Here is a 72089-nt window from a genome sequence, read left to right as displayed (position 1 = left end):
GCTGGATAAGGGTAAAAGAAAGTGCCATAAATTACTCACCGAAAGATGTAACTTCTGGCCTCACCCCAGTGGTAGTATCATAATCATAGTTTGGCAACGTTTCTAACTCTTATTCAAAAATTTTGCTGCTATGACACATTGATTCATTTTGGCTGGCACCATAGTCTCCCATCTGCTCTGAGTGGTATAATTGTTCTCAGTCATCAACATTAAGCACCCAAAGCTAATTCATGGGGAAAGGTTCCAGCACCATGGACCCAAATTCAACTTGTCTGTCAATTTGCTCCTGTGGAAAGGGGTCCAGGTGCTCAGCATGTCTCTCCCTCTCATCTTGGGAATTGATCACAGTCTGATCAGGTATTCAACTGTAGCTTTTCATGGCTACCAGTAGGGACAACCCTTCTACTTCTGCAAAGAGAACTTTGCCTTGAGTCTCAGAATGAAATCACTTGTTGGATCTCTGTTGCATACACAGCGGATGTGCTGTTTTTGTTACTGGTTGGTCTGGGTTCAAATCCTACTTCTACTCCTCATTAGCTACGTGACCTTGGGCCAATGACTTAACCTCTCTGAGATGACATTTTTTCATCTGTAATATGGGACTAATACCTACCTTGCAGGGTATTGTGTAGATTTAACTTAATTAGCTAAGTGAAGCACTTAGCACAGTTATATGACTGATCATAAATGCTCAGTAAATGGTAGTGATTATTTTCCCTGGAATGCCTGTTCTTTGTTAACAGGGCAATTATGAAGACTAATGATTTCTTCTAACTTCCTTCATATGCATTTATAGTTCTTTGGAAGCTTGCTCCTCAAATTATGGTCCTTGGAACAACCAGTTTTTATGAACTGCAGAGAAAATACATGTTGCTAATAAAGCATCCTGAATGCTAAAGCATTCTGGTGTGTGATATTCAGGTTAATTTTTGCTGGTGCCAGGTTAGGTGTTGATGCAGCCAATGCAAACAGTATCCTTGCTGAAGGAATTTCATGAAAGCCAGGCTTGATGGAAATTGCATGTTAAAAGTGAATTCCCAAGAGCAAACACTTCTTTTTTTTTTTTAACATCTTTATCAGAGTATGATTGCTTTACAATGGTGTGTTAGTTTCTGCTTTATAACAAAGTGAATCAGTTATACATACACATATATCCCCATATCTCCTCCATCTTGCATCTCCCTTCCACCATCCCTATCCTACCCCTCTAGGTGGTCAAAAAGCACCGAGCTGATCTCCCTGTGCTATGTGGCTGCTTCCCACTAGCTATCGGTTTTACATTTGGTAGTGTATATATGTTCATGCCACTCTCTCACTTTTTCCCAGTTTACCCTTCCCCCTCCCCATGTCCTCAAGTCCATTCTCTAGTAGGTCTGCGTCTTTATTCCCGTCCTGCCCCTAGGTTCTACATGACCTTTTTTTAAAAAAAACTTTTTTAGATTCCAAATATATGTATTAGCATACGGTATTTGTTTTTCTTTTTCTGACTTACTTCACTCTCTATGACAGACTCTAGGTCCATCCACCTCACTACAAACAACTCAGTTTCGTTTCTTTTTATGGCTGAGTAATATTCCATTGTATATATGTGCCACATCTTCTTTATCCATTCATCTGTCGATGGACACTTAGGTTGCTTCCATGTCCAGGTTATTGTAAATAGAGCTGCAATGAACACTGTGGTACATGACTCTTTTTGAATTATGGTTTTCTCAGGGTATATGCCCAGTAGTGGGATTGCTGGGTCATATGGTAGTTCTATTTTTAGTTTTTTAAGGAACCTCCATACTGTTCTCCATAGTGGCTGTATCGATTTACATTCCCACCAACAGTGCAAGAGGGTTCCCATTTCTCCACACACTCTCCAACATTTGTTGTTTGTAGATTTTTAGATGATGGCCATTCTGACTGGTGTGATATGATATCTAATTGTAGTTTTGATTTGAATTTCTCTAATGATTAGTGATGTTGAGCATTCTTTCATGTGTTTGTTGGCAATCTGTATAGCTTCTTTGGAGAAATGTCTATTTAGGTCTTCTGCCTATTTTTGGATTGGGTTGTTTGTTGTTTTGCTATTGAGCTGCATGAGGTGCTTGTAAATTTTGGAGATTAATCCTTTGTCAGTTGCTTCATTTGCAAATACTTTCTCCCATTCTGAGGGCTGTTTCTTCATCTTGTTTATGGTTTCCTTTCCTGTGCAAAAGCTTTTAAGTTTCATTAGGTCCCATTTGTTCATTTTTGTTTTTATTTCCATTTCTCTAGGAGGTGGATCAAAAAGGATCTTGCTGTGATTTATGTCATATAGTATTCTGCCTATGTTTTCCTCTAAGAGTTTTATAGTGTATGGCCTTACATTTAGTTCTTTAATCCATTTTGAGTTTATTTTTGTGTATGGTGTTAGGGAATGTTCTAATTTCATTCTTTTTTTAAAAAATTATTTTATTTATATTTTATACAGCAGGTTCTTATTAGTCATCAGTTCTATACACATCAGTGTATACATGTCAATCCCAATCACCCAATTCATCACACCACCACCCCCAACCCCCTCGGCTTTCCCCCCTTGGTGTCCATATGTTTGTTCTCTACATCTATGTCTCAACTTCTGCCCTGCAAACCATTTCATCTGTACCATTTTTCTAGGTTCCACATACATGCATTAATATACGATATTTATTTTTCTCTTTCTGACTTATTTCACTGTGTATAACAGTCTCTGGATCCATCCACGTCTCAACAAATGACCCAATTTCGTTACTTTTTATGGCTGAGTAATATTCCATTGTATATATGTACCACATCTTCTTTATCCATTCATCTGTCGATGGGCATTTAGGTTGCTTCCATGAGCTGGCTATTGTAAATAGTGCTGCAATGAACATTGGGGTGCATGTGTCTCTTTGAATTATGGTTTTCTCTGGGTATATGCCCAGAAGTGGGATTCCTGGATCGTATGGTAATTCTATTTTTGGTTTTTTAAGGAACCTCCATACTGTTCTCCATAGTGGCTGTATGAATTTACATTCCCACCAACAGTGCAAGAGGGTTCCCTTTTCTCCACACCCACTCAAGCATTTGTTGTTTGTAGATTTTCTGATGATGCCCATTCTAACTGGTGTGAGGTGATACCTCATTGTAGTTTTGATTTCATTTCTCTAATAATTAGTGATGTTGAGCAGCTTTTCATGGGCTTATTGGCCATCTGTATGTCTTCTTGGAGAAATGTCTATTTAGGTCTTCTGCCCATTTTTGGATTGGGTTGTTCGTTTTTTTTTAATATTGAGCTGCATGAGTTGTTTATATATTTTGGAGATTAATCCTTTGTCCGTTGATTCATTTGCAAATATTTCCTTCCCTTCAAAGGGTTGTCTGTTTGTCTTGTTTATGGTTTCCTTTGCTGTGCAAAAGCTTTGAAGTTTCATTAGGTCCCATTTGTTTATTTTTGTTCTTATTTCCATTACTCTAGGAGGTGGATCAAAAAAGATCTTGCTGTGATTTATGTCAAAGAGTGTTCTTCCTATGTTTTCTTCTAAGAGTTTTATAGTGTCCGCGCTTACATTTATGTCTGTAATCCATTTTGAGTTTATTCTTGTGTATGCTGTTAGAGAGTGTTCTAATTTCATTCTTGTAGCTGTCCAATTTTTCCAGCACCACTTATTGAAGAGACTGTCTTTTCTCCATTGTATATCCTTTCCTCCTTTGTCATAGAATAGTTGACCATAGGTGCGTGGGTTTATCTCTGGGCTTTCTATCTTGTTCCAGTGATCTATGTTTCTGTTTTTGTGCCAGTACTATATTGTCTTGATTACTGTAGCTTTGTAGTATAGTCTGAAGTCAGGGAGTCTGATTCCTCCAGCTCTGTTTTATTCCCTCAAGACTGCTTTGGCTATTCAGGATCTTTTGTGTCTCCATACAAATTTTAAGTTTTTTTGTTGTAGTTCTGTAAGAAATGCCGTTGGTAATTTGATAGGGATTGCACTGAATCTGTAGATTGCTTTGGGTAGTATAGTCATTTTCACAATATTGATTCTTCCAATCCAAGAACATGGCGTATCTCTCCATCTGTTGGTATCATCTTTAATTTCTTTCATCAGTGTCTTATAGCTTTCTGCATACAGGTTTTTTGTCTCCTTAGGTAGGTTTGTTCCTAGGTATTTTATTCTTTTTGTTGCAGTGGTAAATGGGAGTGTTTCCTTAATTTCTCTTTCAGATTTTTCATCATTAGTGTGTAGGAATGCAAGAGATTTCTGTGCATTAATTTTGTATCCTGCAACTTTACCAAATTCATTGATTAGCTCTAGTAGTTTTCTGGTGGCATCTTTAGGTTTCTCTATGTATAGTGTCATGTCATCTGCAAACAGTGACAGTTTTACTTCTTCTTTTCCAATTTGTATTCCTTTTATTTCTTTTCCTTCTCTGATTGCTGTGGCTAGGACTTCCAAAACTATGTTGAATAATAGTGGTGAGAGTGGACATCCTTGTCTTGTTCCTGATCTTAGAGGAAATGCTTTCAGTTTTTCACCATTGAGAATGATGTTTGCTGTGGGTTTGTCATATATGGCCTTTATTATGTTGAGGAAATTTCCTTCTGTGCCCACTTTCTGGAGAGTTTTTATCATAAATGGGTGTTGAATTTTGTCAAAAGCTTTTTCTGCATCTATTGAGATGATCATATGGTTTTTATTCTTCAGTTTGTTAATATGGTTTATCACATTGATTGATTTGCGTATATTGAAGAATCCTTGCATTCCTGGGATAAACCCCACTTGATCATGGTGTATGATCCTTCTAATGTGCTGTTGGATTCTCTTTGCTAATAATTTGTTGAGGATTTTTGTATCTGTGTTCATCAGTGATACTGGTCTGTAGTTTTCTTTCTTTGTGACATCTTTGTCTGGTTTTGGTATCAGGGTGATGGTGGCCTCGTAGAATGAGTTTGGGAGTGTTCCTCCCTCTGCTATATTTTGGAAGAGTTTGAGAAGGATAGGTGTTAGCTCTTCTAAATGTTTGATAGAATTCACCTGTGAAGCCATCTGGTCCTGGACTTTTGTATGTTGGAAGACTTTTAATCACAGTTTCAATTTCAGTGCTTGTGATTGGTCTATTCATATTTCCTATTTCTTCCTGGTTCAGTCTCAGAAGGTTGTGCTTTTCTAAGCATTTGTCCATTTCTTCCAGGTTGTCCATTTTATTGGCATATAGTTGCTTATAGTAATCTCTCCTGATCGTTTGTATTTCTGCAGTGTCAGTTGTTACTTTTTCTTTTCATTTCTAATTCTATTGATTTGAGTCTTCTCCCTTTTTTTCTTGATGAGTCTGGTTAATGGTTTATCATTTTGTTTATCTTCTCAAAGAACCAGCTTTTAGTTTTTTTTTGATGTTTGCTATTGTTTCCTTCATTTCTTATTTATTTCTGATCTGATCTTTATGATTTCTTCCCTTCCGCTAACTTTGGAGTTTTTTTGTTCTTCTTTCTCTAATTGCTTTAGGTGTAAGGTTAGGTTATTTGAGATGTTTCTTGTATCTTAAGGTAGGATTGTATTGCTTTAAACTTCCCTCTTAGAACTGCTTTTGCTGCATCCCATAGGTTTTGGGTCATTGTGTTTTCATTGTTATCTGTTGCTAGGTATTTTTTGGTTTCCCTTTGATTTCTTCAGTGATCTCTTGGTTATTTAGTAGTGTATTGTTTAGCCTCCATGTGTTTGTATTTTTTACAGATTTTTTCCTATAGTCGATATCTAGTCTCGTAGCGTTGTGTTCGGTAAAGATACTCGATACGATTTCAATTTTCTTAAATTTACCAAGGCTTGATTTGTGACCCAAGATATGATCTATCCTGGAGAATGTTCCATGAGCACTTTAGAATAAAGTGTATTCTGTTGGTTTTGGATGGAATGTCCTATAAATATCAATTAAGTCCGTCTTGTTTAATGTATCATTTAAAGCTTGTGTTTCCTTATTTATTTTGATTTTGGATGATCTGTCCATTGGTGAAAGTGAGGTGTTAAAGTCCCCTACTATGATTGTGTTACTGTCGATTTCCCCTTTTATGGCTGTTAGTATTTGCCTTATGTATTGAGGTGGTCCTATTTTGGGTGCATAGATATTTATAATTGTTATATCTTCTTCCTGGTTTGATCCCTTGATCATTATGTAATGTGCTTCTTTGTCTCTTATAATAGTCTTTATTTTAATGTCTGTTTTGTCTGATAGGAGAATTGCTACTCCAGCTTTCTTTTGATTTCCATTTGCATGGAATATCTTTTTCCATCCCCTCACTTTCAGTCTGTATGTATGTGTCCCTATGTCTGACGTTGGTCTCTTGTAGACAGCATATATACGGGTCTTGTTTTTGGATCCATTCAGCCAGTCTGTGTCTTTTGTTTGGAGCATGTAATCCATTTACATTTAAGGTAGTTATCAATATGTATGTTCTTATTACTATTTTCTTAATTGTTTTGGGTTTGTTATTGTAGGTCTTTTCCTTCTCTTGTGTTTCCTGCCTAGAGAAGTTCCTTTAGCATTTTTTGTTAAACTGGTTTAGTGCTTCTGAATTCTCTTAACTTTTGCTTATCTGTAAAGGTTTTAAATTCTCTGTTGAGTCTGTATGATATCATCGCTGGGTAGAGTAATCTTGGTTGTAGGCTTTTCTTTTTCATCACTTTAAATATGTCCTGCCACTCCCTTCTGGTTTGCAGACCTAATGCTGAGAGATCAGCTGTTCACCTTATGGGGATTCCCTTGTATGTTATTTGTTGTTTTTCCCTTGCTACTTCTAATATTTTTTCTTTTTATTTAATTTTTGATAGTTTGATTAATATGTGTCTTGGTGTGTTTCTCCTTGGATTTATCCTGTATGGGACTCTCTTTACTTCCTGGACTTGATTAACTATTTCCTCTCCCATATTAGGGAAGTTTTCAACTATTAACCTCTTTAAATATTTTCTCAGTCTCTTTCTTTTTCTCTTCTTCTTCTGGGACCCCTATAATTCGAATGTTCATTCATTTAATATTATCCCAGAGGTCTCTGAGACTGTCCTCAATTCTTTTCACTCTGTTTTCTTTATTCTGCTCTGCAGTAGTTATTTCCACTATTTTATCTTCCAGGTCACTTATCCATTCTAATGCCTCAGTTATTCTGCTATTGATTCTTTCTAGAGAATTTTTAATTTCATTTATTGGGTTGTTCATCATTGTTTGTTTGCTCTTTAGTTCTTTTACGTCCTTGTTAAACATTCCTTGTATTTTCTCCATTCTATTTCCAAGATTTTGGATCATCATTACTATCATTATTCTGAATTCTTTTTCAGGTAGACTGCCTATTTCCTGTTCATTTGTTTAGTCTGGTGGGTTTTTACCTTGCTCCTTCATCTGCTGTGTGTTTCTGTGTCTTCTCATTTTGCTTAGCTTACTCTGTTTGTGGTCTCCTTTTCGCAGGCTGCAGGTTTATAGTTTCTGTTGTTTTTGGTGTCTGTCCCCAGTTGCTAAGTTTGGTTCAGTGGGTTGTGTAGACTTCCTGGTGGAGGGGACTAGTGCCCGTGTTCTGGTGGATGAGGCTGGATCTTGTCTTTCTGGTGGGGAGGTCTGCGTCTCGTAGTGTGTTTTGGGGTGTCTGTGACCATATGATTTTAGGCAGCCTCTCTGCTAATGGGTTGTGTTGTGTTCCTGTATTACTAGTTGTTTGGCATAGGGTGTGCAGCACTGTAGCTTACTGGTTGTTGAGTGGAGCTGGGTCTTGGTGTTGAGATGGAGATCTCTGGGAGAGCTTTTGCCGTTTGATATTATGTTGAGCTGTGAGGTCTCTGGTGGACCAATATCCTGAACTCGGCTCTCCCACCACAGAGGCACAGGTGTGACTCCTGGCCAGAGCACCAAGACCCTGTCATCCACATGGCTCAGAATAAAAGGGAGAAAGAAGGAAGGCAGGAAGGAAGGAAAGAAAGAAAGAAAGAAAGAAAGGAGGGAGGGAGGGAGGAAGGAAGGAAGAAAGGAAGAAAAAAGAAAGAGAGAGAGAGGGATGGAGGGAGGGAGGGAGGAAGAAAGAAAAAGGAAATACAATAAAATAAAATAGTTATTAAAATAAAAGATAGTAAATATTATTAAAAACAAAAAACTATTTTAAGTAATAAAAAAAGAAAGAAAGAAGAGAGCAATCCAATCAAAACATCCACCAATGATAAGAAGTGCTAAAAACTATACTAAAAAAACAAAAAACGGAGAGACAGAACCATAGGACAAATGGTAAAAGCAAAGCTATACAGAGAAAATCACACACAGAATACACATACACACTCACAAAAAAGAGAAAAAGGAAAAAAATATATATATATTGTTGCTCTCAAAGTACAGTGCCTCAATTTGGGATGATTCGTTGTCTATTCAGGTATTCCAGAGATGCAGGGTACATCAAGTTGATTGTGAAGGTTTAATCCGCTGCTCCTGCTCCTGAGGCTGCTGGGAGAGATTTCCCTTTCTCTTCTTTGTTCGCACAGCTCCCGGGGTTCAGCTTTGCATTTGGCCCTGCCTCTGCATGTAGGTCGCCTGAGGGCGTCTGTTCTTTGCCCAGACAGGACGGGGTTAAAGGAGCAGCTGCTTCGGGGGCTCTGGCTCACTCAGGCCGGGGGGAGGGAGTAGCACGGATGCGGGGCGAGCCTGCGGCGGCAGAGGCCGGCATGACATTGCACCAGCCTGAGGCGCGCCGTGCGTTCTCCCGGGAAGTTGTCCCTGGGTCACGGGACCTGACTGGCACGCTTGCACAGGGTTCTGGGAGGGGAGGTGTGGAGAGTGACCTGTGCTCGCACACAGGCTTCTTGGTGGCGGCAGCGGCAGCCTTAGCGTTTCATGCGCGTCTCTGGTGTCCATGCTGATAGCCGCGGCTCGCGCCCGTCTCTGGAGCTCCTTTAAGTGGCGCTCTTAAATCCCCTCTCCTCGCGCACCAGGAAACAAAGAGGCAAGAAGAAGTCTCTTGCCTCTTCGGCAGCTCCAGACTTTTCCCCGGACTCCCTCCCGGCCAGCCGTGGCGCACTAGCCCCTTCAGGCTGTGTTCACGCAGCCAACCCCCGTCCTCTCCCGGCGCTCCGACCGAAGCCCGAGCCTCAACTCCCAGCCCCGCCCTCCCCGGCGGGTGAGCAGACAAGCTTCTCGGGCTGGTGAGTGCTGGTCGGCCCTGACCCTCTGTGCGGGAATCTCTCTGCTTTGCCCTCCGCACCCCTGTTGGTGTGCACTCCTCCGTGGCTCCGAAGCTTCCCCCTCCGCCACCCGCCGTCTCCGCCCGCGAAGGGGCTTCTAGTGTGTGGACACCTTTCCTCCTTCACAGCTCCCTCCCACAGGTGCAGGTCCCGTCCCTATTGTTTTGTCTCTGTTTTTTCTTTTGCCCTACACAGGTACGTGGTGAGTTTCTTGCCTTTTGGGAGGTCTGAGGTCTTCTGCCAGCGTTCAGTAGGTGTTCTGTAGGAGTTGTTCCACATGTAGATGTATTTCTGATGTATTTGTGGGGAGGAAGGTGATCTCCGTGTCTAACTCTTCCGCCATCTTGAAGCTCCTCCTGCAAACACTTCTTAATACAAATAATTTTAAAATAATTTAGTCATACTGTGGAAATAAGGAATCTTGGGCAAAGAGACTAAAATTTCAGGAAGTAAAATGAGTTGGCAATTTGTGCGTGTGTGTGTGTGTGTGTGTGTGTGTGTGTGTGTGTGTGTGTTTGGTCAGTTGATCTTTCCTGTCTGAGGTATTTGGTTAGGATAGGAATAGCAGTACGAAAGTATTCTGGGCTGCTCTCAATGAGTTAATCAGCAGATAAGTAATTAGACTGCAGTTGGAGAGTGAAAACAATATATATCTGGAAAGTTGTAGCTTAAGATGCAGGCCAAATGGGCCATCCTGATGATGAACATTGTTGGAATTCTGCACAGCGGCTATCACTTCTCAGTGGGTCACCTCTGATTACACCAACCTCCTTGCTGGGCTTGGCACACGTGCCAGGCAAGCTTCCACCTCAGGGCTCTTCGCACTTGCTTTTCTCAATGCCTGTAATACTCCTCCCCAGATGTCTGCCTGACTTTCTCCCTCACCTCTGCAGGTCTCTGCTTATAGCACCCTTCTCCATGAGGCCTTTTCTGACTCTTCTATTTAAGATGACACCATTGCCCACCCTCCACTCCCTATTCTTCTTTCCTACTGACTTTTTTTTCTGTAGTACTTATTACCGTCAAGTGCATGGTATGTGTTCTCTCATTCATTTGTTTATTTTCTGTCTTTCCCATTGGAATGTAGATTCCTGAGGGCTGGATTTTTGTTTGTTTTGTCCTATGTTCTACCTCTAGCCCTTAGAATAATTCCTGACACACAGTAGAGGCTCAATACATATATGTTGAATGAATGGTTACTTTACATGCTCTCTCTCTCTCTTATTTTAATAGAACCCAGCTGGAGATGGAGAAGCTAAGGCATGGAGAGGCCAAGTACCTGTCCACAGTCACAGAAGCTAATAAATGGTAGAGAGGGGATTTGAATCTGGCCTCTGATTTCTCCCTGAGCCCCAGGTTTGTATATGACTGCCTGCCTGGTGAAATGGTAGTGATACCATATGAAACTTACGTGCTTGTGGTATCAGAAAGATCTTTGCTCCTGAAACCTTTGAAATTTCCTGATAATAGGGGTAATAGGAGGGTCTTTTGTTGTAATGAGGCAACTCTACCCCAATCTCCAGCGAGGGAAGAGGGGCTAGAGATTGAGTTGATGATCATCAATGGTCAGTGATTTAATCAGTTGTGCCTACATAATCAAACCTGCACAAAAACTCCTCAGTGGAGTTCACAGAGCTTCTGAGTTGGTAAACACATGCATGTGCTGGGAGAGTGGTGCATCCCAACTCCATGAGGACATAAGCTCCTGGGACCCTTCTGAACCTCGCCCTGGGTGCCTCCTCGTCTGGCTGCTTATTTGTACCCTTTGTAGTAAGTTGTAAATGTAAGTAAAGTGGCTTCCTGAGTTCTGTGAGCTGTTCTAGCAAATTATGGAACCTGAGGAGGGGGTTGTGGGAACCCTGATTTATAGCTGGTTGGTCAGAAGTATAGGTGACTTGATACTTGTAATTGACCTCTGAAGTGAAGGCAGTCTTGTAAGACTGAGTCCTTAAACCCGTGGAGTCTGATGCTAACTCCAGGTAATTTGTGTCAGAATTAAATTGAATTGTGGGACATCTAGTTGGTATGGGGCAATTGAGATTAGTGTTGTAAAAGAAACCACATAGTTGGTGTCAGAAATAAAAAAAAAAACAGTACCCAAGACAGAACTGTGGATTCTCAGTCATACCCCCTCGATTCTTCCCTGTTTCAGAAAATGCCACTTCCACCCACCCAGTTGCTCAAGCCAAAAACATTGGAGCCATTCACAAGTTCTTCCTTTCATGCATTCCCTCCATTTGATCCACCAAGACGTTTGGCCAATTATACTTCCAAAATAATCCCCAATCCAGACACCTCTTCCCAACACTGCCCCTGGTACAAACTGCCATCATCTGGCATCTGGATTATTCCAGTAGTCTCCTAAATCGGTCTCTCTGCCTCCTCAATTGCCCTTGTAATTCATTCTCCACATCATAGAATGAAAATGGCAAGACGCTGTGCATTACGCATGCTGGCAAGGTGACTCCTACTTTCATGGTGCAGTTCCTTGGTTGCTCTTAACACATCCTTCATGGTGTTGCTTTCTCTGCAAGGACATCATTATTCCAACTTCTAACTTTTGATGGTATCTAACTCTAGGCTGCTGAGTAAATTTTCAGGACTTCTAGCCAAACTGTCCTTTTTAGATGAGCCCTGTGCCTTGTTAACTTTGGAGGGTCTTATCGCATTTCTGTTACAAACCCCTAAGGACTGACTGGCTAACCCTTGTGTGGGCAGGGCCAGTGCCTTTAGTGGAGTAGGGAATATTTTGATTAGTAATTAAACATTTCAGTTTTTTTCTTTAACTTTATTACTTCGGTATTATGGGGCTAGAAGTAAGTGTGTGGCATGATGGAGATTGGGGAAGGATGTGGAGAAGAGAAGAAAATAAATTTTTCTCCATGAAGAAGGATGGGATTTGGGGTGAGTAAGAGGCTGGCTTGGGCATGGCTTTATTCTTTGATGCAGTGTGCTCACGAGTGGCTGGTGAATGTCATTTGTGCATGGGCTCTCACGGCTGGGGTGGGAACTCCTGTGGGGCAAATTTTCCAAAGCACTTTCATAATTGCCTAGTTCTTCACAGGCCTGGCCCATCATGTGAAGAGGGATTCTTTAGTACATCTCCTGAAAAGGGCAGCAGCCCAGATAGGCTTTCGTTTATTGGGTGGCTTACCTGGGTCTTGTAAATCACCTCTAACTCACTTAACCTGGAGAGGTAAAATCAGTGGTTCTCAAGCCTGGATGCACATTAGAATCATTTAGGGAGCTTTGGAAAATATCCATCTCAAGAGAATCAGATTGAATTGGTCCCCAGATGATTGTGATATGCAGTGAGGGGTGAGGACTACTGGTTTAAGCAGTGTTTCTCAAATGTGTCTGATGGTTAGAATTACCAGTAGAATTACCAGAGAATGCCTGTTAAAAATCCAAATTCCCAGGCCCTTCCTTGGTGACTCAGATCCTGCATGTGGAGCATAGAAATCCGAATGTTTGATAGGAGCCCCAGGTGGGTAAGTGCTACATTTGTGAGTTCCTAATAGGAGGAAGCTTCAGAGTCCTTGGGTTTGGCTCACAGAGCAGTTTTGAAATTTCAATGCTTCTTTGCTGAAAATAGGTTTTGAAGGATGACCCTTTGTTAAATTTATTAAATTTATGTTTGGAGATGGTATATGTACAGATCACTTATGTGGTCTGGTTGTATCCTTGTTAGCATGTGGAAGTAAATATTTCTAGATGCAGGGCTGTGATAGGTGCGAAAATGGCTCCCTAAAAGCTATCCACATCCTAATCCCTGGAACCTGAAGTGTTTACTTTATTGGGAAAAAGGGTCTTTGCAGATGTGATTTAAATTAAGGGTCTTGAGACAAAGAGATTATTTTGAATTATGCCATCACAGATGTCCTTACAAGAGACAGAACAGAGTGAGATCTGACATACACATTGAAGAGAAAGCAATGTGAAGACGGAGGAAGAGATTGGACACAGCCAAGGAAGCCAGCAGCCACCAGAAGATAAAAGAGGCAAGGAACAGATTCTTCCAACAAATATCTGGAGGGAGTGTGGTCCTGGCAACACCTTGATTTCAGCCCAGTGATACAGGGACGTCTGGCCTCCAGAACTGTGAGAAATTAAATTTCTGTTGTTTCCAGCAACCAAATTCGTGATAATCTGTTATAACAGCCAAAGGAAACTAACACAGTAGGGCTTCTTAAAACTTACAGTGCATGTGAAAACCCTAGGAAATGGGGTGTAACTGGAAATCTTATTCAGTGGGTCTAGGGTGCTGCCCTAGACGTGCCTGCATTTCTAAGAAGGCTCCCAGCTAATGCTGATGCTGCAGGTCTTTGGGTCACACTTTGAGGAGCAGGTTTAAGAGGGTAAATGTAGAAGAGAGATAGGCATGAACGTGTTTACTGAAGAGAGAAATCAGGCAGTTTTATGAATGTTTTCTAAGCCCATTCTTGTCATGTCTTACTTCTCCAATCTGTCATATTTTCAGTGACAAAGGGAGGATCAGAATCAAGCAGGTGCCCAGATAATTGAGATAAAAATTAACTAGACCATTGCCTTGTTTCCCACTCAGGCATAGAAGACCTGGCTAAAAATGGTGTGTGACCATTTTTTTTTTAAACATCTTTATTGGAGTATAATTGCTTTACAATGGTGTGTTAGTTTCTGCTTTATAACACAGTGAATCAGCTATACATATACATTATACCCATACCTCCTCCATCTTCCATCTCCCTTCCGCCCTCCGTATCCCACTCCACTAGGTGGTCACAAAGCACCGAGATGATCTCCTTGTGCTATGTGGCTGCTTCCCATTAGCTATCAATTTTACGTTTGGTAGTGTATATATGTCCGTGCCACTCTCACTTTGTCCCAGCTTACCCTTCCCTCTCCCCATGTCCTCAAGTCCATTCTTTACTTCTGCGTCTTTATTCCTGTCCTGCCCCTAGGTTCTTCAGAACCACTTTGTTTCTTTTTTTTTTTTGAGATTCCATATATTTGTGTTAGCATACAGTATTTGTTTTTCTCTTTCTGACTTACCTCACTCTGTATGACAAACTCTAGGTCCATCCACCTCATTACAAATAACTCAATTTCATTTCTTTTTATGGCTGAGTAATATTCCATTGTATATATGTGCCCCATCTTCTTTATCCATTCATCTTTCGATGGACACTTAGGTTGCTTCCATGTCCAGGTTATTGTAAATAGAGCTGCAATGAACATTGGGGCGCATGTGTCTTTTTGAATTATGGTTTTCTCAGGGTATATGCCCAGTAGTGGGATTGGTGGGTCATATGGTAGTTCCATTTTGAGTTTTTTGAAGAACCTCCATACTGTTCTCCATGGTGGCTGTATCAGTTTACATTCCCACCAACAGTGCAAGAGGGTTCCCTTTTCTCCATACCCTCTCCAGCATTTATTGTTTATAGATTTTTAGATGATGGCCATTCTGACCAGTGTGAGGTGATACCTCATTGTAGTTTTGATTTGCATTTTTCTAATGATTAGTGATGTTGAGCATCCTTTCATGTGTTTATTGGCAATCTGTATAGCTTCTTTGGAGAAATGTCTATTTAAGTCTTCTGCCTATTTTGGGATTGGGTTGTTTGTTGTTTTGATATTGAGCTGCATGAGGTGCTTGTATATTTTGCAGATTAATCATTTGTCAGTTGCTTCATTTGCAGATATTTTCTCCCATTCTGAGTGTTGTCCTTTCATCTTGTTTATGGTTTCCTTTCCTGTGCAAAAGCTTTTAAATTTCATTAGGTCCCATTTGTTCATTTTTGCTTTTATTTCCATTTCTCTAGGAGGTGGGTCAAAAAGGATCTTGCTGTGATTTATGTCATAGAGTGATTGCCTGTGTTTCATCTAAGAGTTTTATAGTGCCTGGCCTTACATTTAGGTCTTTAATCAATTTTGAGTTTATTTTTGTGTATGGTGTTAGGAAGTGTTCTAATTTCATTCCTTTACATGTAGCTGTCCAGTTTTACCAACACGACTTATTGAAGAGGCTGTCTTTTCTCCATTGTATATTCTTGCCTGCTTTATCAAAAATAAGGTGACCATGGGTGCGTGGGTTTAACTCTGGGCTTTCTATCCTGTTCCATTGATCTATCTTTCTGTTTTTATGCCAGTACCATACTGTCTTGATTACTGTAGCTTTGTAGTATAGTCAGAAGTCCAGGAGCCTGATTCCTCCAGCTCCGTTTTTCTTTCTCAAGATTGCTTTGGCTATTCGGGGTCTTTTTGTTTCCATACAAATTGTGAAATTTTTTGTTCTAGTTCTGTGAAAAATGCCAGTGGTAATTTGTTAGGGATTGCATTGAATCTGTAGATTGCTTTGGGTAGTAGAGTCATTTTCACAATGTTGATTCTTCCAATCCAAGAACATGGTATATCTCTCCATTGTTTGTATCATCATTAATTTTTTTCTTCAGTGTCTTACAGCTTTCTGCATACAGGTCATTTGTCTCCTTAGGTAGGTTTATTCCTAGGTATTTTATTCTTTTTGTTACAATGGTAAATGAGAGTGTTTCCTTAATTTCTCTTTCAGATTTTTCATCATTAGTGTATAGGAATACAAGAGATTTCTGTGCGTTAATTTTCTATCCTGCTACTTTACCAAATTCATTGATTAGCTCTAGCAGTTTTCTGGTAGCATCTTTAGGATTCTCTATGTATAGTAACATGTCATCTGCAAACAGTGACCGCTTTACTTCTTTTCTGATTTGGATTCCTTTTATTTATTTATCTTCTCTGATTGCTGTGGCTAAAACTTCCAAAGCTATGTTGAATAATAGTGGTGAGAGTGGGCAACCTTGTCTTGTTCCTGATCCTAGTAGAAATGGTTTCAGTTTTTCACAATTGAGAATGATGTTGGCAGTGGTTTTGTCATATATGGCCTTTATTATGTTGAGGATAGTTCCCTCTATGCCTACTTCCAGGAGGGTTTTTATCCTAAATGGGTGTTGAATTTTGTCAAAAGCTTTTTCTACATCTATTGAGATGATCATGTGGTTTTTCTCCTTCGATTTTTTAACACTGTTTATCACATTAATAGATTTGCATATATTGAATAATCCTTGCATTCCTGGGAATAACCTCACTTGATCATGGTGTATGATACTTTTCATGTGCTGTTGGATTCTGTTTGCTAGTATTTTGTTGAGGATTTTTGCATCTATGTTCATCAGTGATACTGGCCTATAGTTTTCTTTCTTTGTGACCTCTTTGTCTGGTTTTGGTATCAGGGTGATGGTGGCCTCATAGAATGAGTTTGGGAGTGTTCCTCCCTCTGCTATATTTTGGAAGAGTTTGAGAAGGATAGGTGTTAGCTCTTCTCTGAACGTTTGATAGAATTTGCCTGTGAAGCCATCTGGTCCTGGGCTTTTGTTTGTTGGAAGATTTTTAATCAGTTTCCACTTCAGTGCTTGTGATTGGTCTGTTTATATTTCCTATTTCTTCCTGGTTCAGTCTCTGAAGGTTTTGCTTTTCTAAGAATTTGTCCATTTCTTCCAGGTTGTCCATTTTATTGGCATATAGTTGCTTGTAGTAATCTCTCCTGATCGTTTGTATTTCTGCAGTGTCAGTTCTCCTTTTTCATTTCTAACTCTATTGATTTGAGTCTTCTCCCTTATTTTCCTGATGAGTCTGGCTAATGGTTTATCAATTTTGTTTCTCTTGTCAAAGAATCAGCTTTTAGTTTTATTGATCTTTGCTATTATTTTCTTCTTTTCTTTTTCATTTATTTCTGATCTGATCTTTATGATTTCTTTCCTTCTGCTAACTTTGGGGTTTTTTTGTTCCTTTCTCTAATTGCTTTAGGTGTAAGGTTAAGTTGTTTATTTGAGGTGTTTCTTGTTTCTTGAGGTAGGATTGTATTGCCATAAACTTCCCTCTTAGAACTGCTTTTGCTGCATCCCATAGGTTTTGGGTCATCGTGTTTTCATTGTCATTTGTTTCTAGGTATTCGTTGATTTCCTCGGTGATCTCTTGGTTATTTAGTAGTGTATTGTTTAGCCTCCATGTGTTTGTATTTTTAAAATATTTTTTCCTGTAGTTGATTTCTAGTCTCATAGCGTTGTGTTCGGAAAAGATACTTGATACGATTTCAGTTTTCTTAAATTTACCAGGCTTTATTTGTGACCCAAGATGTGATCTATCCTGGAGAATGTTCCATGAGCACTTCAGAAGAAAGTGTATTCTGTTGTTTTTGGATGGAATGTCCAATAAATATCAGTTAAGTCCATCTTGTTTAATGTATCATTGAAAGCTTGTGTTTCCATGTTTATCTTCATTTTGGATGATCTGTCCATTGGTGGAAGTGGGGTGTTAAAGTCGCCTACTATGATTGTGTTACTGTAATTTCCCCTTTTATGGCTGTTAGTATTTGCCTTATGTATTGAGGTGCTCCCATGTTGGGTGCATAGATATTTACAATTGTTATATCTTCTTCTTAGATTGATCCCTTGATCATTATGTAATGTGCTTCTTTGTCTCTTGTAATAGTCTTTATTTTAAAGTCTATTTTGTCTGTTCGGAGACTTGCTACTCCAGCTTTCTTTTGATTTCCATTTGCATGGACTATCTTTTTCCATCCCCTCATTTTCTGTCTGTATGTGTCCCTAGGTCTGAAGTGGGTCTCTTGTAGACAGCATATATACAGGTCTTGTTTTTGGATCCTTTCAACCAGTCTGTGTCTTTTGGTTGGAGCATTTAATCCATTTACATTTAAGGTAGTTATTGATATGTATGTTCTTATTACCATTTTCTTAATAGTTTTGGGTTTGTTATTGTAGGTCTTTTCCTTCTCTTGTGTTTCTTGCCTAGAGAAGCTCCTTTAGCATTTGTTTTAAATAAAGCTGGTTTGGTGGTGCTTGGTGCTGAATTCTCTTAGCTCTTGCTTGTCTGTAAAGGTTTTAATTTCTCTGTTGAATCTGAATGAGATCCTTGCTGGGTAGAGTAATCTTGCTTGTAAATTTTTGCCTTGCATCACTTTAAATATGTTCTGACACTCCCTTCTGGCTTACAGACTTTCTGCTGAAAGATCAGCTGTTAACCTTATGGGGATTCCCTTGTATGTTATTTGTTGTTTTTCCCTTGCTGCTTTTAATATTTTTTCTTTGTATTTAATTTTTGATAATTTGATTAATATGTGCCTTGGTGTTTTTCTCCTTGGATTTATCCTGTATGGGACTCTCTTTACTTCCTGGACTTGATTAACTATTTCCTTTCCCATATTAGGGAAGTTTTCAACTATAATCTCTTCAAGTATTTTCTCAGTCCCTTTCTTTTTCTCTTCTTCTGAGACCCCTATAATTCGAATGTTGGTGCATTTAATGTTGTCCTAGAGGTGTGATCTGTCCTAAGTTCTTTTCATTCTTTTTTCTTTATCCTGCTCTGTGGTAGTTATTTCCACTATTTTGCCTTCCAGGTCACTTATCTGTTCTTCTGCCTCAGTTATTCTGCTATTGATTCCTTCTAGAGAATTTTAAATTTCATTTATTGGGTTGTTCATCATTGTTTGCTCTTTAGTTCTTCTAGGTCCTTGTTAAACATTTCTTGTATTTTCTCCATTCTATTTCCAAGATTTTGGATCATCTTTACTATCGTACTCTGAATTCTTTTTCTGGTAGACTGCCCATTTCCTTTTCATTTATTTGGTCTGGTGGGTTTTTACCTTGCTCCCTCATCTGCTATGTGTTTCTCTGTCTTCTCATTTTGCTTAACTTACTCTGTTTGGGGTCTCCTTTCTGCAGGCTGCAGGTTTGTAGTTCCCATCGGTTTTGGTGTCTTCCCCCAGTGGCTTAGCTTGGTTTTGTGGGTTTTGTAGGCTTCTTGGTGGAAGGGTTTGGTGCCTGTTTTCTGGTAGATGGGGCTGGATGTTGTCTTTCTGGTGTGCAGGACTGCATCCGGTGGTGTGTTTTGGGGTGTCTGTGACCTTATTATGATTTTAGGCAGCCTCTCTGCTAACAGGTGGGGTTGTGTTCCTGTCTTGCTAGTTGTTTGGCATAGGATGTTCAGCACTGTAGCTTGCTGGTCGTTGAGTGGAGCTGGGTCTTAGCATTGAGATGGAGATCTGGGAGTGCTTTCGCCATTTGATATTACATGGAGCTGTGAGGTCTCTGGTGGACCAGTGTCCTGAACTTGGCTCTCCCACCTCAGAGGCAGAGACCTGACACCTGGCCAGGGCATGAAGACCGTCAGTCACACGGCTCAGAAGAAAAGAGAGGAAAAAAGAAAGACAGAAAGAAAGAATAAAATAAAATAATTAAAATAAAAAATATTATTAAAAATAAAAAAATAAAAAGTACTAAAAAAAAAAGACAGGAAGAAAGAAGAGAGCAACCAAACTAAAAAAAAAATCCACCAATGGGTACCAGCACTAAAAACTATACTAAAAGCAAACAAATAAAAACAAACCAGACAGACAGAACCCTAGGACAGATGGTAAAAGCAAAGGTATACAGACAAAATCACACAAAGAAGTATACACATACACACTCACAACAAGGGAAAAAGGAAAAAAATATATATATATATCTATATATATAAAAAAAAAGGAAGAGCGCAACCAAATCAATAAACAAGTTGTTCCACATGATAATAAGCTCTAAATACTAAACTAAGATAAACATAAAACCAGAACCAAATTAGATGCAGAGAGCAAACCGCAAGTCTACAGTTGCTCCCAAAGTCCACCGCCTCAATTTTGGGATGATTCACTGTCTATTCAGGTATTCCAGGGATGCAGGGTACATCAGGTTGATTGTGGAGATTTAAACTGCTGCTCCTGAGGTTGCTGGGAGAGATTTCCCTTTCTCTTCTTTGTTCGCACAGCTCCCGGGGTTCAGCTTTGCATTTGGCCCTGCCTCTGCATGTAGGTCACCTGAGGGTGTCTGTTCTTGCCCAGACAGGTGGGGGTTAAAGGCACAGCTAATTAGGGGGCTCTGGCTCACTCAGGCCAAGGGGAGGGAGGGGTACGGAATGCGGGGCAAGCCTTCAGTGGCAGAGACTGGCATGATGTTGCAACAGCCTGAGGTGCGCCGTGTGTTCTCCTGGGGAAGTTGTCCCTGGATCACGGGACCCTGGCAGTGGCGGGCTGCACAGGCTCCCAGAAGGGGGGTGTGGACAGTGACCTGTGCTTGCACAGAGGCTTCTTGGTGGCTGCAGCAGCAGCCTTAGCGTTTCATGCCCGTCTGTGGTGTCTGTGCTGGTAGCCGTGACTCGTGCCCATCTCTGGAGCTCGTTTAAGTGGTGCTCTGAATCCCCTCTCCTCGCGCACCCTGAAACAATGGTCTCTTGCCTCTTATGCTGTTCCAGACTTTTTCCTGGACTTCCTCCCGGCTAGCTGTGGCACTAGCGCCCTTCAGGCTGTGTTCACGCCGCCAACCCCAGTCCTCTATCTGGGACCTGACATCAGAAGCCCATGCCTCAGCTCCGAGCTCCCGCCCCCCCAACCCCTCGCAGGTGAGCAGACAAGCCTCTCGGGCTGGTGAGTGCTGGTCTGCAGCGATCGTCTGTGTGGGAATCTCTCCGTTTTGCTGTCTGCACCCCTGTTGCTTCTCTCCTCAGTGGCTCCAAAGCTCCCCACCTGCCCACCCACCGTCTCCACGAAGGGGCTTCCTCGTGTGTGGAAACTTTTCCTCCTTCACAGCTCTCTCCCAGAGGTGCAGGTCCCATCCCTATTCTTTTGTGTTTGTTTTTTCTTTTGCTCTACCCGGGTACGTGGGGAGTTTCTTGCCTTTTGGGAAATCTTAGGTCTTCTGCCAGCATTCAGTAGTGTTCTGTAGGAGTCATTCCACATGTAGATGTATTTCTGATGTATTGTGGGGAGGAAGGTGATATCCACATCTTATTCTCTGCCATCTTGAAGGTCTCTGTTCCTAGTGTTTTTGGAGGTGACACTGTTTTTGGAAATTTGATTTTGTGCTCTCTCTTCTTTCTTCTTTATCATTCCCCTCCAGAAAACCTTGAGAGTGCACAGTGGCATTTTATGTTTTAAAAACATTGTGGCAAAATATACATAACATAATATTTATTTATTTGAAAACTTTTTAAAGTACACCATTCATTAGCATTAAGCACATTCTCACTGTTAGGCAACCATCATCGTTATCCATTTCTAGAACTTTTTCATAATTCCAAGCAGAAACTTTCTGCCCATTGAACGATAACTTTCCATTCCCTCTCCTCCTAACCACTGGTAACCAATATTCTACTTCTCTCTCTATGAATTTGCTTATTGTAGGTACCTAATATAAGTGGAATCATACAATATTTGTCCTTTTGTGTCTGACTTACTTCACTTAGCATAATGTCCTCAAGATTCATCCATGTTGTAGCAAGTATCAGAATCTCATTCTTTTTGTAGTTAAATAATATTCCACTGTATTCATAAACCACATTTTATTTATCCATTCATGTGTTGGTAGCCATTTGGGTCATTTCCACCTTTTGGTGACTGTGAATAAGCATTCTATCTTTTAAGTTAAGATTAATTTTAATTGTGGTAAAACGATTTGTGAGAATTCCTGCCTTTCCTTTCAAGATAATGAAAGAATTCTCATGAAAACAGGGCTGGGAATCATTAAAATAGGACATGTGCTTTCTTTATCTTTATCTGTATTAGCGTGAGGAAGTCTTAATGAGTAGGCTTTGCCAGCAAGGAACTGGGAGCAGATACTTGGAGGTGGAGAAGGACAAATAACCATGGGCAAAGCTGCCCTTAGACCTGAGCTATTGGGCTGCTGCCCTGGGCCTGTGCTTTAGAGGCCCCACTCTGACCCTCTTGCAACTTTTCTCCCTGAACGTATAAATGGATGTGCCCACCTAGAGTGTGCCCCTTTTATAGACCTTGTTGTAGTATCTGAGACCCCAAATTCCCTGCCTCTAGAGGTCCTGAGCTCACTTCCAGGGTCTCTTCTCTGTGTTTGACCCATGCTGCTGGTACCTGCAGTCCTGGTCCTAGGGCTGAAGGTAGCCAAGGGGCACTTTGCCCTTTAGGGGTGGCGGTGGGTCGTGGCTGCAAGACAGAGCCCTGAATGGGGCTCACAAGGAAGATGGGCCTCACTGTGGGTTTGCAGCAATGCTGCCTATTTTTGTGTGTGTGTGTGTGTGTGTTTTTTTTTTGCGGTACGCGGGCCTTTCACTGTTGTGGCCTCTCCCGTTGCGGAGCACAGGCTCCGGATGCGCAGGCTCAGCGGCCATGGCTCACAGGCCCAGCCGCTCCGCGGCATGTGGGATCTTCCCGGACCGGGGCACGAACCCGTGTCCCCTGCATCGGCAGGCGGACTCTCAACCACTGCGCCACCAGGGAAGCCCAGTGCTGCCTATGTTTAAGGTCATTTTAGGTCTTGCAGAGTCTCAGAACATTTGATAGCGTATTGAATATGATTGGCGAAGGAGATTGTGCAGAGGCACAATTGTGAAATAGATAAAAGTATTCAGCCTACGTATACTTTAGGGTCAGAAGGTTGTCCACACCCACTTCATTTGACAGATGAGAAAATCAAGGACCACATAGGTGAAGGTCTTAAAATTCTTATGAATGGTCACTGGCAGAGGCAGGGTTTGAAACTTGCAGCTTTTCCATCCTGTCTAGTCTCACACGGTGGAGACTTCCCCCTCCGGTTGCTGTGATAGTGATTTAAAGGCCTAGTGTAAAATTTGAGTCCTGACTCATTATCTTGGAATGTAGAGTCAAGAGATTTTGGTATTAAAGTGGCCTGTTTCCTAACAAGAAGCTGGAATTTGAGAAAGGGCCAACAATTTTAGACCATGGTCTCCTCATTATTTTAAATGGGGATAGTCCTACCTGCTCTGCTTACAATCTGTTCACACATCTGTTATGAAAATCAAATGGTTTGAAAACATATGAAATGGCATATACATCCAAGATGTTAAGGAGAATGTGAGCAATGGTGGGGGATAAATTCTTGCAGTCCTTTGGTTTGGAAGTATTGTACAGTGCAGGTCATCTTTCTCCATCCTTTCCCTCATTTCGCTTTCTATCCTTTCTTTGTCATCTCAGTAGGGAAGGGTTTTTTGTGGGAGCTACCTGTGCTGGACTGGAACGGACAGAGCCTCTACTAAGAAGTCTGGCTGAACTGGGGCAAGCTGACAAGGCAGCCTGACAAATGCATCTTGATGTCTCAATCCACTGACAGTATGCCAAAGGCAGCAGGCCGGGTGATTGTCAATGACATTCCAGCTGCCACCAGAGCCAAAGGCACAATGACAGAGTGGGACAAGTGTGTATGTAATGGCCTTCTGCTTCCCTTTCAGGATCCTTGTCCTACTCTCTTTTATTCTTCTGTTTTCCTTTCCCCTATCCCAACCCTGACCTTCAGCCACCCAGTTGCTGTGTTCTGAATGTCCAAAGTTTTTCCTTGCCATCTGCTTCCTTCCTAAAAAGGTTTTTTTTTTTTTTTTTTGTGGTCCGCGGGCCTCTCACTGTTGTGGCCTCTCCTGTTGCGGAGCACAGGCTCCGGATGCGCAGGCTCAGCGGCCATGGCTCACAGGCCCAGCCGCTCCGCGGCATGTGGGATCCTCCCAGACCAGGGCACGAACCCGTGTCCCCTGCATCAGCAGATGGACTCTCAACCACTGCGCCACCAGGGAAGCCCCTAAAAAGGTTTTTGAAATAACATTGCTCCTCCACATCGAAATCACAATACTGAAACCTCAAACTCTGGAAGGTAGTGGTCTGATTTAAATACTTTATATGAAGGTGAGAATTGATAAGCTTAATGCACACAGAGGTGACTTGCATTTATAATAAGATTGTTGATACAACAGAATCTCTTATTGGTATATTAATATGGGAGAAAAAAGTTTTTTAACAGGGAGCTTCCCTCTTCCTCCCTTGTTTCTACCCACATCTAACCTAGTGGGGGAGAGATGGGCATCTAGTGGGAATTTTCTGTCATTCACACATCAGGCACTTGCCATGTGTCATCTCATTTAATCTTCGTGTGATCCTATGAAAAAGGTATTATCATCTACATTTTACAAATAAGGAAACTGAGGTCCAGGGAAGTTAAGAAATTTGCCTAAGTCATATAGCTAAATGGTAGTGCTGGATTCAAATTCATCTTTGTCCCACATTTTCAGATGTATCACAGCTCCATGTAAAGCACCAGGACCTGGCGTTAGTTCTGGGTTCTAGGCTGCATTGTGGTAGCAGAAGGGGTGAAAGATGGGGCTGGAAGTGAGGGTTGGGGGTGGAATTGTGAGGGCCTTGTGTTCTGTTAAGCAAGGACTTTTGACTTAGTTGTGTAGAATAAGTAGATTGCAAGTGTCTGGTAGGCCATCAGTGTCTTTTTCCCCAGCATCTAGGATGATGCCCTGCACATAGTAAGAGCTGATGTCACTTATCTTCCGTTTTTTGTGTCTGTGAGTCCTAGGCCTAACTCCTTTTCACAGAATCCTGATAGGTGACATAGCTGTCTTGGGAGGAGAGTAGGTAGTATGAGTGGAAGGAGGGAGAAGATGCAGGGAGTAGGCAAAAAAAGAAGAAAGAAGAAATATTACTCATTGAGAACAGAGCTTCCTGGGACTCTGGTTGGAGCATGAAAACAAAATCAAGCCTCTTCTTTACCATTCGTCTCTGGCCTTCCTATTTATATCTCCCAGGGAAAAGAGAACTTGGAAATGGAGTTAAATATTGAACAATTAATGAATTTCATGTATGCTTAGTGCTTTAGACTGTCACTGCTTACAAGGATCCCAAAGTCAGGGAAGGGAAATTGGAAAGCTAAAAATAACCTGGTCACCAAAGAAATAGTGACAATTCAGTCATTTTTTTCTGCTATTTTAATTGTTGTCATCACTTTGTGAAATGGAGGGACTTACCCTTCCAAGCCTCTTGGTGAGCAAGGATGTGCACAGGGAGGGCTGGGACTGGCCCGTTGTGAGATGTGACTTGTGACAATAGACCTGTTCAGACACTGGGAATGAGATCTGTAATTGACCTCCTGTGCATGTCACTTCTCTCTTGCTCTGTGCTATGCTCATGAATAAGTCATTTTTGTAGTACATAAAATTACCTTCTAATCATCCCTACATTATCATTTATTTCACAGCTACACTGAAAAAGCTGAAATTCCTTCAGCAATCAGGTCTCTCATTTTGATTTCCTGCTTCCCTTTCTTGTACCTTGATTTCCCTCACCTTCTCTATTTTTAGACACTGTACTCCTCTTTTCAACTCTTGTGGTTCATACTATATACTAATATTTGCTGTTTACCAAGTACCTACTATATGCCAAGTGCTTTATCCACAGAATCTCTAGTCCCTGTAGTATCTCCACAACTGCAGTATTTTCTCTGTTTTATGATTAAGGAAAATTGAGGCTTAGAAAAAAATTACTTTGTTGAAGTCTATCCAGGTGGTGAGTGACTGAGCTGGGACATAAATCCATAAAGCCCACCCTTGTCTGGAGAATGCATTGTTTCTCCCAACACTTTGGGGTTAGGGGGAGGTGGGGAGGCAGTGGTTATAGTTGGGGAATGCTTACAGTACTGAGATTGGCCTCTGAAAACCAGCCTCTATTTATACTCTCCCATCTTCTACATGGACATCATTAAAAAAATCCCTGGGTTACAGGACAGCTCGGAGTGGGTCACGTTCCTCGTGGGAGGCTCCTGGTCACACTTTAGCGCAATCTGAGCTCCCTCTTTCTCCCCTAAAGCAAAGTCACTGTTCCACTTGCCAGCTGCACAACCTGGCCCTCATGATGGGGGCCCATTATGATAGCTGGGGTAGGGATAGAGGGCTTCTTATTTTCTTGTTGGGGAATGTTATTTTTTCTAATGTAGGTGTTTAGCTGGATGCTTGTGGCTGGGAAACCTTAAAGTCCCGGAAAAAAAAAATCGAGTTGATGAACATGAAATGAACTTTTTGTGGCAAAGCCTATTTTCTCATTCTACTTCCGTTTTTCAACAACTTTTGCTCTATCTGAATGCCCCTCATTGAATTAATTTCCCTTGAAAAACTGTCCAAGAAAAGGCAACTAACATTTATTAAATGAAACTGTGTGTTCACTTAATCCTCATTATGGCTCTGTGAGGGGCATCTATTACCTACCATGTTAATGTGAGGCCTTGAAGGATAACGTAACTTGACCAACATCACCTATCTATAGACCTCGAGGATGCCAGTTCAGACCTGGATAATTCCAATCCCTTTCCATCAGAGCACACAGCCTGACAGGAGCTAATGAAGGAGCCTGACCTGAGTGCAGAGCAAAGATGGCCAGTGGTGCCAATTAGATAACTTCAGGAAACTGAGGGTGGAGGGCCTGCTGGGCACTGGAGGTCTTATTAGAGAAAGGGGGTAAGACAGACATGGGCCAATAGAAATAGCAACAACACTGCAGGAAATATTCACTGAGTGCACATGCGGTGCCTGGCTTTTAGTAAGTAAGTTCATTATCGTATTTCATCTTGCTGCCCATCCTGTGAGTAGAAAATCTTACCTCCTCTTACAGGTGAAGCCCTGAGGTTCAAAGAGCCTGATATTTGCCTTTGGTCACAAAGTTAGGCGGTGACAGAGCCAGGCTAGTGTGAGTCTAATGTTCATGCTTCTGACTAGTGTGTATGATGCTTGGACAGAATTTCTCTATCTGTATATACATATAGATAGATACTTTTTAGCCGTACCACATGACATGCGGGAATTTTAGTTCCCCCACCAGGGATCGAACATGCACCCCCTGCAGTGGAAGTGCAGAGTCTTAACCGCTGGACTGCCAGGGAAGTCTCTCTTTTTTTTTTTTCCTCCAGAATATCTATATTTTAATGTATCAACCCCCGCCCCACCCCTCATTCTCCACCCCTCTACCCCCAGACTGCAGTGGAAAAGGAGCACTGAAGCATTTTGTAATTATCTTCTCAAATCCTTCACTCTAATGAAAAGAAGGACAAAGCTGAGGAGATGAAATCTCACACTAAAACAGAGGCTCTTGGGGTTCATAGATGCCAAGAAGTGAATAGAATTCAGGGTCTGTGAACTTGGATGGGAAGGAAAATTCATCTTTATTTCCCCCAACTTCTAATTGAAATGTAGCATTTCCTTCAATTAGGAATAGAGTAATATTAGACATTGTTACCCTTAAGTATTATAAATATTTTCACATCACATTATAGTTTGACAGATCTCTCAACAGCATGTACGCTTAGAACTACTTCAAAATCAGGGAAATTATTAGACTTGCTGTTACATCTTGTTATTTAGTGCGTTATTAAAAAGTGCTATATTACCATATACTATTTTCAGAAAAATTTGCCAACTGTAATTACATATAATTAGTTTTCTTTGTAATTCTGTGAATTTTACTTTATGCACTTGAAAACATTATTTTGAGAAAGTATCTGGGGTGTCACAAAATGCCTACCAAAGGATTCATGGCCCCCAAAATAATTAAGACCCTGCACAAAAGCGTGATTCACACTATGGGAGTGCTGGAGTAGGGTGGGTCTGTGTCTTCTAGCATAGCTTGGTGCACAGGAGGGAAGGGATGGGATATAATGGATTCATTGTTCATTCATTCATTCCTGCTTTCATTCATTCACAAATACTCATTGCAGGACTAAGATATGCAAGGCATTGTGCTAGGCTCTGGGGATATAATAAGATCCTTGCCTCACAGGGATCATGTTCTAATGGAGAGTGACAGCTATTAAACAACAGGTAGTAAATGATGCAGGTTGGTGATGTGAGCAATGAGAAAGTACCTATTGGGGAAGGAATGAAAGTTCCAGGAGGAGGGAACAGCAAATGCAGAGAGGGAGAGAGCTTTCCTGAGACAGTAGAGAGAGAGGGTCTCTTGAGAGTTTTAAGGTGCTAGAGTTGCACTGTCCACTATGGTGGCCACTGGTCACATGTCAGCACTTGCAATGTGGCTAGCCCAAGCTGAGATGTGCCATGAAGATAACATATACATTGGATTTTGAAGACTTAGTAACAACAACAACAAAAGACTGTAGAAGATCTCATTAATAACTTATAAATATTTGTTATATGTTGGTAATATTTGGGGTATATTAGGTTGGTTAAATAAAATACATTATTAAAGTTATTTTTGCTTGATTCCTTTTACTTTTTAAAGTGTGGCTGCTAGAAAATTTTAAATTACATAGGTGGCTAGCAGTATATTTCTATTAGCACTGCTAGACTGTAGGAGAGGAAAGGGAATTTTTGTAGTGATTGCTGTTAATCATACATTTAGACACCCTTAAATGTTTTTCGGAGATGAGATGTGAATAGAGACTGGAATTTCTATCTCTTTTGTCCAACAAATATTTATTGAACATCTAATAGGTGCTGAGAATATGTGTTTTTCTACAGAGATGTGTGTGATAAGAAACAAACAAGCTACATGAGATCATTAGGGATTGCTTTGAATGACGGAGAAAAATAGGGTGAGTGGGGACACCTGCTTTAAATGGGATTATTGACAGGGCCCCTGTGACATGGTGTCATTAGGTTTTGAGGAGGACCCACTGTGGGAAGAGCATCAGAGCCTCCACGCACAGCCTCACAGTCCTTCTTACTGCTTCTGGTTGAGTTTAGCACTAAAAGCAGGCTTTTCATCGCAATGTTAGGCTTTTCTAATTAGTTTTATTTTTTTCTTCTTCTTTCTAAAAAGGATGTGGCAGTTTCTCAAGTTTGCCAGGTAGGGAGGCAGAGCTGGCAAGGATGAGTGCACTGACGACCCCCTGCTGACTGTGTTCCAAATGGCTTTGGGAGCTTTTATGGGGGAATTCCCTCAGTGGTTGGTCTGCAGTGCTATTCAGCTCCCTTGGCATTTATCGAACTGCTTGCGTAAATGGGATGCTTAAAAAGTGCCATCCCTCTCAGATGGATTTTAAGATCCTGGCTTGCAAATAGTGTTTCTTTTTTTATAAGACAATTCTAAAAAGGTTGGATGTCTGCTCTTTGGAGTTGTGCTGCTATGCCTCAGTTTTAAATGCTATCTTCTGCTTTAGTTTTTAAATGATGATGATGGTGATTATTACAATGAAAATAATGGCATAGAATTAACTAAGCACACCAGGTACTGTGCCAAAAATGCTGATGTACGGTTTGGTAGTGAGACATTCTCCGATTGCTTGGGTTCAAGTCTTAGTTCTGTTGTTAGTAGTTATGTGAACTTGGGCAAGTTACTCAACTCTCTGAGCCTCATTTACTCTTCCATAATATGGGGAGAATAACAGGTCCTCCTCAGCCTCTCCCATGGGACTGTGGAAAGGATTAAGTGAGTTAATACATGTAAGATGCTTAGAGCAGTGCCTGGTCTGTGTTAAGCCTTATGTAATGGTTAGCCATTATTGATATGAAGTAATACCACTATTAGCCCCATTGAGCACATGAGAAAAGTAGTTTAAATTAAGTCACTTGCCCAAGGTTACCTATCAAGGAAGTGACACTCTTCCCCACTGCTGCATCTGTCAGTTTACAGTGCCTCTAGGTGTGGGAGAGTCTGAAAAACAAGCGATAAAGACTGGTGTTGGGCCCTGGGCTCCATAGGACCATATGCTGTAGTGGGCTGGGGAACTTTGATTTTTGGCAATTCTGTCCTATAACTGCAAAGTAGACCTTTTTCTGCTAATGGCATCTTTCCAGGCCCCATTTCTCAGTATGAAATGACAGTGTGGACAGGATAATCAGAGGCTTAACAAAGAGATTAGTTCTTTGGCCTTAGAAATTGTTTCCTAAGCCTCAGAGAAGGAAAAAGACCATCTGTTAAGTTTATCTTCAGGAAACTAGTTGCCTGAGTCAGGGTAAGGGCTTTGGGATCAGACAAGTCTGATTTTTCATCTTGGCATTTGCATTCCCTTGTTGAATGATCTTGGGTGAGTCCTTCACTCTTCTGAAACTTAGTTTCTTTGTGTGTAAAATAGGCACAATCATCATGACTATCTCATAGAGTAGTCTTGAGGATTGACTGAGAACATGTATAACAACGAGATAGGTAACGCCAAGTGAGGCCTGTATCAAATCTATTAACAATGATTATCTCCAGACTGCAAATGTGTAGGGCTTATCACATAGTATTGGTTCAATAAACAGAAGCTGCTGTAATTCAGTTCCACAATGACCTGTGGATCTTTGGTTTGATAATGCATTATCTCTACTGTTAGAGAGCCCATGATAGATCATTGCCTGGCTGTCATTAGGCACATGGGAAGGCCTGTTAAGGACCTTAAGCCTCTCTGCTTTTAGGATATCTTAAGGCACTTCTTATCATGAGCTAGGTCATATTGCTGATTGTTGGATTAATACTGGCTCTTAGAATCTTCTAGAATCTATTAATTTTAATATTGCCATTTAGGAGACAACAGAGCCCAGACTTTTATCTGAGCTCCAGCCCTGTTTATCCAACTACTTATTTGGCTTCTCTACTTGGATGCCTTACAAAGTTGGCCCAAATTGAGTTTACATATGTTTCCTCAAATACGATTTTTCTCCCATTATCTTGATCTTAGTAAATTACAACATCCACCATATTGACAAGGAAGAAATGTCAAGTCTTCTTTGCCCCTTTGTTCTGTTTACCTTTTATCATCTGTCAGTCACCAAGTTCTGTTCACTCTTCTTCTGAAATATCTCTTGAATCTCCCCATTTCTCTCCATCCTACTGCTACGACCTTGGTCCAGGGTTGCCCTGTTCCTAGATCATTGCCTCAGCCTCCCAACTGGTCTGCTAACCTCGGTGTCACCCTCTTCCCATCCATTCTCAATCTCTCTTACAGGTAGATGATCTTTTAATGACATTCACCTATTTAAATACTTCCAGAGGTTTCCCATTGCAAACAGGGAAACATCCCAAATCCTTGTCATAACTGACAAGGCCCTGCATGACCTGACTCTGTCTACATCTCCTGATGTACCTGCTGCCTTCTGAATCCAACATGGATGACTCTGTCCCATCAAAGGGCTGTGCATGCTGTCCCCCTGTGCTGGCAATGGTCTTTCCCCAATGTTCTTCCACGATCCCCCTCTACCAGCCACTTAAAGTCTCAGCACAAATATTTAAAATATCTCTTTCAAAGGGATGTCTTCCACAACCATACCTGCCTCCCAACCCAGTTGAACTCTATATGTTTATAAGCCCCATGCAAATATTCACCACACATGTGATTATTTATTTACTGTCCATCTTCTTTGCTAGGATATTAGATCCATGAGGGTTTTAAAAGTTTTGTTTAGGGCTTCCCTGGTGGTGCGGTGGTTGGGGGTCTGCCTGCCGATGCAGGGAACACGGGTTCGTGCCCCGGTGCAGGAAGATACCACATGCCGTGGAGTGGCTGGGCCCGTGAGCCATGGCCGCTGAGCCTGTGTGTCCGGAGCCTGTGCTCCGCAATGGGAGAGGCCACAGCAGTGAGAGGCCCGCGTACCGCAAAAAAAAAAAAAAAAAAAAAAGTTTTGTTTTTGTTTAGGCAGAAGAGCCTGTCATTCCATATCTAGTCCAATTACTGAAATATACTTTTTCACAGAATGCAGCCCATGGAGGGGGAAGCTTCAGTTTCCTAATATGTAAATTCGCTATGAATATAACTGAAATGTGACTGGGCAATTTAGTTCCCCTAAAAATGTATTAGTTTATATCCAACAACTTCATTCAGAAGGTCAATCTGTTCTGCCACTTAGGTCTTTTCCCTTTGGCCATTCATTCATTCATCTTTTATTTATTGAACATTCTAACATGCCCAGAATTATTCTGGGTGCCAAGGATACAGTTGTAAACAAGATAGGCAGGAACTCTATCCTCAGGAAGCTTCCATTCTAGGGTGGGATGCAGACGATAAATCTATAAGCAAACAAATAAGATAATCCAGATATTAAGTGCTAAAAATAATATAAAATTGTGTATTTGGGTATGTTGGGTGTGGTTGGCAAGACCTCTTAGAGGAAATGACATTTGAATTAAGACCTGAATGATGAGGAGGCAGTCACATGAAGTCATTCATTCATTCAATAAATATTCATTAAGCACCTACCATATGCTAGGTACTGAGGATACAATAGTAAACAAAATAGACAATAAAAATGACTAATAAGTAAAATATATAGTATGTCAGTCAGTGATGAATACCTTGCAGAAAAATAAAGGGTGGAAGGGGGTTAGGAAGTACATGGTGTGTGTGTGTGTGTGTGTGTGTGTGTGTGTGTTGGTTTGTTGATATTTTAAAAAGTGTGGTGAGGAAAGTCTTCACTGAGAAGGTGACATTTGATTGAAGACCTAATTGAAGTAAAGTAGAAAGCACACAGATAGCTGGGGGGAAGAACATTCTAAGCAAAGGGAACAGCAAGTCCAAAGGCCCTAAGGCAGCATATGCCTGGGTATTGTAGGAACAGCAAGGAGACTGGAGTGTCTGAACAAAATGAATGGGGTTGGGGGAAAGAGAACAAAAGGAGATAAACTCAGCAAGTTAACAGAGACCCCCTCATGGAAAGGATTTTGGGTTTTATTTTAACCATTTGGAAGGCCATCGGCAGGTTTTAAGTAGGAGAATAACACAGTCTGATCTGTAGTAGCTTGGGGAAGATGGCTGGTGGGAAAGCAAGTCACGGAAACAGGAAGCCAGAACATAACTTAAATCCCTATTTTGGAACAACTTAATTATACTCTCTTGAACCTGGAGAAACATTATGAAGTTTACTGTCAGGAACTGGCCATTAGAGGATTTTTATTTGCCAAACTCCCTGAATAGACAAAATGTTATGTTACATTAACTGATAGAGATAATGTTAGCCTCAAAAAAATGGTGGATCCCAAACATCTTACTGGACAAATACTGTGTGCTCTTTCAAATGCATGCTATTACCTCTGACAACTAGCCCTCTTGTAGGTTGCTGAGGTATGACCAGAAGGCACCTCCTTCCCTCCTCTTGCTATCATGTCACCTTCATCTCACCTGAGCAACCCAGCCCCTTCTCTGCCCACCACAAAGCAGTTCTTCAGCAGATATTAGGTTGGTACCAGGATGGAAGAGAAAGTCTATAATTTTGCTCTGTTAAGGAACTGGGTGTGGTGGTTGCCCAGCCTCTATTGTGTTGGCTTCTGATCTTCTTGCACAGCCACTTTTAGAAAAAGATAAAGTTTGTTTACAATACTGAGTCTGTGGTCTTATGTTCCAAAAAACCCAGGTCAAGAGCCTCCCTGAGTCTACACAGAAAAGAATCCAGCACAAAGCTGCGGGGTTAGGGCTTGACTGCAGCTTCAGGGAGCAGAAGCTGCGTTGGACTGAGGCTACAACCTTTGCATTGGGTGCCCTGCTAGCCAGAGTATCTTGTACACTCCCAGAGAGTGGAGTAGGGCATGGCTATTAGGACCAAGACTGAATTCCTGCCAGCACCCAGGGGTGAGTGTTCAGAGCAGTTTATAGTTGATTTAGAGAGCTGTAGAAATGTGACATTTAGAAAACCTCAAGTGTTGCATGGAGTTACATCCATGCCTACGATGGCAGCATGGCTCCTCTGGCAAAACTGTGTGAGTTTTTATTTACAATCCACAAAGTTGAGCAGTCACCTCGGGGGTGTGGCTGGACGGCTGTGCCTTGCCAGGTTCCTGGGGCTCAACACACATCGTGGGGTTGAAATGCTGCCAAAGTCACTCCTTTGTTTTGACAGTGATGAGGGGAGTTGAAGGCTCTGGGCCTCTTTGCTTTCCTAAAAGTGCAAACAGCACAGTCCTGTTCTTGGCTCCCATACAGTAATGGGGGGTGAACGGAACAGATGTAACAGAATGAAATTAAAACTTTTGAAAAAATAATAAATGACATTTGCACAGTCCTTTAGAGTTGTTCTACACTGTTTCAGTTGGTGCTCACACTGAGGTGAGAAGGGCAAGTTTGTTATTATCATCCCACTTTGACTGATGAGGAATCCAAAGCTCAGAGAGGCTGAGGCATGTTCCAGGTCACACAGTTCTCAAGTGGAAGAATAGGGCTGAAACTCACTAAACTCAATGAAAAATCATCTCTGTCCCCTGGGATAGCTTTTCTTCTCAACCCCACTTTATACTTTAGCAAAGTGAGGCAAAGAGATATAAATTTGCCCACAGCACTTGGATTCCAACAAGACTCCTGACTCCAGAATCCATGTGCTTAGTGAATGTTTGGGCTTCATAATGAAGCAATCCTACTGAAAAAGACATTTCAAATGTGCTTTTTAAAAGTTTTTTTTTAATGTGTATCTGCAGGCAGAGAAATGAAGAATCCTGTGCACCCAAATCTGTTTGTTTGAGACAATCCTGAAGTACTTGAGAAACAGATCCCAGGGCTCCGTGCTCAATTCTACAGAGATCCATTTGCAGTTATGTCTGGCGGCATATGTCTTATGACCCCAAAGAAACAAAACTGGAGTTGTGGGGAAGAAGTGATGGGAAATACCTGAGTATAAAAGTCATATCAAAGATGCAAAACTTAATAAAACATTATTTTTACCTTTCATATTTCTCCCCCAAATCTCATTATGCTCATTATGTAAAAGACAGAAGACATGTGAAAACGGAAGGAAATGTAATTCACCTGAAATCCTAAAACCCAGAGAAAACCACTGCTAATTTGGTGCATGTCCTTCCATACCTCTCTTTTATGCATGTATAAAGGCTACAGGCATTGTTAAAGCTCTTGACACATATTGGCAAGTCTCCTTCCATAAAGGCTGTAGAGTTTGACTTCAACCTGAAATAAATGAGAGGGCCCTCACCGCTGTTTTCTCACCAGTGCCAATGGGTAGTATCATACAACATTGTCAGCTTGATAGTCAAACAATATCTCTGCTTAATCAACATTTCTTGCCACACTTGTTAAGATTTTTGGAAGGAAGGAAAATAAGAGCTCTGGGCTATGAACCTTTTATTCTTGACCATATTAGCTCCCTGCCCCATCCCATTCTCTCCCCTTTCAGCTGCTGGAGCCCTGTGACTGAGACATTCCCTCTCAGCTTCTGGGGGCCAGTCTTGTCCTTGACGAAGGAATCTGAAAGACTCCTTGTGTTTCTCACCCACGGCTGCACGTTAGAACCACTGGGGAGCTTTAAAACATCCCCCCTGCTCTGGCCATACCCTGGACCAATTAAATTAGAATCTCAGGGGGTGCTGGGAAGACCTCAGCCTTTTTAAAACTTCCCAAGTCATCTAAAGAAAGCTCTCGATTAGCTCAAGGGCTATACCAGTAAGTTGGCCTTTCTGTTAAGTATCTTGTTTGTGGAACGTGAACTTCTCTGGCTTCTTCTGGAGATTAAGTCTCATGTCGATTCCCTGTGGAAGTGAGCCTAGAGTCCTGGGCTGTGTTTCTTGAATAATGCAGAATTCTCTCAAACAAACAGATTTGGGCACACAGGATTCCCTATTTCTTTGCCTGCACACACACACACACACACACACACACACACACACACACACACACACACACACACACACACACACACACACCACAAAGCCAACCCAAAAAAGTCAGTACGCTTACCTCAAGTACAGTTAAAGCCACTTCCTTTCTATGTGAACTTAGGTAAGTACACCCCAATTTGGGGATAACAATACTTTGTAGGGTTGCTGAAATGATTAAATAAGAAAATATATGCCAAATGCTTTCCCCAGCACCTGGGTTACTCACACAACTCCTGGCTGTGGTTTCCTGAGGAGGATTTCACTCCTCCAGGAGCAGCCCTCCCCATCTCTGGGGTATTGCTGGGGTGATCGGGTCTGGTGAAGAGTGCCCAGGCCAGTCCGGAGGCATCCGCCTGCACCCACTTCCACTATGACATCTGCATTTCCTTACTGGTGTTCATAAACCTTCGTGGATCTAGGCCTGGGCAGTCTCTCCTCTGGATATCACTGGCTACATACTGATGATGTTTTATATTAGAATTCTTTCTACAGATAACAAGCAGATGTAACACCCCTCTTTTTGTCAGCATATTCTTTCTTCACAAAGCACAATGCAATTACTGAGATTCAGTTTCTTTGTCCAGTTACCACCCCGTCACGTTTCCCTTGGGTCACCTTGATGGATGTTGTGTTGGGTGTTTGGACAATCCCTAAGCTTATATCAATAGTTGGTTGATGTGATCACTTAAACATCCCGCCCTCCCCAGTCATAGTATTCAAACCAGAAGTAAAGAATGCTGGCAGGTACCACTGCCTGGGTTAGGATTATGGGAAAGTGAATTCCGGGAAAGTGAATTCCCTTTTTTGAGTCCTCAGTTACTTAATACAGAATGATCATAATAGTATTTCTCCTATTGGCTTTTTTGTAATGCTCAAGTGAGATAAATCTTACCATTTACCTCAGTTATCGCAATGAGGAAATGCTTAGGAAAAGCAGAGCAAAGATTTTGCATATTTCAGATAGATAGGATAGTTGCTCCTACTAACATGATAAAGTCCAGGAAAAAAATTATAAATACATGTCTAGTTGCGCTGACAAGGTACGTATTGGATGATGCACCTTTGTCTGAGAAGAAAGATGGTGTACTGGGGAGAACAAGGGACAGAGATTCCTAGAAGCCAAGTGTCGACATATCTGCTGGGAAAAGCCATTCAACTTAGAGAAGGATTTGTCAGGATGCTTGGGAAATGAGATAAGAGTAAATCGAATCAAGCAGGTGATGAGATACATTAGTGTGATAGTTGGCAGAGATATTTCTTTCTTTGCTGCTGCCATACTCTGTGACAGTAGTGATGGAACTGTAAAGCAGTGGAGAATCAGCAGGCAAAGGGAACTTGAATCAAAAAGAAATTATGAACCAGTAGAAAAGTGTTTCAAAAAACTTAGGTCTACCCAAGTTAAGTGTTTTGAGAACGGGCTTCCCTGGTGGCGCAGTGGTTGAGAGTCCGCCTGCCGATGCAGGGGACACGGGTTCGTGCCCCGGTCCAGGAAGATCCCACATGCCGTGGAGCGGCTGGGCCCGTGAGCCATGGCCGCTGAGCCTGCACGTCTGGAGCCTGTGCTCTGCAACGGGAGAGGCTGCAACAGTGAGAGGCCCGTGTACCGCCAAAAAAAAATAATAAAATAAATAAATAAATAAAAATAGAAGTGTAAAAAAAAAAGTGTTCTGAGAAGAACTGATTTCCAAGAAGGCTAAAGAAGAAAGCACTTTTCCACATGGAAAAATACTATAAGGGGGTTCCTTGTAGAACTGTAAGGAAACCTTGTATATGGAGAAGCCACTTTCACAGTTGGCAAATGGAGCACATATACGTGTGTGTGTGTGTGTGTGTGTGTGTGAATATGCATAGCACAAAATGACCTTTAAGATAATCTTCAAGGATCCTTCAAATAGGGCCTCCTCAGTATATTCAAAGGTTCATTTTCCTCTTGTCTAAGGAGGAAAATTTACTCTTATCTCATTTTGCCAATAATGTGGAATCCAGAAGCTGAAAAATAAAGTTTAGAAATGATGACAAATTGAAGATTTTTTTAATTAAAAAATTTTTTTAATTAAAAAAATTAATTTTATCGAAGTATAATTGTAGAAAATTGAAGATTGATCAAAACTAAGAATAATACTATTTAATGCTATAGTGGAAATCCAGGAAAACTGAGGAGAGAAATTATAGAACAAAATGAGGCCAGCTTATGTTTTAATATAATTTAATGTAGAAAACTCTAAGCAGTGGAAATTCTTTAAAGAAGTCACTTGACAAGTGGACTAGGTGGCTCACATAAGAGATCCCGCAGCACTGTCAGGGGCAGGAAGTTGGCCCAGCTGTGAACCTGGTGAATTCTTGTGACTTGTAGCACCAAAGAAATTCATTCTGGGAAGTCAGGGAGCTTTTGTGCAAATTTGATGAAGCAATACTTTGGGATATTAAATATGATAATGACTCTGGTGAGCTGTGTGTGCCTCATTCAGGCTGGTATAGGACAAGCCACCATCCCCACCCACCACTCACCCCCATCCCCACTCCAGTACTGGAGCAGAGGCCATGGGAACTTACATCTGCCTGGTGGATGTTTTCCGGTTGATAAATAGAGACAAGTTTGAGTCACATGGCACCTCATCACTTGTGGCTTTGTCCTGCAAGATAATAAAGTTTTGTAAGAAATGTGTAGTGTTTCAGAAGTGACTTTAGGGTCTGAAGTGAGGGACCCCTTCTGGAGGCAGGGTCTGGATGGACTTGTGTGCAACAGGTCTCCAAGAGATTCCTTCTTCAGGACCCCTGGTCATGTGTGTGCTGAGGGCCAGTCCTCACAGCACTGGGCTGCAGCCACCCACTCCCCCAGCTGTTCTTGACTTCCAGGAATGTCAACAGACTCTTCTGAGGGCACTTCACCTTCAAGTTCTCAGAAACAATTAGCTATACATCACTTTTAACCATTGATGAGAAGAGGATTATGGGATACTTCCCCAGCCCCCCAGTAGCCCAAAAGAAGCATTGCCCTGGTCTGTGAAATAGCTGTCACTTTCATAATTGAATTTGAATCCTTCAAGGTCTAGCAGACACCCAGGAACACTTTCCAGGGCTGATTGGGATTCCTTACTATATTTATGAGCAGGTGTGGCTCTAGAGGTCACTGTGGGAATATCAGCTCTCCTCACAGCTGATACTCAATACTCTTGAAGTCGCTCCTTGGTTTAGGTGCCAGAGCTCAATGCTGTCTGCATAGTACAGAGTGGCCAGATAGAGAGGACTCACTCACTCAGTCTTCCTTGACAACAAAAAAGCCTATTCTCTTATTTGCATGTCAATACAAGGTTCCATTGCGTCAACTGAGGGCTACTGTATTAGTTTTCTAGGGCTGCCATAATAAAACACCACAAACTGGATGGATTAAACAGCAGAAATTAATTTTCTCACAGTTGTGGAGGCTGGAAGTCCAAGTTCAAGGTATTGACAAATGACAAGGTTTAGTTTCTCCTGACGCCTCTCTCCTTGGCTTCAGGTGGTGGTCTTCTCGTTGTGTCCTCAAATGGCTTTTCCTCTGTGTTCATGGATCCCTGGTGTCTTTTATGTGTCCAAATCTCCTTTTCTTATAAGAACATCAGTCAGATAGGACTCGGGCCCACCCTAATGGCCTCACTTTAATGTAATCACTTCTTTAAAGGCCCTGCCTCTACATACAGTCACATTCTGACGTACTGGGGTTGGGGCTTCAACATATAAATTTGGGGGCAGCATAATTCAGCTCATCACAGCCACCTTGTCTTCTTTTACTCACAACGTGAGGAGTTAGGCTCATGCTTTGGAGCATAAACAGAACCAGGCCCATCCAAAGTCAGTCTGAGGAGGAAAGAGTTCCCAGATGAGGTTTGGGAGTTTGTTAGGACTGGAGGGGCAAGTGTCAAGAGCCAGTTGAAATTGCTCAGTCTTGGGAATACCCTTTCATCTCCATCTTTTAGAGGAAAGACAGCAGTCTAAAGTCAAATGCCAGTTTTTATGTGTCTTGAAACTGTTTAATACCTTGCTTTATAGTCTGCCTAGGTCCCAGGTATAGCTGCACTGCCTGGCATTGCCTGGGGCACCTTCTAACATTGAGCATCTGCCTTTGGCGATTTACACTTTGTTCGCAGCTGAGCTGTCTGTCAGCAACTCCCAAAGCCCATAAAAGCACATATATCTTAATTACAGTGGAGAACACGTGGAGGGGCACATAGGCTGGGGCAGCAGATCCCAAAAGACACATCTTTGGGGAAAATATCTGTGTAATCTATTTTGCTGACCTTGAATGCTTCTTCTTTGAAAAAGAAAACAGAATAATGGTACATTATTCACACCCGCTGCCTCTCATAGTATTTTGTTTGACAACTAAAAGCCAGAGGGTTGCATTAAAGTTATTGCACTTTTTGTTTAATTGCTGGCTGGGGTGTGATTTCAATAAAAGGGGCATGGTGATTGTCCTGGATGCTCATGTGGTGTTGTTCACATTACTCCCAGGGTCTAAGTCTATCTAACAGCAGGGGAAAGTGATACTTAATTGGATTTTTTGCAGTCTTAGAGGCAACAACTGCTTCTTTCTTGAGAAGCTATATATTGAGTTCAGAGTTGAACCAGCTCAACTCCCGCATTGCATTTGCCTATTAACTTCACAGGCAGTTAAACAGAGGAATATAAAACCCTGTGACTAACTGTACTCCTAGCAGCCGAAAAACAGATAAGGCAATCTCAGAATCCTTTATTTCAGCACATTGTGGATGCCAAATACGTTTTCAATAATAAATAATAATGCAGTATTTCCCTTTGTCCATAGCCTCTCACTGTGCCCTACTCCCTGTGTAAAAGCTCATATTTTTTAATGGGAAAGAATATTGAGAAGGCAATTTTGGGAGGCCTTTGTAGAAGGAATTGTCAGAGGGTACTTGAGAGGATAGGCCCCAGAAGAGGCAAAGAAGAGAGAGTAGGAGCATTCCTGACTTCAGTAATGGGATACGTGGGCCAAGAATGTCTGTAGGCTGGTGGTTCTCAGCCCTGACTGACCATGAGAATTACCTGAGGGGCTTTTAAATAACACTGATGTCAGGGTCCTACTCCAGACTGACGAAATCAGAATCTCTTGGGAACGGAACATTTGTATTTGTTTAAAGCTCCCCAGCTGGTCTTCATGTGCAGCCCAAGTTTGTGAGCTTTTGCTGTAGAGAGATAACAATGGCTAGTCAAGGGTTTGGGCATCTGCTAGGAGTCTAGGTCTTTGAAACCATGAATGTTGGGGTACTTGCCAAAGTGAGCACCTGGGAACCTTTGGAACCCAATTGTGTGAGTTCCCAGAGCATTATCATCAATTTGGAACTTCATGCACTGAAGTGCAGCTCATGCCTTACCTCCTAAATTCCTCAAGCTGCACATGTCTTATTTTTTTTAAACTGAATCAGTACTGACAAAAAAAGAATTATAAATTTGATGCTCTGTGAGCATTTGTGTCATTTATGGAGTTGCATGAAGGTGGATACTTACCCCTGAACCCCAATTTTCTCATCTATAAAATGTAAATAATAATACATCTAAGTAAACTTCTTGAAGCAGGTTGTGACTGATGCCCCCTTCCCCACCCCCACCCCACTGACATTTTCCTCACTGGGTTACTGTAGGTATCAACTGATACGTGAACTACTGGTCATTTGGAGGCTTTTGTTTGGAGGTCATTTTTCTAGGTGGTTCTAGCTATAATCTTTACATTGAAGAGCCCATCTACCACTCTTGGAGATCCTGAGATCACGCTGGAATTGTCCAGGATGTGTAAACTAAAAATCTATTCCAGCCATCATAGGCCTCAGAAAGTCAGAGTTGAGAGGTGAATTGAATGATGATTTTGGAAATAGAATAATATGGTAATAGTAGAGGATTTATTAGGGTACTCTGTTAAGGACACCAATATGTACTCCTTTGGAATAATACAGCTTGGAACTGGTGAATATAATTCACCCACTGGAGGTACGAGCAGCACAGTTATCTAAATATGGATTCAATTGTCTAGCAAGACTGAAAGAATGGGGCACAGAGGACCTGTTGGTTTTGGTAGAGAAACAGGGGTGAACAAAAGGATAATGAGGGAGTGCCTGGCATCTAGCCTTGCTTAAAAAATGGTGTTGGATGAATGAAGAACTATGTGTAGGTTCCCAAGTTATTCAGTTACTCTTTTTCATGAATTTGAGGTCAAATAAGAGCACTTAAAAGTACACAATAGGATGTCCACAGATAACCTGGAAAAAAAATGTTTGCAGCATATGTTACATCATAGTTGTTGCTCATTAAATCACATTGATTGGGTGTGATCCAAGATAGGTATCTTCATACTATGTGGAGAGGTGGAGCCACTTAAAATGTTTTTATGGGTCTTCATTTTTGCCTTTTGTGACCTCCCTACTCCCTCCCTTCTTCCTCTCCTGCCTCCTTTAGGTATTATAGCTGCTAAATAAACCAGGAAACCAAAGCATCCCCCCCCCCCCCCACACCAAATTGGTATCTACAACTGTGTATTAAGGACCTTATTGCTGAGAGCTGAGTGAAGTCCCTCTCTCAGACAGTCTTCTGAGATGAACGGGACATGCAGGAAAGGTGCGGCCTCCAAGGGTCTTCTATTAACAACCAACTTCTTGTTTGTCATCCAGATTTCTTATTTTAAATGAATTAGGTGCTTGGAAATAGAGTCACAAGACTGGCCAATTTTCTCCTAGAAGAGTGGCAGCAAAGGAAAGCTGGAATGCATTAATCATAAATGAGTCAATTAATTACTGTTCTCCTTCCCCCGTGGGGTCAGTGCTGGCAACAGTAGGCCCGGAGTTATTGAGGGAATTAGACACCGAAGATGCCCTTTATAGAGCCAATTATGTGGAAATAAATTACTCCTTCAGATGACAACATGCTGTTCTCTCAGAACATGTAGGGAGTGGTGTCTTTTTGTCTCTGAACAGTCTGCATGTAGTTTTCATGATAATTAACACCCTTAAACTATTTGTGGAAAAGCAAAGGTTTCTTCTGGCTCCAGTTCTTTGGATATAAGGATACTTCAGGCTTAGAAAACGTAGGGGTGGTTTTGCTGCGTGATGTGTTGACATTTGAGAGGTTTCAAGGAGGTGTGACAGAAACTCCCAGCAGCTCTTGGAGAGGCCTGAAAGGCAGGCAAGTGGTATAAGTCACTCCCTGAGCTTTTACTCACCCCACGAGAATAACAGGATAGAAAATCTAACAAACAGATTTCAGAATTCACACTGCTCTGCCATAAATGCTCCTGGCATGAAATGGCCACTGCTATGCAGGGAAATAAGCAGTTATGTGAGCTGGTGGCAACTAGTCCTTGAGGAGGGCCAAGGGAGGAAGCAGGGTTGGAGAGAGCATGACTCTCTGCCCTCCCTCGCAGCCCAACCCCTTCCTTTCCGGTCCTCAGTGTCCCCCATCCTCATCCCCACCTGAGACCTAATTAATGTGGGGAGAAGAGGATGGGTCAGGATGCTCATTGCAGCATGGTTATAATAGTGAAGAACTGGAAATCTCCAACATCCCTCCGAAAGATTTGGTTAAAGGGCCACAAAGGAGCCTCTCAGCAATGAATATCTACAGCAGCTAGAAAGGAATCAGATGCAGCTCTGGTTGCTGACTTGGAGAATCTTCTAGGCATGTTAAAGGAAATGAGGTATATGGGCTAATGCATTTCTGTAAAATAGAACTACATATTTCCATGTGTGTGTATAATATATGTCTATCTATCTATATATTATATAGAGATATGGTTGTACCATATTAAATTGCCTTTTTGAAGGTCAAAATTGGTTGGACGTTGGCAGTTTCACATAGTTTAACTTCAAGTTTCTCAATCATGACACTATTTGGGCCAGATAATTCTTTGTTATGGGGGCTGTCCTGTACATTACTAGATGTTTATCAGCATCTACTCACCTTTATTCACTGGATGCTAGTATCAGTTCCCAATTATGACAGTCAAAAATGTCTCCAGATATTGTCAAATATCCCTTGGGGGGAAAAATCCTTTCCTTGCCTAGAGAACCACTTATTTAACTTAGTATATATAAATGGAACAATATACACCAAACTGATTTGTTATCAATTACTTCTGGGGAGGGAACTGAAAATGGCGTGTTGCAGTTTTAGCTTATTAGTGTTGTTTTAAATTATTTTACAACAAGATTACATTCATGTTTTACTTGTGTAATGAAAAAAAATCAAACTGAGCTATGTTTCAGTTACTAAAGAGTGGTGGGAGGGACCCCTTGGGCCTCATAGGAAGCGGCAGGAGGGAGCAGGATGTAGTTTTCTGTGCCCTGCTTGCTTCAGGCTAGCTTATAGTCCTGTGCTTTGCACTGGAGTGTTTTTGTTTGTTTGTTTGTTTTTGTTTTTTTGCGGTACGCAGGCCTCTCACTGTTGTGCCTCTTCCGTTGTGGAGCACAGGCTCCGGACGTGCAGGCTCAGCGGCCATGGCTTACGGACCTAGCCGCTCCGTGGCATGTGGTATCTTCCTGGACCGGGGCACAAACCCGTGTCCCCTGCATCGGCAGGTGGACTCTCAACCACTGCACGACCAGGGAAACCCTCAACTCTGTTTTGTTTCAATTTAGAATGTAGGTGGCCAGAACATTCAGACAAAAACTGGGCTCCTTCTAAGTATTTTTTCAACTTTTATTTTGAAGAATTTCAAACATAGAGAAATTTAAAGAATGGTGTAGTGAACACCCAGAGACCTTGCATGCAGACTCTACAATTGCTAAGTAACATTTTGCCATATTTGTTTTATATATTTTTTGAGTGTACAATTTGAATGTAATTTTTAAACATTGTAATACTTCATCCCTAAATATTTTTGCATACTTCTCCTAAGCATAACGACTCTTTACAATGATCTTACCTTAGGAAGTTAACAATAATTTTGTAATATCATTTAATCTATAGTTCATATTCAAATTTCTGCTGTTCCAAATTTGCGACTATAAAAGAACCTATAGCGTTTTTTTTGAACCAGGTTCTGTGGCTAAATTCAAACATTGTGTTTGGTTGTTATGTCTTATTAATTTTTCTTTGAAGAGTTCAACCTGATTGCCTTATAGATTCTTAATTTAACTGACTGTTTCCTCATGGAACATTTAACTTGTTATCTAGTCCTGGTTGTTTCCTGCAAGCTGGCAGTTAAGTTTAGAGGCTTAACTAATAGATTCAGATTAAAAACATTTGATTAGAATATTTAATACAGAGATGATGTATATATTTTTATTGTATAACATCAGTTCTTTTAATTTTTTTTTTAAGTTTTGAGGAAAAATAGGAATATATATTCAGGGCCTGAAACTAAAGAGATATTTTGTGGTATTGGACTCATTTTAGTACAGAAAATTACCAAATGGGAAGCCAGTGTCTATTGTTATACTCTCTCAAGTTTAGAAAGCAAGATGGTGGCTGATGGAATAACACTAGATGGATATTTCATTGTTTTGGTGTCTGTTTATCCTCAGACCTACTGCAGAAAATGTAGCTGGATTCGAACTGAGGGATGGACAGATTTCAAAGTGGGATGGAAACCAACAAAAAATTAGAGTGAACAGGGAGGCCTCTCTTGAGCCCTCCAGTCAGAAGATAGGAAGGAAGGGCCAGAAAAAATAAGTACCAAGAGCTATCATATAAGACTGATTCTGGGGATTCGATAATTTAAAAAAAAAATTCTTATTGGAATATAGTTGATTTACAATGTTGTGTTACTTTTTGCTGTACAGCAAAGTGAATCAGTTATACATACACATATATCTACTCTTTTTTAGATTCTTTTCCCATATAGGTCATTACAGAGTATTGAGTAGAGTTCCCTGTGCTATACAGAGGTCCTTACTAGTTATCTATTTTAAATATAGTAGCGTGTATATGTCAGTACCAATCTCCCAATTTATTCCTCCCTTCCTTTTCCCCCGGTAACCATAAGATTGTTTTCTACATCTATAACTCTATTTCCGTTTTGTAAATAAGTTCATTTGTACCATTTTTTTAGATTCCACATACAAGGGATATTGTATGATATTTGTCCTTCCCTGTCTGACTTACCTCACTCAGTATGACAATCTCTAGGTCCATCCATGTTGCTGCAAATGGCATTTTTCGTTCTTTTTTATGGCTGAATAGTATTCCATAATATATATGTGCCACATCTTCTTTATCCATTCCTTTGTCCGTGGGCATTTAGGTTGCTTCCATGTCCTGGCTGTTGTAAACAGTGCTGCAGTGAACACTGGGGTACATGTATCTTTTTAAATTATGGTTTTCTCTGGGTATATGCCCAGGAGTGGGATTGCTGTATCATATGGTAGCTCTATTTTTAGTTTTTTAAGGAACCTCCAGACTGTTCTCCATAATGGCTATGCCAATTTGCATTCCCACAAACAGTGTAGAAGATTTGATAATTAAGGAAACTTTCCTCCACTATGGTTTTTTTTAATAAAAAAGACAATAAACAGTATTTTATTTGGGGCCCTTACTCAGTATTTACAGATCCTCAACTAGGTTAAATATTAGCATTGTGTTTTATAAACTAAAACTCAGGCAGAGATTACATCACTTGTTGCAAACCACAGCAGGAGTCCTACCATGGTCAAGAATAACATGGTCTCTTTCAGATTAATCATCTCTGATGTGTGAATTTAATGGTGATAGCTTGCAAATATTCATAAAAAAGACTAGATACCACAGAAATTCTACTCTGGAATATTTGAAAATTCTTAAATTGATCCTATAAATTATTATACATACTGTGGAATAACCTACCTGCTCCCATTATAAATCTATTTGTATATAACTGATCCTTATAATAACAAACTAGCACATTACTGATTTTGTTGTTTTCTGCCTTTTGGGGTGGTTTAAGCAGGAAGACAACCAGCAAGTTTTCCTCAGGGTGCTAGACAGCTTTAAGTGCAGATGCTATGCTCAAGGCACCATCTATGATGATTTGGGGTCATAGGAAAGCACATATACAAGTGAAGCCAAGATCCAGAAAAGATGCCTGGATCCAAAAGAGGGGAGGCCCTTTGCAAGTCAAAGACGAAGAAAAAAAATAAATACTGTCTTCTTAGGCTCTGCCGATCCTCATTGTCATGCTACAGCCTCACAACAACGTATGGGAAGAGCTCCTAAAAAAGAGCAGTAAGTTTGTCCCAGTGGTCTGTTAATTAAAGTTCTTGTTAACCAGATAAACCACAAGAAAAATTAAATTTGTATTTTATTAAAGTGACATCTATAGATGCAAAATATCTAAATATTTAATATGAATATGTTCCACCTATCATGTATATTACTCTAATTGTCAAAAGCCTAATTCACTTAGCTCAGTATAATTACTTGAAATTCAGCTCATCTTGATACAGGTTCCTGGGCCAGCCTTCTCAAGTATTTGTTTAATTGTAAAGTTCCTTTTACTTAAAAATTTGTCAAATATTAATAGTATAAGATTAAGAGTGGTTAATTAACAACTGAGAAATTATAAGGAAAATATCATTAGTGTGTTATAAAATGCAGCATTCAGCAGCACAAATTTCAAGAGTAAGGATATAGACTCCTGTGCTTCTGAATAGACTGAACAACTTAGCCCAACATGGTTTGGGTCAAAGAATCAGGAAAAAAAGGAGGGAGGGGCCACAGGAGGCAAAGTATTTTATTCTAGCATCCCTCAAGTTGATGGTGGAAGTAAAAAGTTTCTACATTTAAAAAGTTTATGTAAGTTACATGAATTGTAATTTTCATAAAAATCAAAATGAAATGTTCTGTGTAGGACAAAAGATATGCCTAAACAACATATCATATTTGTACAAGGTGACACGAATGTCATGGATATTAGTAATGAATGAAAAAGCTTAAGTCTATGGCAGACTGAGCAAAGATTTCAGTTTGGTATTCTGTAACCACAAGACTGTAAACTACTCTTACTGTACAAAAGCTCTAATGACATATGGAATTTTGTGTAGGAACTCTTGTGCTTCTTCTGCTTGGCACATCATCTACTCTTTAATATGTGAAATTAATACAGACATTTGTGAGAAGTTGTACAAAACTATCGTGTTTACAAAAATGGCACAAAAGTGAATTCAGCAGTTGATGCACATGCACACTTCAGTCACATCTTCAACAACAAAAGGTATTGAAACGCTGTAGAACTGAATAAGAATGCTAGCTTCTATGGCAGCTGTTAAGCATTAGAGTCACCTAAGTTACACCAGAATGGGCAAATATTGCCCAAGTAAAATTCTGTTGTTAAAGCTGAAACAGACTTAAGGCCATTCAAGTTCAAGCACAGAGATACACATCTTTTGGAGCCCCATCTATCTGTGTTTGAAATTTGTGACCTTTCTTCTGACTTGTGGTCTTAAAATTTTGTTTTACAAAATCTGAAAATACAGAAGAAATCAGTACTACAGAGGTTATATTAAATAAGAGTAAAATACAAAGCTATGATTAAGATGAATTAAAGAAAGCCAAAAAGTTAAAATTGTAAAACTTACTTGTTGGGACTTTCCTACACTAGAAGTTAGGTATTATATACAGTTATTTTCAAGTAGATTACTTTATGTTTCTCTAACATGTTCTTTTCATCAGTACACTGTTAAACTAATCCAAAACTGTACACATGTATACTACTTTACAATAGCAGCACACACTACTGCTACCTGCAAAGCTGTCACTCTCAAATGACTTAGTGAATGAAGGGAAATAAAAAGTGGAGAAGGAACGTATTAAGGAGAAATAATGGGAATTAGAAGATTCATGCAGTTCAGCTCTTTCAACCAGCCAGCCAGCTTGCTAGCAGCAAGAGATAGCTTCCGTTGAGGATGGACCTGTGGAGTGGGAATGTGGTCACAGTGACCTTTGTCTTATCTGGGACTGCAGTAGGAAGTTGCTTGTTCTTCATCTTTGCTTTAGCCATGTTGTAATTCCCAGAATCAAAATATCTTTGCCCTTTCTGCAATCATTTCCTTAAGAAATCTGAACCTCCAGGCTTTTGTCCTAGAGGAAGATACCTTGCTTTTAATTTTGCTTCTTCAGCTTTCTCTGGACCAGTCACTTTATCTTCCATTTCCTTCTGTTCCTTTGTGGAGGCTGCCTCAGGGACTTCTGTGGATATACTGCTCTCTCTTAGCCCACTTCTCCACTATGGGGTTTGATTAACTTTAGAGATAGAGTTCTCGCATGAAGATAAAAGTGGAGGATCAGCCATATTATTCTAGTTTAGGGTCGCAAGGAAAACTGGATTAGGGAAGGTGGTTTGTACTGGAGATGGAAATAAGACTCTCTACACAACACTCCCCCGGAACTGAACTAACTTAACCTCTGGGATGGTTAATTTCATGTGTCAACTTGACTGGACCATGGGGTGCCCAGATATGTGGTCAGACATTATTCTGGGTGTGTCTGTGAGGGTATTTTTAAGAGATTAATATTTGAATCAGTAGACTGAGTAAAGCAGTCTCCCTCCCTAATGTTCTTGGCCCTCATCTAATCCACTGAAGGCCTAAGTAGAATAAAAAACTGAGTAAGAAAGATTTCCTTCTTTTGGCTTTTGGCTTTGAGCTAGGATATAGGTCTTTTCCTGCCTTTGAACTCAGACTCAGGCTGGAACTTACATCGTTGACTCTCCTGAGTCTCTGCTTGCTGACTACAGACCTTGGGACTTATCAGCCTCCATAACTGTGTAAGCCAATTCCTTATAATGAACCTCTCTCTATTATACATTATTATATGATACATGCTTTATATATCATGTAATAATATATATTATTATATATTTTAGCAATCAATCTGTCTATTGGTTCTTTTTCTCTGGAGACCATGACTAATACAACCTCCCAGCTGCAGGTGGGGCAGCTGAAGAGTTTTGCCTGGTCTGCTTCTGCATGGTAGGAAGGAAGTAGAACAAGAGCAGTGATAAGTCGTCCTCAGACTGTGGGGATCAGAGAGGGAGAAGCACCCCAGGAAAATGGTAAAAGTTCCCTCACCAACATCCTTCAAGAGGGTGGGAAAATTGGACATAGGAACCAACATGAGGGCTCAGAGGGAACCTGAGGAGAGGAATTCCATATACCAATTGGTGGTACTGAGGATTAGAAACTGCAAATTGTGAGACCTTAAATATTGTCTCAAAACAGAAGCTGGCCTGAGCTAACTCTAATAAGAAAAGCTTCTTGGGGCTGGATTCAACCAGTAAACCAAGAAAGATACCATTTTAAGATACATTAATAAACCCCAAAAGTATTCTCAGTTGTTTGCCCTGCACGGACAAATGAAGAGTATGTAAATAGATCTTAAAAGCATAAATTCATAAGCACTCAGAAGTTACAAAGAACATTAGGGACATACAAAATGGCTTTTGATTCAGATAAATTTGATTCCATTACACATAGTAAAAACCTGCCTCATTATGATAGATTGAGTCTATATCAGGAAAGTTCAGATTATTGGTGATTTTGTGTAAGGGCAGCCTTGAATATGTCTGGCCTTTTGTCCGTTGGAAATAATTAGATAGCCAAGAATTACTGCCAAGGACATTTGGTTTATGGATGGGATATTTCTTAATGAAGGTGGTAATGACAATAACAAGAGCATCCATATTTTTACTGTCTTTTTTAAAAAATTAATTAATTTTTGGCTGCGCTGGGTCTTCGTTGCTGCATGCGGGCTTTCTTTTTTAGTTGCGGTGAGTGGGGCCTACTTTTTGTTGTGGTGTGCAGGCTTCTCATTGCGGTGGCTTCTCTTGTTTCGGAGCCCAGGCTCTAAGCACACAGGCTTCAGTAGTTGTGGCAGGCGCGCTCAGTACTTGTGGCTCGTGGGCTCTAAAATGCAGGCTCAGTAGTTGTGGCGCACGGTCTTAGTTGCTCCACGGCCTGTGGGATCTTCCCGGACCAGGGCTCGAACCTGTGTCCCTTGCATTGGCAGGCGGATTCTTAACCACTGTGCCACCAGGGAAGCCCAAAGCATCCATATTTTTGTTTCTAGTTCTGAGAATTTCATTAAATAGTACTAAAGGTTTCAAATGGTCTTGTATTTCAAAGCACTCTCTCTGTGCCTCTTTGCCTTACCTTACACTAGCCCTTCTACCTGAATGTGGTTTTTTTTTTTAATTATTGCAGTTTTACTTATCATGACCTGACCTTCCCCAGATATCCATTAAACACCTATGAAAATATAATTAATGTAATTATTTAATTCAGGGAAATCTGTGCTCCTATCAAGTGCAAAGCCCTATGCCAGTTTTTAGAGATGCAGATGTTCTACATAGTCTCTTCCCTCGAATTGCTCCTAATCTAATCTGTAATTGCTCTTAAAATTAAGGATGAGCACTGGCCATATTCCATTATCCAGGAGGAATTTCTACTGCTTCTTTTGATGATGGTACTGGATTAAGAAACTCAAGCCATACTGTTTCTGGCATGGCTACTCCTATATTAAAGCAACATTGCCACATCCTTAAGATGTAAAACTCCAGAGATACATGTTGAGAACTCTCAGGCAGTGTAATAAGGTATAACTGTTCATTTCATTACTTTTTCTCATTAATGAGAACTGGTCCACAGATGGCCTCAGTTTTCCTGGGAACTGCATTTCCCCCTCATGACTAGGAAAATGATGGGGACAGTCCCTATTCAGTTTGGTAAAGGATCCTGGTTGACTCATCTACCAGGAACTGGGCTCAGAGCTGTGCTCATCAGTTTGCTCTTGGCTTTATATTTGATGAACGATTCTTCTAGGTCCAGAGGAGATAGTAAGTACACTATGGAGAGAACAGTCTGTATAGTACCAAGGAAGAGATGCTTCCTGTGTTTTTTAAAACACAGAAGAAAAACATGAAAAATAAATTAGATTTACTATAAAAATCAGAAGAAAATTTTAGAAGGTAAAATTTGATGGGTTTTATTAATTTGCAAGAGGAAATCACCTCTATGAACAAGAAGAGTCTTTAGGAAGAGATTTATTGAAACAAAAGAATAGTCAAATTAAAATCCATATTGAAGGCAGAAAAGACCAAATTCACCAGTAGAGAAAATTGAATAAGTAATGAATATGGTGGTTTTAAATGCTTTAAAAAAGTTGTCAATCTCTTTCTTTAATGAAAGCATATAAAGGTTCTCGCCATGTAAAGGTTATGACTGAGTTTCTGGTTGAAGTGCAGATAGGGTCCCAGAGCTCCATCTACTACACTTTCATCCTTGACCCGAATAGTGGATCCTATAGGCGTTCTCTAGAACTTCCACTGAAGTTTCTCTAGAGCGCTGAAAACTGCTGAGGTAGAGCATAAAATTGAGAAGGCACTCTCAGAATACATGATAAAAAGTTGAAAATGATGAGAGAAGATAAAAGATATGGGAGAGTGACCACAAAAATCTAGCCCATGACTAATAGATACTGTTAGAGGAGAATGAATGATTAATTAAGATAGAATTAATTTGTAATGTAGTAGAAGAAAACTCCTTATTTAAACAAACAAAAAACCAGATCTGAATCTGAAGGTTGAGAAATTTCTTGCATTTCAGGTGGGATTAAGAGATTAAGAGATCCATGATTGGATATGAATTGAGAGATCCATTAATGGATATCCTGGTGAAACTTATGAATTTCAAGGGTGAGCAAAAAAATTATGCATCATTTACTATGTGCAAACTAAACCTTATCATTCTCTACAAGAGTGGTATAAGACATAAATATACCTTTATTCAGCAACGAGATGATGAGGTTGGGGCTCTGAGAATTTACATAACCTCATCCACATCATACAGCTGCAATACAGTAGAGTTTAGATTTAAATCTAGGCATGCAAGACAAGGTAAAACAAGTTAAAACAAGTTACCTAAGAAGGAAACAATTTCAGGTTGTTCTCAGACTTTTTGGCTGTCCAGAACACCATAAAAATGCCTATGACAGTGCTTCTGAACACCATCTTCTCATTAACATTCCTTTGGAGCTTTATAAAAATCACAGATGAGTAATACTCATCCTAGACTGATCAAATCTGAAGCAGGATTACATAGCCAGTGTTGAGATCAGCTCTTCTACAGAATTTGTTAGGAAAAAGAAGATTGTGACACAAAAATTCTAAGCCCATCGAAATTTGTGTGTGAAAGCAATACAATGACATTTACGTATCTTTAAGATTTTTAGAAAATTTACTACGTAGGTTTTCTTCCCGAAAATACATATTTGTGTGCGTCTGTTAATTCAATGAGAGATGAATCCGTATTAAATTGTGAGGAGTGCTAACAGAAAAGAAGATGTATAGAGAGCACTGAAACATAAAATATGCAGAAATAGGTGTTATAACTGGTATAAATATGGTTGCAAGGTTGAATGTAATGATTTAAAAAATTCATAAAAGATTATGTTAAAAAGAACGATGATGGGGTTTAAAACCCCAGATTAATTAACGAAGACCTGGAAGTTGCAAAGGACACAGAGAAAGCAAAAGGACTCAATTTTTTGCCTTCTATAGTAGAAAACAGAAAGTTGTTTGATTCTTGATCTTTGATATCTAGATAAATATAGATTTAGGAATGTTTTTGAAAAATGTAAAAGAAATCACTAATTATGTATTATGTTAGTGCAGAAAACCAACATCAAAGTGGGTTGAGGAAAGAATGGGATGAGAAGAAATGAAGACAACAAGTACAGACAGCTTTTTCAAGGATTTTTACAGTGAAAATTAGCAGAAAATCAGGGCAATAGCTGGAGGAGGATGTAGAGTCAAGGGAGGATTTTTCTTTTGTTGTTAAAATTGGGCACCAGGAGGCATGTTTGTATGTCAACAGGAAAGATGCAGTAGAGAAGGAGAAACAGATGATGTGAAAGAGAAAGAAGACAGTGGCTGGAGTGAAGTCCCTGGGGAGGTGAGAAGTGATGGGATCCAGGATAGAGGTAGTGATTAACTTAGATGAGAGCGTAGACAGTTTATCCATTGTTACAGGAGGAAAGTTAGAATATGTGACTGTAACAAGTATTTGCTTTATGCGCTTGGGCTATTACTCAACTTTTCTGTGCCTTAATTCTAGCTCTAAAATGGAGAAGGTGATACTTACCTCATGGGGTAGGGGTTGTGAGGATTAAGTGAGTTCGTGTATATAAACTGTTAGGAGCAGTGCTTGGCAAATAACAAGTAATCAATAAAAGTTAGCTATTATTATTTCCTTTTAAAAAATATATGCAGATGAAAAAGGTTCTGCAGATGGACAGTGGTGATGGTTGCACAACAATGTGAATGTACTTAATGCCACTGAACTTTACACTTAAAAATGGTTAAAATGGTAAAATTTGTGTTATGCATATTTTACATAAAATATGTATAATTTACAATAAAAATAAATGTAGGTGAGTTGATGAAATTTGGGGTTGCAAGATGAGGTAGATTTGGTCTAATCTGTTTTTCTATGAAATGATGTCATAGATGAGATGGGGAAGGGGTTTGATGATCTGAGGAAGGAGAACAGATGTGAAATAATCCTGTCAGTGACTGAGAACATGAATTTACTAGGAAAGTGTAGTGGGCTATCTGGGAGTATAGGGTGCCCATTTGAAATCGGTGGTTATTCCAAGTTCAGTCACCAGGTGCAACTTTGGCGCAGGGGTGAAGTAAGTGGGTTATTGGGTTAACCCACCTAGAATCTACCCCAGGTGAGTTTAGTAAATGGAAAAAGGAGCTAAGATGTTAGCAAGGGAGTTGTTAGATAGAGTGCAGAACCATGGAATTCAGCACTATGTAATAAAATAAAGAGGTCTCAGGCAAATATGATCAGAAATGAAAAATAGTACAAAACAATACACACTGAGGACAATGTTACTATTGATCAAGATGAAATGGCTGTGGGACATTTAGATAATTGCTTAATTTCAGACTCTAATGTACTTTAGTGTTTAACTGGTTCAGAACCCTAGACTTACGGAGGAATTCTAAAAAGGGTTTTCTTTTGTATGTGACAAGAATCTATTGAACTATTTTCGCTTCCCCTTTGCTATCATTTCAAACTTTGAGACCAACTTAACACAAGGGCCTCATTAATCGTCATTCTTTCCTACAGAGGTCGGTGACTTGTAATACAACCTCTAATTTGCAGAAAGGTAGATTCAGGGGTGACACATTCTACTCATACTTTATCTCAAATGTCATTAGGACATCTATAATGAGGCGCTAGAATATGGTTGGAACAATCACTCTGGGAATGGGTCTTCTAGGTGCCTGCCAATCAGATGTTGGATGATTTGTTCTTGTTTCTTCCCAGAAATTGAAGTTAAGCTGAGTTTGCTAGCAATTTTCAGGGACACTACAACTCAACTGCCCTGACTTGGATGTACTTATAAGCAACTGAGTCCTTAAGTGTTCCGAAGGGAGGCAACTGCTTGCAAAATGTACTGAAGAAATTTTATGTCAGTAAGGACCTCACAGAGGACTGAAGAAGTAACTAGCATCAAGAAATCATCCAGTTAGCAGAAGTCATGCAGCTCGTTATCAGCAAATCTGCCATGTATCATAGGAAGTAAGAAGAGCTACAAAAAGTTATACAGCCTATGGAATCTGACTCATAGATTATTGTTTTCCAGCTTTATTGAGATATTATTAGCCTATAACATTGTGTAAGTTTAAGGCGTTCAACATAATGATTTGATATAGGTACATACTATGAAATGATTATCATAACAAGGTTAATTAACACATCTATCACCTCATAATTTTTTTTTTTTTTTTCCTGCGGTACGCGGGCCTCTCACTGTTGTGGCCTCTCCCGTTGCGGAGCGCAGGCTCCGGACGCTTAGGCCCAGTGGCCATGGCTCACGGGCCTAGCCGCTCCGCGGCATGTGGGATCCTCCCGGACTGGGGCACGAACCCGTGTCCCCTGCATCGGCAGGCGGACTCTCAACCACTGCGCCACCAGGGAAGCCCCTCATAATTTTTTTATGTGAGAACTTTTAAGACCTACTCTCTTAGAAACTTTCAAATACATAAAACAGTATTGTTAACTATAGCCCCAAATGCTGTATATTACAGCCCCAAAACTTATTTATTTTATAACTGGAAGTTTGTACCCTTTGACCACTTTCACCCATTTCCCCTAATCACACCCCTCAAACTGCCCCCTGCCATTGACAACTACCAACCTGCTCTCTGTTTCAATGAGTTTGATATTTTTTAAGATTCTACATATAAGTGAAATCATACAGTACTTATCTTTCTCTGACTTATTTCACTTAGCATAATGCCTTCAAGTTTCATCTGTATTGTTGCAAATGGCAGGATTTTCTTCTTTTTTATGGCTGAGTAATATTCCATTGAGTGTGTGTTTGTGTGTGTGTGCATGCCACATTTTCTTTATCCATTCATCAAGACACCTAGGTTTTTTTCCATGTCTTGGCTATTGTAAAAAATGCTGAAATGAACATGGGAATGCAGATATCCTTTCAAGATAGGGACTTCATATTCTCTGACTGTATACCCAGATGTGGACCTGCTGGATTATATAGTAATTCCATTAAAAAAATTTTATGGTGGGGCTTCCCTGGTGGTGCAGTGGTTAAGAATCCGCCTGCCAATGCAGGGGACATGGGTTCGATCCCTGGTCCAGGAAGATCCCACATGTCACGGAACAGCTAAGCCCATGCACGACAACTACTGAGCCTGCACTGTAGAGCTCATGAACCACAACTACTGAAGCCCATGTGCCACAACTACTGAAGCCTGCATGCCTGTGCTCTGCAACAAGAGAAGCCACCATAATGAGAAGCCCACACACCACAACAAAGAGTAGCCTCCGCTAGCCGCAACTAGAGAAAGCCCGCGTGCAGCAACAAAGACCCAAAGCAGGGCTTCCCTGGTGGTGCAGTGGTTGAGAGTCTGCTTGCTGATGCAGGGGACATGGGTTCGTGCCCCGGTACAGGAAGATCTCATATGCCACAGAGCGGCTAGGCCTGTGAGCCATGGCCGCTGAGCCTGTGCATCCAGAGCCTGTGCTCTGCAACGGGAGAGGCCACAACAGTGAGAGGCCTGCGTACCACACACACACAAAAAAAGACCCAAAGCAGCCAATAAACAAATGTATAAAAAAAAATTTTTTTTATGGAACATCCATACTGTTTATCATAGTGGCCATACCAGTTTACATTCCCACCAACAGTGTACAAAGGTTCCCTTTTCTTCACAACCTTACCAGGTCTTGTTATCTCTTTTTTTTTTTTTTGATGATAGTCATTCTAATGAGTGTGAAACGATATCTCATTGTGGTTTTGATTTACATTTCCTTGATGATTAGTGATGTAGTGATGTTGACAACCTTTTCGTGTACCTGTTGGCCATTTGAGTATCTTCTTTGGAAACATGTCTATTCAGATCTTTTGTCTATTTTTAAATAAGATTATTTTTTTATTTGATATTGATTTATATGAGTTCTTTATATATTTTGGGTGTTAAACCCTTATCAGATATGTGGTTTGCAAATATTTTCTCCCATTCTGTAGGTTGCCTTTTCGTTATGTTGATCATTACTTTTGCTGTGCAGAAGGTTTTTAGTTTGATGTAATTCCACTTGTTTATTTTTGCTTTTATTGCTTGTGCTTTTGGTGTCATGTCCAAAAATTCACTGCCAAAGGGCTTTTTTTCCTATGTTTTCTTCTGTAAGTTTTATGGTTTCAGGTCATACATTTAAGTCTTTAATCTATTTCAAGTTAATTTTTTTGAGTGGTGTGATATAGGTGTCCAGTTTCATTATTTTGCATGTGAATAAGTGCAAAATGTTTTCCCAGCAGCATTTATTAATGAGACTGTCTTTTCCTAGTTGTGTATTCTTGGCTCCCTTTTTGAGTATTAGTTGACTGTATAAGCATAGGTTTATTTCTGGGCTCTTGATTTAGTTCCATTAGTCTATGTGGGGTTTTTTTTGTTTTTTTTTTTTTTGCGGTACGTGGGCCTCTCACTGTTATGGCCTCTCCCGTTGTGGAGCACAGGCTCCAGACGCACAGGCTCAGTGGCCATGGCTCACGGGCCTAGCCGCTCCGCGGCATGTGGGATCTTCCCGGACCGGGGCACGAACCTGTGTCCCCTGCATCGGCAGGCGGACTCTCAACCACTGCGCTGTTTTTTATGCCAGTACCATACTGTTTTGCTTACTATAGCTTTGTAATATAGTCTAAAACCAGGAAGCATGATGTCTCCAGCTTTTTACTTCTTTCTCAGGATTGCTTTTGCTATTCAGGGTCTTCAGTTGATTCTAAATAATTTTAAGATTGTTTTTTCTGCCTTTGTGAAAAATGCCATTTGAATCTTGATAGGGATTGCACTGAACTATAGATTGCTTTGGGTAGTATAGACATTTTAACAGAATTAATATTGTTAAATTTAATTGTCCAATGCATGAACACGGATATCTTCCCATTTATTTGTGTCTTCTTCAGTTCTTTAGTCAATGTCTTATAATTTTCAGTGTACAGATCTTTCACCACCTTGGTTAAATTTATTGCTAAGTATATTATTGTTTCTCATACTATTATAAATGGAATCATTTCTTTCTTTTCTTAGATGTTTTGTTGTTAGTGTATAGAAATGCAAATGGTTTCTGTATGTTGATTTTTTACCCTGAAATTTTAATGAATTCATTGATTAATTCTCATAGTTTTTCAGTGGAGTCTTTAGGATTTTCTATCTATAAGATCATGTCATCTGGAAACAGAGAAAGTTTACTTCTTCCTTTTCAATTTGGATACCTTTTATTTATTTAATTTTTCTTGCTTGATTTCTCTGGATAGTATTTATAGTACCATGTTGAATAGGAGTGGTGAGGTGGGCACACTTGTCTTGTTCCTGATCTTAGAGGAAAAGTTTTCTACATCTACTGAGATGATCATATGCTTTATATTTTTCATTCTTTTAATGTGGTGTTTTATATATTGATTTGCCTATGTTGAACTACCCTTGCATCCCAGGGGTAAATTGATTATGGTTATGATCCTGTTAATGTTCTATTGAATTTGATTTGCTAATGTTTTGTTGAGAATTTTTACATCTATTCATCAGGGATATTGGCCTGCAGTTTTCTTTTCTTGTATTGTCCTTATCTGGCTTTGATAGCAAGGTAATGCTGGTCTTGTAAAATGAGTTTGGAAGTATTCCCTCCTCTTCTGTTTCTTGGGAGAGTTTGAGAAGGATTAGCATTAATTCTTTAAATGTTTGGTAGTGTTCACCAGTGGAACCGTCTGGTGCGGGCTTTTCTGTGTTGAGACATTTTTGATTACTGATTCAATTTCATTACTCATTATTTGTCTGTTCGGGTTTTTTATTTCTTCATGAAACTCATCTTGGTAGGTTGTTGGTTTCTAGGAATTTATCCATTTCTTCTGGTTTGTCTGATTTGTTGGCATATAATTTTTCTCAGTAATCTTTTATGATTCTTTGTATTTCTGCAGTATTAGTTGTAATGTTTCCTCTTTCAATTACAATTTTATTTATTTGGGTCCTTTCTCTTTTTTTCTTGGATTGTCTTGCTACTGGTTTGTCAATTTTATTTACCGTTTCAAAGAACCAGCTCTTAGTTTGTGCATCTTTTCTGTTTTTTTTCCTATTCTCTATTTCATTTATTTCTGTTCTAATCTTTATTATTTCTTCCCTCCTGCTAACATTGGGCTTAGTTTGTTCTTCTTTTTCTAGTTTCCTGAAGTGTAAGGTTAGGTTTTTTATTTGAGGCCTTTCTTTTTTCTTGATCTATGCATTTATAGCCATAACCTTGGCTGCATCCCACAAGTTTTAGTATATTGTGTTCCCATTTTCGTTTGCCATAGATAGTTAAATTTTTCCTTTTGATTTCTTCTTTGCTCCATTGGTTGTTCAGAAATGTGTTGTTTAACTTCCATGTATTTGTGATTTTTACAGCTTTGTTCCTTATTGATTTCTAGTTTCATACCATTGTGGTCAGAAATGGTACTTTGATATAATTTCTGTCCTCTTAAATTTGTTGAGACTTTTTTTGTGGCCTAACCTATGACTTATCCTAGAAAATGTTCCATGGGCACTTAAGAATGTGTATTCTACTGCTGTTGGACGGAATATTCTGTATGTGTCTGTTAGGTCCATTTCCTCTATAGTGTTGTTCACATCTACTGTTTCCTTAATGATTCTCTGTCTGAATGAGTTTTCCATTGTTTAGAATGGGGTATTAAAGTCCCCAACTATTACTCTATTGCTGTTTATTTCTCCTTTTAGTTCTGTTAGTATTTGCTTTATATATTTATGTACTCTGATCTTGGGAGCATAAATATTTACAATTGTTATATGTTCTTGCTGGATTGACCCCTTTATCATTATATAATGACCTTCTCCATTTCCTTTGACCATTTTTAGCTTAAAGTCTGCTTTGTATGATATAAGTATTGGTACCACTGCTTTCTTTTCATTACCGTTTGCTTGAATATCTTTCTCCATCCCTTCACTCTTAGTCCATGTGTGTTCTTAAAGCTAACATGAGTCTCTTGTAGGAAGCATATTACTGGACCTTCTTTTTTTTTATGCATTTAGCCATTCTCTGTGTTTGGAATGGAGAATTTGATCCATTTACATAAAACGTTAATTATTGATAGATAAGGAATTACTATTGCCATTTTTTGTTTTCTGTTTTGTAGATCCCTTTTTCCTTGCTTCCTCTCTTGCTGTCTTCCTTTTTGAGTTGATGACTTTCTGTGATGGTATTCTTTGACTCCTTTATCATAATCTTTTATGTATCTACTACAGGTTTTTCCTTTTTGATTACCATAAAAGTCTTATATTTATAACATCCTATTTTATGCTGAGAACAGCTTAACTTCCATAGAATGCAGAAGTTATCATTTTTTGTTATTGATGTTACAATTTTCATATTTTTTATATTGTGTATCCAATAACAAATTATTGTAGCTATGGTTATTTTTTTAATTTAATTTTATTTATTTATTTTTTTGTGTTACGTGGGCCTCTCACTGTTGTGGCCTCTCCCATTGCGGAGCACAGGCTCCGGATGCGCAGGCTCAGCGGCCATGGCTCACGGGCCCAGCCGCTCCACAGCATGTGGGATCTTCCCGGACCGGGCACAAACCCGTGTCCCCTGCATCGGCAGTGGACTCTCAACCACTGCGCCACCAGGGAAGCCCACGATGGTTATTTTTAATACATTTGTTTTAACTTTTAAATAAGAGTTGTAAGTGAATTATGCACCAACATTACAATATTAGGGAGTCTGACTTTGACTATATATTTACCATTACCAGTGAGTTTTACACATTCATATGTTTTTACAATGTTAATTAGCATCTTTTATTTCTGTTTGAAAAACATCTTTTAGCATTTCTTTTAAGACAAGTCTGGTGGTGATGAACTCCTTTGGCTTTTGTTAGTTTGGGACAATCTTTTTCTCTCCTTCATTTCTGAAAACTACTTGGCCAGGTATAATGTTCTTGGTTGACCATTTTTTTCTATCAATATTTTGAATATATCATTCCACTTTCTTCTGGGCTGCAACGTTTCTGTTGAGAAATCTGTCCATAGTCTTATGGGGTGGGGCATCCTGTCGAATGTGATGAATTGCCTTTTTCTTGTTGCTTTCAAAATTCTCTCTTTGTCTTTGACTTTTGATAATTTAATTATAATGTGTCTTGGTGTAGCCCTTTTCAGGTTCAACCTATGGGCCTATGAATCTGCATGTCTCTTTCTCTTCCTATATTTGGGAAGTTATTGCCTTAAATACTTTCTGTCCCTTTCTCTTTCTTTTCTCCTGCTGGGATTCCTTTAAAGTGTGTATTTTTTCTTTTGGTAGTGTCCCATAAGTCCCATAGGCTTTTTTCACTCTTTTTCGTCCTTTTTTCTTTTTGATCCTCTGACTGGATAATTTCAAATGACCTATCTTCTAGCTCATTGATTCTTTCTTCCCCTTGGTCAAGTCTGCTATTGAAACTCTCTGTTGAATGCTTCAGCTTAGTCACTGTATTCTTCAGCTCTAGGATTTCTGTTGTTGTTGTTTTTAGTGGTTTCTTTTTCTTTGTTGAACTCATTTTGTTCATTCCTTATTCTCCTAATTCCAGTTGTCTGTCTGTGTGTTCTTGCAGTTTATTGAACTTCTTTAAGAGGATTATTTTGAATTCATTGTCAGACAGCTCATAGATCTCCATTTCTTTAGGGTCAATTATTAGAAATTTATTAGTTTCCTTTGGTGGTATAATGTTTAGCTCATTATTTGTGATGGTTTATTCCTTGCACTGGTATCTTTGCACTTGAGTTAGCAGTCTCCTCTTCCAGACTTTGCAGGTTTGCTTCAGCAGAGAAAGACTTTCATCAGTCGGCTCAGCTTGGGTTATTGGATGGGTCAGCTACTGTCAGGTTCTCTGGGCAAGACTACTGCCCATACTCTGATGACAGGGGTGGTGCTGCTTACTGAACTCTGTGGTTGGGTGGGCTTGCTCTCTGGGCTCCATGTGCAAGTGGGGCTGCTGGGTGGGCTCCCTGACTGGATGGGGCTTCTGGGTGTGCTCTGCAGTTAAGTGGGACCAATAGCCGGCCTTTGCAATCACCTCTGGTTGGGTGAGGTCATAGGCTGTGTTACCTGGTAGGATGGTGCCACTGGTTGGAGTCTGTAATTGGACAGGGCTACGGGCTGCGCTCTGTAATCTCTCCTGGTAAGGTGGAGTTTCAGGCTGTGCTCCCTGACCAGATGGTGCCATTGGCTTGACCCATGTTCAGGTGAGGCTGAAAGCACGGCTTCCCAGTTGGAGAGACTCTGGGGCTGTGATATGTGATCAGGCAGACCAAGCAGGGCTGCAGATTGTGCCCTGAAGTTGGTAGGGCTGCGGGCTGAGCTTTGCAATCAGTTAGGCTGCTCTCTGTTCCACTGTTGGGTAAGGTCACTGTCTGGGCTCTCTTGTTGGAAGGGCCTGAGCTAGGAGGGCTGGAGACTGTGTTCCATTGTTGTCTGGCATCACTATCTGGGTTCCTTGTTAGGTAAAGCTGCAGATTATGCTCTGTTATTGGGCAGATTGGACTCCCTGCCTGGTTGTGGTCACAGGCTGTGCAGCAGTCAGGCAGGGCTATATGCTGGGTTCTGTGACTGGTTGGTACAATTGGTGGACTCCAAGTCTGCCGAAGATCACTGTTAAGGTTCCCTGATTTTGTGGTGCTGGAGGCTATACTTAAAAGTTAGGCAGGGCTGCTGGCTTAGCTCCCTGCCCAAGCAGGGCTGTAGTTCTCTGGAAAGGGTTCATAGCAGGACTGGAGGCTATACTCACAGTTGTGTGGGGCTGTAAGTTTGCTTCCCTGACCAGGTGGGGCCAAAAAATGAGCTCTGTGGTTGGTACAACTTGTTGACTGGGGGCCAAAATCAGGTGGACCTGCCAGCTGAGCTCTCTCTTACCAGATGAGGTCACCAGCTCAGCTCTGCAGATGAGCAGAACTGTTGGCTGGGATCCCTGCTTGGGCACTGCTACAGGCAGGAACATGGTCTGCCAAGATCTGAGTGTTGGTTGCTATAAGCCTCACTCCTCTTCTCCATTTTTATCTGATCCCCAGTGGTCAAGCTCACAGATTTCTCTAGTGATACCCATGAGGCAAAACCCCAGTGGGCCTCCTGGGAAGCATCCCGCAGTACTGGGGTAGCTGGTTGGTTTACCTTGGGATCTCTTTTTCCCACTGGAGAAACTGTAGGCCCCCTGGGATGGGACTCAGAGGAAAAGGGAGATTACGTGGGAGGAAATCCTTCCTGAGGAGTGAGTGGTTCAAGCCACATATTGGATGCCCTAGGCCTGGGATCTGACACAGGGAAGACGAGCCCCCTTGGCTGGTTGGAGAGTCTGTGGGAAGCCTGGACTCTGTAAGCGGCGCGTAAGCTCCCTTGACTTGTTCCTGAGGCAGGGCAGAGAGGGCAGATTGAGGACTGCTCCATTCCCCAGTGCATGCCCCAGGCCGAGCCAAGCAAACACACCTGCCCCGCTTCCTTCACCTTGCAGCTCTTCACTGGAACAGGGCTGCCACGACTGGGGAGGTAGCTTGTCCATGGGACACAGAGGTGACTTGGACACGGGGTGGCATCTGAGCATGGCGGGGACAGCCGTTTCTGACGCCTGTGTGGGTGGTGCTTCAGAGGCAGTCCTGATCTCTAACGGCAGCTGAACTGCCACAGCCTGTACCTCATATACACTGAGAGCCCATGTGAGCCCTCTTGCCCTGCAGAGTGGCTCCACAACAGGGCAGGGGCAGTGGAGGCTGGAGGGAGTGATCAGCTGTGAAGGACAAAGGAGACTCAGACACAGTGGGGCTGCCATTGCTGGCACTTGTATAGGTAGTGCACTGGAGGCAATCCCCCTGTCTATGGTCAGCACTCCCCCTGCCAGCCCTCACCCTATCATGGGCAAGAGCCCACATGGACCCCTCTTGCTCCAGTGCTGTTCCCCTCTGGGGCAAGGGTACCAGCACTGGGGAGGGGATAGCACACACTTAAAGATAGCTTCCCCTCTGCTCAGTGGTCTACTGGGGATGAGACTGGATGCCAGGTTGATGGGGCTGAAGCCCTGAGCATCAGGGGGACAGAGAAAGTTAAGTAAAATGAAAAGACAGAGGAACTGGCCTCAATTGAAAGAGCAAGAGAAAATCCTTGAAAAAATAATAAAACAGAAATAAATAGTTTACCAGATAAAGATTTCAAAGCATTAGTAATAAGAAGGCTAATTGAATTAGGGAAAAAAATAGATGAACACAGCAAGAATTTTAACAAGGAGCTAGAAAATATACAAAAGAGCCAGTCAGAACTGAAGAATACAATAAATGAAATGAAAAGCACACTACAAGGAATGAATAGCAGACTAAGTGATACAGCGGAATACATAATATGATCTGGAAGATAGAATAATGGAAATCACCCAATCATAACAGCAAAAAGAAAAACAAATAAAAAATGAGAGCAGTTTAAGGGATCTTTGGGATAACATGAAGTATAACGCTTGCACTAGGTATCCCAGAAGGAGAGGAGAGAGAGAAGGTCAGGTATGTTTCTGATAAAAATATGGCTGAAGACTTCCCAACCCTGAAGAAGGGAACATACATCCAGGTACAGGAAGCATAGAAGGTCCCAAACGAGATGAATCCAAACAGGCCCACACCAAGACATATCACAATTAAAATGGCAAAAGTTAAAGAGAAAGAGAGAATTCTAAAGGCACCAGGAGAAAAACAGAGTCACATACAGGGGAACTACAAGCCTATCATCTGATTTTTCTGCAGAAACTTTGCAGGCCAGAAGGGGGTGCCATGATATATTTAAAGTGCTGAATGGGAAAAACCTACAGCCTAAGATACTCTACCCAGGAAGAATATCATTCAGAACTGAAGGAGAGATAAAAAGACTCAGACAAGCACAGACTAAAAGAGTTCATCAATACTAAATCGATTCCATCAGCTTTGCAGATGTAATTAAGGATTTCAAGGTAAAATCATCCTAGATTTAAGGTGGGCCCTAAATCCAATGACAGAGTATCTGTATAAGAGACAGAAAAGGAGAAGACACAGGGAACCAGAGGGGGGAAGGCCATGTGAAGACAGAGGCAGAGATTAAGAGGAATCAAAGAACATGAATGATGGATTAATAGAAAAACTCTTTATGTTTCTCTTTTAAACATTTTTTTAAAGGAACTCTTGTATTAGTTAACTAGAAAATAAAAACAGAAAGTAGAGACTTATTCCTTTTCAATGTTTTCCCCACCACCGTTCTCTAACTGATTACTCCTCCTTAGTGAGTCACAGCGTCCACAAGCCACCATCCACAATTTACAATACTTTTTGTGCAGAGTGATTTCTGTCACATCAGTACAAATTCTTATACTCTTTAAGAGTTGCTTAGCCACAACAGCGATTGTGTCTTTGTTATTGTTATTGTTGTTTGTTTTTGGTGAGGCAATAAAAGATTTTAAAAACTCAAGGAAAATCACCAAAAAAAAAAAAAAAGCTATGGGTAAAAAGATGACAGTATGTGTAGTTTCCCTAAATGGGTAGATTTCTAAAATAAACTACCTTTTACCAATTATAACTCAATAACATTTAAACTACCAGTATGACCCTGAACGCAAAGAAACATGGAGGAAACATGTTTGCTACAAATCAGTTTCAAGGTAATATCATTTTTAGATTTTCCCCCTTGAGAGAAGTTGGCGGCGGCTGGAGAGGGTGTGTCTGTGTGGGTTAGTGCCCTAATGAGCCCGTCAACCTACTACACAGACACAGATGATCCAGGAATTCTCTTGTTTGTTTGACCCAAGAGATCATACAGATGGTGAGTGAAAATTAGGTAGGAAGGAGAAAGAAAAGTCCATAATCTGAGACACGCTTTCCGCTCAAAATAATGGGTTTCGTGAGGATGTGATAGCTCTGCAGTTGACGTAAAATGCTTCTTTTCTGTGGGGTCATGATGCTCGTGTGTCTCTGAGGCCCCAACACGCCTCCACCATGCTCCATCTGTTCAGCCTGTGTGTCTGCAAACCCTCCAGCAGTCGCTGCATTCTGGGCATCTATCTCTTTGCTGACGTGTCATCAGATTTAGGAGTCTTAACAACTAGTTGTGGCCCCTCCAGGTGAGCCGATTGCATTAGGGACTTGAGCCCCAGGCATGATCTGTCTGTCTCTGTAGTGCTCCCAGTTATGGATGTTGTGTTCCTCTAGAACAAGTTTCGACAAAGATGCATATGTTTCTTCTTGCTTTTTTCACGCACAGCTGGCTGCTCTTAAGGGCATCCTTCAGGAATCTGTATCTTCACGCCATGCCTGGACTCTACAGCTGGGTGCCTGAGCTTAACTTTGAAAACTGGGGAGCAGCCGCTGTGGGTCCTAACCTTTGAGAATTGCTGGTGGTAGCCTAAAGGCCTTGACACCCCATGAAGCAACTGAACTTGCCTTTGTATTTTCAAGGTGATTCACCCGATGTCGCTGTTGGATTAAGTTTCGGGATCACATGTGATGCTTAAAGTGCCCTCCCCTGTGGGGTGAGCAGAATGGTCCCTGAATAGTTGTGCTGTTCTACTCAGGGGCTGAAGGAAATTGTTTCTCTTCTGAGCCTAGGCTTGGGTCTCTTCAATCAGTCTCTGCATCTGGGGCGATCAAAGAAACCCACACGAATGGAATGTTTTAGAAATCACTAGTGAAATGTTTTGGAGATGCAAAATAGAGTCATATGAAGAAATTTGAAAGGAAGCCACAAATACCAAAATGTAAGCATTAAGTGTAGAAGAATCAGCCTTCAAGCATGGATGGTGGTAGCAGGGAAGAGTATAGAGGAAATGGGGCTCGTAAAGTAAAAGAAGATGTGGGATGGTATTTATGGAGTGGTGAGTAGCATGAGCAGAGTTTAGAGACAAGGGTAAGCAGCATGCCGTATTGTACCCTGGATTGTCAGCATGAGGCATTGCCATGGGTTGTGGTGGGAGATAACACAGGGATATTCCATAGCAGGGGAAGGGAGGTCAGATGCCTTTGGGAAGAGAGCACTTCTCTAGGTAGCAAAGGAAATGTTATAAGCTAGAGGAGAGAGCAAGAGAACACAATGAAGGAGAAAAGAAAGATGGTTATTGCAGTGAACAGAAATAATTCCTTTCATTCCCACAAGGTATTCAGGCCTTGTGATCTGAGGGTTTCATAGTAAAGAGGCAGGGGACACTAAGTTGACTAAAGGGGGTGGTTCTAAGTTCTAAGAAAGGCATGAAGCAGGGCACCCAATGGCAGTCCTGCACATCAGAGCTCAGGAGGTGCTTTATGGCCCTGAGGAGGCCTCACTGGAGACACTCCTTCTCCCACCTCCCTCACAGACACACCTTAGGCATCATAATAAGTGAAATCATACAAGTGGCCAGCTCCATAAGCCAGCTACTGAATTAATGTTGCATTAGGTTAATTCAACTTATCACTATAAATATGTGTAAGAGTTCCCAACTAATGTTTCATATATTCTCAGGAATCTAGCTAAGGAGAACTATTAAAAAATTAAATATGAGGAAATTAAATGACTGGTTATTCAACTAATAAATGATAGGTTAAGGCTGGAGCCCCATTTTTATGACTCTAAATCCAATGATCCAGGTGGCCGGGTAAACAGGATAGTTTTGAGGCAAGAGAGTCAGTCTGGAGGCTTTTTCAACACATGTGGTAGATATTAGTTCTGTTTGCCAAATATTTCCAGTTCTCTCCCCTCTAGGCACGCGGCAGGCTTCCACTTTCTGGCATCCTGGTAGTTGGGGAGGACATGTGAATAATTCTGGCCAACTTGTTGTGAGCAGATGTGTGTCACCTCCAGGTGAGAGTTGTTGCCTGCCAGCTCGAGAGCCTCCTGAGCTCTCTTTCCCTCTGCTCCCATGACTAGTGTTCCAGATACTGGCTGCTCCAACAACTTTGGGTCCTGGAGTAGGTGACATGGAGCAGAATTCTCAACCAACCCGTAATGGACGTGTAACATGAGAGTGAAACAAACCTTTGCTTTTATATGCCACTAGGATTGTGTATTGTTTATGTCCCAGCAGAACATAGCCTAACCTGGCAGTGAGGCCAGGTGTGAGGTGTTGGCAGTCCAGAAAAAATTGGGGGCAGACCAAATGGGAAGCAAGAGAGTAAGTGTGAGGGAAATTGTGAAGGAAGAACCTACTGGACTTTGTAACTGATAGAATGTGGTTGTGTAGGAGAAGTAGGCCTTGAAGATAATGCCAAGGTTTAAACCCCAGGTAAGGCAGAGTGGAGGTAACGTTGGTCTGAAGATAATAAATTTAGTATTTCTTCTCTTAAAAAAATGAAAATAGCTCCTGACTAGATTCTGAAAGCAATATATACTGATTATAAAGATTCAAGTACTGCAGAAAATCAAAAAGAAAAAATTGAGAAATTAATATGATTCTAACACATAATGGTTATTTATATTTTGGTTTGCACACACACACATGAACATACTTATGTGTATCTACAAATATATTTTAAAAATCATTAACTGTTGCAGGGAACTCTGCTCAATATTCTATAGTAACATCAATGGGAAAAGAATTTGAAAAAGAATTAAAAAAATAAATTTAAAAAATCATTAACTGTTGGACATATTGAATATAAAATGGAGGTACATTTGAGGCATTCATTTATTAAAACAATATTTATTAAGTCCCTACCATCTAGCAAGCAATAGATTAGGTGCTGGAGTATGATATTAATGAATAAGTTACTGTTCCTTTCCTCAGGAGGCTTATGGACTGCTAGAAAAATTTCCCATCTAGAAGGGGGCAGTTAGAAATATAGAATTTGAGTTCAGTATGGTACAGTGTTGGGAGTTATAGGCAAGAAGCAACAGTTATGACCTGAGAACAACTGATTTTCCAAGAGAAAAAGAAAGAGATGAAGACTATAATTAGGGAAGGTCCATGTGGTGAGAGGAGAGAGAAGGGCCTGTGGGGCGGGAGAGAAGAAATGGCCCAAAGAGATGCATGTGATTACTTTAAGTTAGATTAATACATCATATAAAAAGTGATTTTTGGAATAGAGGGAATGATGTATATTAGGAAAATGGAAGGAAGAAGCTCTTGGAGGGAAATTAAAGATGTCACTGAGGGAAGTTGTAACATGGGAGATGGCTTCCTCAGGAATTAGTACATCAGGAGGTTCAGTCTCCCATCACCTGCCTGGACTTGGTGCCAGGGTACATTTGGAACTTAAGGTGCTAAATCTCTCTATCCCTCTCATCTTTGTCATGCTTAGTTGCCACCTAAAATGAAAGGCCCTGATGACCTTCCCTCTCCCATGCTCTTGTCCTTGACTTTCTGTCTCTTTAGCCCCTGTCTTGAAAATTTCCTCCTCTTTTGTGACCTTAACTGAAACCACCTCCCACCTACAAAGACACTCTTTCGTCTCCTGTACCCCATAGGTCATGGGGCAGGAAGGATTGAATGACATTCTTCTTCCAATCCATCATTTTTCACCTTCCTATAAAGCAGGGAGTTCAGACTGATGGCCACTGGGTCAAAGTTGGTTTCCTGATATTTTGGACCATACGATATTTTATCAATTTTAGCCAATTCTTCATAACTGGGAGAATTCACATAAAAATGGGAATTTCTAGCTTTCCTTTGAAAAACCAAGAGTTTTTATGACATAGGACTTATATTCCTGCAGGGCAACAGCTGGTTCAAGGTGAGCTGAGGGAACCACTTTTAGCTCACCACAGTCCCCACTGCTCACCCAGCACATTCATATGCACTGCCCCCGGCCTGTCCAGCTGTTTGTATTACCTGCCCTTTCTTGGTGGCATGCTTGCCTGTTCCTTTGAAGACCCTGCCCTCTCCTGAAATCACTGTCATGTCTGGAGCTGCCTGACTGGCTCATACTCTTGAATTCATGAAGACTTTGGAATCCTGTGCCTTATTAGTATTAAAACTTATTATGTCCTGGGCAGCTTCTAATGGCTTTACAAATATTACCTAATTTAAGCTTCAAAATAACTCTCTGGGTGGGTACTAATATTTCCCTTATTTTCTAGACAGGCAAACAGGCACAGATGTTAATAGCCAAGTCATATAGCTAGCATGATAATTTTTGACTTTACTCCGACTTCTTCCAGGAACCTATATAAGTCCCTCCCTCCACTCCTCCTCCTCCCACCCCAGCCTCATTTACTCGTCTCTAGTGAACTTTTCTGTTCCATCTCAGTCACTCACATATGGGCACATTGGACCTTGTCAAAATCAATAATATTTGAACTCTGAATCCCTCTCTGTGACCACAGCCACCTATCTGTCTAAGTCCTTAATCTAATGCTCAACCTCACAGAGCTCTACGATACTCTAAAATACTCCATCTTTACCCAGTCCATCTGCTCCTTTTGGAGTTTCATTTTTTCCTCTTACCAAGACTGGTTTCCATGGTAATCCCATGAACCATTTTATCACTAATAACCACAATTTTCATATACTCCTGTTTCCAACATGCTTGTTCAGCAAAACGTCCATCAATTCCACAATCCCCTGCCTCTATAAACCAATGAAAAACATGAGCTGTAAATTTAAGGTTTTCAGTTTCAGCTGGGCTCCGAGTACCTTGTTCATTCGCTCATTCAAGTGCCTACTATGTGTCAGGCACTGAGCTAGGCACTAGGATACATTAGTGGCTAAACCAGACAAAAACTCCTGCCTGTGTGGAGCTAATATTCTAGAGGGGACAGATATACAATAGACAAATACAGAAAATATACACTATATAAGATGGTAAGTGTGGAATGGAGAAAAATAGGGTGGGAAGGGGTAAAGGGAGGGCTGAGGAATAGACAGAAATTGTAAAGAATATTAACTGAGAATAAGTTGTTTGAGTGAAGAATTGAAAAGGTGACCATGTAGGTAATCTGGGGGGGAAGAGAAATCCAGGCAAAGGGAACATCAAGTGCCAAAGGTCTTTAGGCAGAGGCATGCCTGAAATAATCAAAGAGTAACCACTTGGGCTGGAATGGAGTGAGGGAAGTGGTTTAAGAGTAGTAGACGAGGTCAGAGAGGTAGTGAGTGTCATTTTGTGTAGGACCCTGTCAGCCACGGTAAGGAAATTTGATCAAATTCTGAGAGGCAACGTCGTTTGAGCAGAGGTATGATATGGTCTGACTTACATTTTAAAAGGATTGTTTGGGCTGCTGTGTTGAAACTAGGCTTGGGAGGTAGGGGCAAGGGTTTCAAACAGAGAGACCAGTTAGAGGGTCATTGCAATAATCTAAGATAATAGTGTGATCTAGGTTGAGTGGGGTGATGGTAGTGAGAAATTTTCTAGTTGTGGGTGTGTTTTAGAGATAGAGTCAAGAGAATTTTCTCATGTGGATATATGAAAGAAAAAGGAATCTAGGATGAAGCCGAGGATTTTGGCCTGAGCACTAGGAAGGGTAGAGTTATATTAGCTGAGATGGGAAAGGCTGAGGAAGAGCAGGGTTTGGTGGAGACTTCAGGAGTTGGGTTTTAAATCTGTAGAGTCTGATGATTTTAGACATCCCAGTGTACATCTTGAGAAAGTTCCAAGTCTGAAGTTGGAGGAGAAGTTCTCATGAGAAGTATAAGCTCGGGGATTTTCAACATGTAAGATGTAATTTAAAACTATAAGACTGGATGTGATTCCTAAGGGAACAAAGGTAGATAGAGGAGAAGAGAGAAGAGATCCAAGGATTAAGTTTACGGGCACTTGAACATTTAGAAATCAGGAAGTTAAGTGGGAACCTGCAGAGGACACTCAGAAGGAGTGACCAGTGAAGTAGAAGGAAAACCAGGGGAATGTGGGGTCCTGAAAACCAAGCAAAAAATGTACTTCAAGGAGGAGGATAACCTGTGTCAAATACTGCTGACAGATTTAGTGAGGTGATGACTGAGACGTAGTCACTAGATTTTGCAATTAGGACTGATCATAGCAGTTTCAGTACAGGCAAAAACCTGAGTGTAGTAGTCTCAAAAGAGAACCTGGGAAG

The 72089-nt window shown here is 40.8% G+C and overlaps 1 pseudogene; it reads right to left on the bottom strand.

Moving 5' to 3' along the window:
- Positions 1-48350: 48350 nt before the first annotated feature.
- Positions 48351-48733, bottom strand: LOC113618578 (cAMP-regulated phosphoprotein 19 pseudogene; annotated as a pseudogene).
- Between the last annotated feature and the right edge of the window lie 23356 nt (positions 48734-72089).

Source organism: Aethalodelphis obliquidens, unplaced genomic scaffold, assembly GCF_003676395.1.
Source record: "Aethalodelphis obliquidens isolate GAN/ISIS:26980383/991018 unplaced genomic scaffold, ASM367639v1 scaffold5, whole genome shotgun sequence".
Classification (NCBI taxonomy): Eukaryota; Metazoa; Chordata; class Mammalia; order Artiodactyla; family Delphinidae; genus Aethalodelphis; species Aethalodelphis obliquidens.
Note: the sequence above shows the minus strand (reverse complement) of the source record. Positions and strands in the feature narration are given on the sequence as shown.